At 34.9% G+C, this 72089-nt stretch overlaps 2 protein-coding genes across 9 annotated transcripts; both read right to left on the minus strand.

The window, feature by feature from the left end:
- Nucleotides 1-26103: 26103 nt before the first annotated feature.
- Nucleotides 26104-36313, minus strand: LOC132029996 (carbon catabolite repressor protein 4 homolog 4-like). Of its 5 annotated transcripts, none has more exons than XM_059419448.1 (10): nt 36062-36313; nt 33587-33687; nt 33455-33495; nt 32783-32832; nt 32365-32434; nt 32081-32202; nt 31495-31625; nt 30205-30352; nt 29940-30087; nt 26104-26652 (listed from the first exon to the last, which is right to left on the minus strand). In XM_059419448.1, exons 2-10 carry the CDS (start codon nt 33666-33668, stop codon nt 26347-26349), a joined length of 1098 nt encoding a protein of 365 aa, XP_059275431.1. In that variant the 5' UTR covers nt 33669-33687; nt 36062-36313; the 3' UTR covers nt 26104-26346. The 5 variants fall into 5 exon arrangements, with proteins under 5 accessions (XP_059275431.1, XP_059275430.1, XP_059275429.1 ...); XM_059419447.1 differs by lacking the exon at nt 36062-36313 and adding an exon at nt 35716-35828 and having other exon boundaries at nt 31498-31625; XM_059419446.1 differs by lacking the exon at nt 36062-36313 and adding an exon at nt 35716-35828.
- A 1461-nt stretch (nt 36314-37774) lies between these two features.
- LOC132029995 (carbon catabolite repressor protein 4 homolog 4-like) lies at nt 37775-54317 on the minus strand. 4 transcript variants are annotated; one of them, XM_059419443.1, is made up of 11 exons: nt 54134-54317; nt 52283-52383; nt 52152-52192; nt 51503-51555; nt 50922-50991; nt 50458-50579; nt 49890-50020; nt 48101-48172; nt 46608-46755; nt 46346-46493; nt 37775-38234 (listed from the first exon to the last, which is right to left on the minus strand). In XM_059419443.1, exons 2-11 carry the CDS (start codon nt 52362-52364, stop codon nt 37929-37931), a joined length of 1173 nt encoding a protein of 390 aa, XP_059275426.1. In that variant the 5' UTR covers nt 52365-52383; nt 54134-54317; the 3' UTR covers nt 37775-37928. The 4 variants fall into 4 exon arrangements, with proteins under 4 accessions (XP_059275426.1, XP_059275427.1, XP_059275425.1 ...); XM_059419444.1 differs by having other exon boundaries at nt 48101-48169; nt 54134-54316; XM_059419442.1 differs by having other exon boundaries at nt 48101-48181; nt 54134-54316.
- Between the last annotated feature and the right edge of the window lie 17772 nt (nt 54318-72089).

Below are 72089 nucleotides of genomic sequence, written 5' to 3' on the forward strand. Positions count from 1 at the left end.
AAATAGTGGATAATTGTAGAATGCATATCTATTAAAATACTAACACTGTCTGCTATCATTATCATACACTTGCCAACATGCTCACCAAACAGAATTCGGAGAACTTGAAGCTCAAGCATATAATCAGCAAGATCCTAAAGAATGTGGAGGGTACTAATATTGAATTCCTGCACTGTTTCAGAGAAGCAAATTCCGTGGCAGACTACTTAGCTAAACTTGCTTCATCAAGTAGAGTCAGGTCCTTATATCATTCTCACGACAGTTTACCTGGAGAGGCAAAGGGACTGGTTCAACTGGATCAATGGCAGTTACCAACTTTTAGAAGAAGATTTGAGAAATGTAATTTCTTTGTTAGTTAATATACCTTTTGTATTACGGAAAGAGAATTGTATAGGCTGCCTCTTTCCTTAAGATTGGCTTTCAATCTTCTTTTGTAGATTAGAGGCAAGGTTCCATGTCCCCCTCTGATCATTGTAATCTTATTACATATATTAACATGGTAGGGGTCAAGCCAAACCCCCCACACCTTAGGCCCACAACCTAATGGTGATGGCTTAAAAAAAAAAAAAAAATACACTAGTAGTAAGCAAGCAGTGTCACACCTAAATTATGATTCAGTAATTTGTATTCTTGTTTTCCACCACTTAATGGCATCCAACAGACTTCGAAATGTTTAAATCGGATGAGGTTGACCTTGTTGTTCATGAAAGAAATAGGATTGATATTACACTATCAACAATTCATCTAAATGTGGCGTCTAACAATTCTCCCTGAATTTCCTTTGCAGGTATAACTGATCTATCCAAAGTATGCACAAAGGATAATGATGTGCCTTCTTATGGAACAGAGTAAAAGGGCCGCATTGGGGAGGAGCTTAGAGTTCATTAGCTACTTTAAAAGGACATGTTCTTCGGGGGGGAGGGGGAGGGGAGGTGGGGTAATTTATTTTAGCCAAGGAAGAGCTCCAAAACGCTATATTTTTGTTTTGTTTTTATGTGTGTTTCATGTATATGCGCAATAACTATATGTTATGAGTTTGTTATAAAAAGTTCCGGTATCATTGTTTGAGAATATCTTTAATTGCGCCTCTTCTAATGTTAATGAATTGTTGTGATACATTTGTGCAGTATTAGTAGCAATACTATTGCTACATATTATTTTTTAATTATTTTGAAAAAAGGTACTTGTGGTGACCAAGGTCGTCACTAATGTTCAGGCTACTCTGGCGACTTGCCACTGAAGGTAAAATGGTTATAGTGCCCACTGAAGTCGACACAAAGTCATTCTCAATGGGTTATTTGCATACTTTTTGTGGCGAGCTTAGTTGCATACGCTATACTCTCCCCAGACTCTACTCGGGGGATCACACTAGGTATGTTGTTATTATTGTTTGTGCTAGCTTAGTTGCCACTATATGTTTTCTGCCGACCCTCAATCAGTGTCACTAATAACATTCAGATACGGAAGTAGCGAACCTAAAAACGCCAGTAAATGTTTTTAGTGGCGTCTTTATGGACTTCTGTAGCTACCTTTGTCGCCACAAATATCTAATTTCTTGTAGTGATTTAATTTAGCATAAGAAGATATTATCTGAAGTAAAATTTGATGCCTTAAAATTCACTTATGGAATATGAAAGAGCATGTTCAGTAACAAGGTAACAACTTCAAAATATTTTCATTCAAAAAATAGAGAAGTTGAATTACTTCACAAAAATTTCCAACACAGTGACAATCTTAGCCGAATATAACAAAAATCAAGCTATGGTCATGAATATTCATTAATTAATCACATCAAAGCACAAAAGGTGCAAGGAAATATATCTTGATTAGGTTTTCGATTCGCTTGAATATGTTACAGTGAAAAGGAGTTACTAAGTCATGCAATTGTCGTTGAGGAATTGCAACTAAGTCATGCAATCGTCGTTAAGATTAAAGAAATCCACCAAAAATGCATGGATATATAATTTACTACACCAGGAAGGTTATGTTTCTCCCTCTTTAAGCTTTGACATTAATGAGTTGTCAAAAAATATTTTCTCATATTAATGAGATTTCATTAATGGCTCTTCTGAAACGATTGCGTGAAAAGAGTCTAATTAATCGATTCATCTGAACATAAGCTTTTTCAACCTTTAACATAAGCAAATTTTTTGTTCACTCGTAACGTGCTAACTTCTATTAATTGCTTTCTCTATTTATGCCCTATATAACCTTGCCTTCAGAGTATATCAGTTTAACCAAACAATTGTGTGCTATCAAAGTACAGGGTAAGCAAGATTTTTTTTTTCCTTTGCTTTTTATGATTAATTAATTAATTAATTTTTTTTTTCATTTTTTGTTATTGTGTACTTCTTTGCTTCTTAATATCTGTGCTTCTATATTTGGAACAATCTCTATTCTTTTACACTTGAATTTTCTAGGTTGGAAATGTCTTCTAGTTGGTAACGGCAAAACTTATTTCAATTCATATAGAAAAATAGTGTTTTGAGAGCAATTGCAGTGCAATTTTGCATACATATTCAATAGCAAGAAGGTAAAACTATTTGAGAGTCATGCAACTTTAAGAACCAAAATTGAGCTACTCCGTGTGCTTGATTGAAAAGATCTTATATTTCAAGAAAAAGCGAGCATCAATGTTTTTTTCAAAAAAATACATGAGAAGATTTTCTTAAATGCTTTAATTTATATATAAGTTGCGTGTATAATATCTACAAGTGGTAATATATACACAAGAAAATGATCAAAATGGTTAATTTTCTTTTCCCTCTAGCAAAAAAAAAAAAAAAAAAAAAAAAAAGGACAAAGCTTTGTTAGTCATGGATACTCATGTCAACAGTGTCTGCACAAGCATAAGAATTTTCCTTCTCAAGTTACAAGATTTGGTAATAGCAGAAAGGTTTCAGTTCCATATGTTTTGTTTTCACACCCTAAAGCCGTTAGATTTAGAGTTTGGGATAAAAATGTTTAAAGTATACATTAAGGACTATTTACGGTTTAAGATAAATATGAAGGCTAAAATAGTTCCATCCCTATACATTACGGACCATTTAACCATTTTCTCATCTATACAAAGGAATTTACTTTTTTTTTTTTTTTAAAAAAACAATATTTCTAGTTTATGTAAATTATGAAATTGGTTGCATATGAAACTATGTGTAATTGTTTATCTTTTGCAGGAATTATAAATATATACAAGGACGATGGCTTGTAACAAGACGATGGCATTGGAGCATATTTGTGTGTGTTTCTTCGTATTGTCTATTACATTAGTAAATTGTAAAAAATACCCTCCATTAATAGAACGTTATTGTCTTGCAGACTGCACTGCTTATTTAAAAGAAGTTAAAGGCTTAGGTCATGCTCCTCTAGCGGAGTTAGAAAAAATATGTAGAAATAAACCTGAATTACTTGATAATTGTGAGATCAAGTGGGAGTATGATCAAGGTTATATTGAGATCTGCGATGATCCCTATCGCCCAATTACTGGACCATGTGTCTCTACTCCACCTATTTAGGTATTTGTTTATCAGAATAACTATATCTTTGTAATTTCATTCGATAACGATATTGATCATGATACAAATAAAGGAACACAGTGAAATCTTTATTAAACATTACAAGTAATTCTCTTATTTATAGCTCATAATCTACTATTATGTGATTCACTTTTTTTTTTTTTTTAAAGTTGTATAAGTGTTTTCAAATACTCCATTAGTCCATTTTTAGTTGTCCTCTATATTAAAAACAGATGTTCATTTTTACTTGTTCAGTTTGGAAACCAAGAGATAATTTACCATTCTATACCTATTTTATCCTTACTATTAATTGTTGGGTGGTAAACTTCAATGAATTTTGAGATGAAATATGCGGGTTGGGTTCATCTCAAAATATTGTCCAAGAAGTTGAAGTTGAATTCAAATCTCCTTGGAGTTAAAAATATGCCTACTAACAAGTTAGCAAAAACATCTGCCAATCTATACAGGAAATGAGGAAGACTCCTCATTTCAATTTGATATTAAGCTTTTTAAAATAGCAAAAACTGTACTATACAATATGTGCTAATATCTTTAACCAAGCCTAATCGATTATGAACCGATACGTGTAGTAGTATTAGGAATTCGACGATAGCCAGATAACAAATCATATAGTACTATCTTAGCCATTTCACTTTCCCTGATTAGATGATCCATGTGTTAATTCCACTTCATAAGATTTTTGCAACAATGACACATAGATGGCAGCCTTCGTAAGATCTCATATGTAGGAAGTCTATGAGAAAGTAATCTTAGAATAAAATGGGGAACTTTAAAAGATAATTTGGGATGCCATATATTATTAGCTGTCAAGGCGACATTATTGGTTCTTCTTAGAGCTTTTTCCAGACTGATTTACATTAAGTCAAAATATTCTTTATCTGAATTCAAATAACATTAAGTCTGGAAGATCAATTAACTCCACTCTGTTTTATACATTTAGGGTATGTTTTTCAATTTTCTCATGTTCATTTGGTAAAACATTTTGAAATATATTTTCTTTAGGAAAACAAGTTCCTAAAAAATTGGTAAAATTACTTCCCTAATAAAAGTAGGGAAAACAAGTCCACAAGTGGCATTCCACCAACCACCCTGTATACGGGTAAAACCGAGGACAAGATATCCCCGGTTCCCCGACAAGGAAATTAAGTTCATGATGATCATTGCTGGATCGGACGAGTCCCAATTGGGGTGAAAGTCGAGCGTTGGATCGTAGCCGGACTGACAGCATCTGGTCTCGGGTTGTCGAGTTCGATTGGAGCCAAATACCGAGATAGGATGGGAAGGCGGCTGATCATGATAAGTGAGGGTTTGAAATATCCGCCATCAGCTAAATATTTCGGCACCGATCTTGCTCGTCAGTTATTAGAGATTATGCACCTTATTTAGACTTGTACTAGGTTAGGACTCCTCTACTATATAAAGAGGAGGTCCCCCTTTATTTTTGACTGGTTCTTCACACGCACAACATACAGAGCAATACAATTTGATTCTAAGTGTTCATCCATTTTTCTAAAGTGTTCTGTCATTGTTTATTACTCAATCACTGCAGTACGAGCCTGGTCCTCTAGACCCGAGCCAACTGGTCGGTCATTCCCCAAGGCCATTCGTTGCTTTACTGTGGTTTGATTGTTTCTTACTTGCATTTATATTATTATTTATTGTTCATAGTCATTCATATTCAATTAAACCACATATCATTTGCACCGCGTACAAATTTAAGTGTTATCCATTTTAAGGGTAAACACACCCAACCCAGGCTCAACCCTTAAATGCCAAACACTCCCACCCCCACCCCCACCCCCACCCCCCCTAACTGGACCCCCACACCCAACACCCCACCACCCCTCCAAAAATAATTATTTTTGTTTTTAAAAAAAAGTTTTGATTTTTTTTTCTTTTTTGGTTTTTTACACCACACCCCCCTACCACCACTCCAACACCCCACCACCCCTCCAAAAAAAAAAATTAATTTTTCTTTATAAAAAAAATTGAAAAGTTTTTTTTGGGGGCTGGGGGTAAAAAAAATTTGACTTTTTTTTTTTTGTGGTTTTCTACACCACCCACCCACCCACCCCCGCATCCCCTACCCTCATATCTATAAAATTGGAAAGTTTGTGTGGTTAAATTTGGAGCGGGGGGTTGTAGATTTTTTTTTTTTTTTTTTTTTGGGGGGGGGGGGGGGGGGGAGGTAAGAAAAAAATTCTCATTCTTTATAAAAGTAAAATAAAATAGTATGAAATACAAAATTTGGGAGGCGGTGGGTGGGAGGGTTGGGGGGAGCGGTGGTGTGGGGTAGGGGTGGGTGAAGATGAAGTGCGTTCAAGAGTGGTGGAGGGTGGATGGTGGGTGGTGGGGATGGGTGTGGTGTGGGGTGGTGGGGTTGGTGGGGCTTGGGTGTGTATTTTCTAAAAAATGTTTTCTATCAACCAACCGAATATGAGAAAATAAGTTAGAAATTCACTTATTTCCACTAAACAACTGGACATGAAAAAATAAATAGAAATTCACTTATTTTCCAAGAACACATTTTTCAGGAAAACATTTTCCTCGGTACCGAGAACACACCCTTATTGCTATTCATGTGGCACCAAGTTAACAGATAGACAAGTGAATTCTTATTTTGCACTCTGTTTATGTTGGATTAAGAGTTATATAATGGAGCTGTCATCTCATGAGGCGCACCTGAAATTTAAATCACTTTGCCAGATGATTGAAGGAAAATCCAAACAATTGTATTGTAATAAACATATGGATCGACAAGCCTGTTCATCTTCTTAAACTCTAATAAGTACTCCCTCCGGTTTAAAATAAGTGTCTACTTAGCCTTCTGCACACCTCTTAAGAAAACACTAACTCCTGGAAAGAAAAAAAAAATTGGTATTTTAACTAAACTACCCTTAATTAATAAGACTCTTGCTTATTTATACCTTAAGTAAATAGGGGAAAATATGAAAAAATAAAGTTAATTCTTTCTTGATTTTATAAGTAGACACTTATTTTAAACCAAAATAAAAAGATTAAGTAGACACTTATTTTGGACCGGAGGGAGTCCAGTAATTAGCACTATTAATTGCTAGTATATCCAAAAGAGAAACATGGAGTTCTGATTAATGCTGTTTTATAGGTCCTATTTACAAGTTTGGTCCCACTACACTGCACTTTTTTACACATTTGGTTTTCAATTAATTGGTCTTGGTAGACACTTTAGTGCAATCTTAAACATTTGGAACCAGCTAATTCTAGCTAATTCTCTATCAACTCATTCACTGTTAATCTTCAATAGTCATACCCCTTAGGAAACTATACATATTAGCTAATTACGTCAGTAGTGGGTCAATAAAGACCTTACTTTTAGCATGCTTTGTTGAGTACTGAATTAAATTTGTCAAGTTAAAACAAGTTGATGATAAAAACAAGCTTGGATGATAGAAACAACAACAACAATAACAACATACCCAGTGAAATTCCACAGTGTGGGGTCTGGGGAGGGTAAAATGTACGCAGACCCTACCCCCATCTCGGAAGATAGGGAGGCTATTTCCGGAAGACCCTCGGCTCAAGAGAAAACATGATGAAAAAAGGTCAGATAAGCACAAACAGTTCAAAGTAATAATACGAAAATGAAACTAATGCAAGCGAAAAAGCCATGATAAAGCAGTCTGAGAAAAGGAAACAGTAGCTACCAGAGATAAATACGATAATTGTGGTACAAGGACCAACATATAGTTGCACGAATCAAAGGACAAGAAAATGAAGATCAAAACTGCGACTACTAGTATGATGGGATACGTGGGACTACCTACTAGCCTTCTACCCTAATCTGAGTCCTCCATAGTCTCCTATCTAAGGGAACTAAAAATTACAAACGACATACAGTACAAATGCATTTATATATCTTCAGTATACTAGTACTAGAATTTTGTGACTAGAATTTGTTCAGCATATAGTACCAATTAATATGAACCAAAATTTTAATTGGATATTACAGCACTGGAGGTGGTACCCTGCTCGTACCTCTTGAATGCTGTCTCCAAATTAATGCAATGTCCTTTGCCCTCAATTTCACATAATCTATAATCTCAAATCAAAGAAGTGGGACATAAGTGAGGTTACAAAAGAATTGGGATTGGCGGTGAAGGAGAAGAAGAAAATGCAATGGACTATTGTAACCACGAGTCAAAATAATTCATGAAAAAAGAAAAGCTGCTAATTTTGGAAGATTACTTGTTAAATTTATTTTATTTTTGAAATACATATAATAAAGATCAACATTTTTAAAAAATTTGCAATTTCAGAAGGTTGCCACAAACGATAACAACAACATACCCAGTGTAAGAACACAAGGCATTGCGAATGATGAATATGAGGAATACACATAACATTGTTGGGTTTTAGTTAAGTTGAATGGGAAATATTTCTGAAAAGATGCAACTAAACTGAAAAGTTGCAACTTTTGAGTTGCACCTTTTCACTAGACCAGACCAATGGCTATATAAATCTGTTCAGTCCTTCAGATATTCCTTACGAATTTTTTGAACTTCAAAACTTCTTCTTCTTCTGCACAAATAAACTCCAATGTAATTTATTGTCGTTGAGTGATTCGCTGACACCGTGGTTTTAGGTACCAATACATCGGTGAGTAAGATCGTTCCATCCTGGGAGGATATATTCCATTAACCTCGGGTACTTGAGGGGAATAATTTCCTTAATGACACACTGTGCATTCAGTGGGCTCGATTTTCTTCCTTAAAAATATTTTTGGATACTGTTTTGATATTTTTTCAATTTCTGATTTCTACTTTCTGGTTTTACAAAGTTTGTTGTTTTCTGGAATTTTTACAAACTTACTGTTTCAAAGTAATTTTGCAATACAAATTGCTAACAATCTTAAGGAAATTACTATTCTCTGTATCAAAAAAGTTGATCAATTCACAACAGAAAGAAAAGGAAACAAAACCGAGATGGTCTTTGGTGACATCTACTTTAAGAATTACTTTTTAATTAACAGAAACGGAAGTTTTGACAAAGTCAAATGTTGAGGAATGACACCGTAGTGAGTTTTTTGATGCATTGAGTATTAATGATCATTGCATTAGTTGCAGTATGAATTACACATTTGATGGCTTTGTTTTTAACCCGTTATGGTCTTTCCAGTGGAATGACCAAAGTATATGCCATTTCAAAGAGAAAGTGATATCTCTATACTTAACCCAATGGACACGACTGTTCGTTGATACATTCTTGGCGACTAAAATCTTTGTGATTTTCTACTCTGACGTTTGAGATTAAAATCTGTAGATTTTCTACTTCAATTTAATACTTGGTTTGAAGATATAAAAACTTCACTAATTTATTAAATCTACTTGTTTTATATTCGGTTTGAAGATATAAAAACTTCAGCGTTTATTAAATCTGGACAAGTAAATAATTGAGAGAAGGAAAGAAGGCAAAGGGTTACGATGTTCTATGATGAACCAGTTAGTGTGGAACTGGTTCTTCATTACTGTTATTGATGACTGTATATATTGGTTTGACGAATCACTGCATCGAATTAATTTGATGGCACTGATTTCTTACGTTCTTCATCTCTATGTTTTTTCTTTCAAAATCCGAAGTATTTATTCTGCAAATAATTTTGGTAGAAAAATACATTAATCATTTGCAAAGAATATGAGCGTACTGTTGTAGAAGGATTTGCAATATACATAATTATTTCCATGTTTCTTAAATTACTGGAAGATGACAATATTATTTAGATAAATTTTGCATTCAAAGGTTAAAGGCCATATTGAATTGGTTTTGGATGATGGCATTTGGCATCCCAATGATTCTATACGTGTGGACAACAAACATCTAGTGACTTTGGCAAGAAATCTAGAAATCATGCCATTAGTGCGAAGACTGATACGGTTTGGTGGTACCAAAAATCAGGTTCTACTTTCTCTCTTTTTATATTTAATTTTCTACCCTATGTGATTTATGAAATTTATTTTTTATATAAATGTTGGGGTAGATGTTTATTATGCAATGATCTCAAAATATATTTTATTTGCATATCATAAAATTAATTAGTTGGGATACTGTTTGGTAGCATGCATAAAATATGTGGAAGTTATTTTCAAGATAGTAAGGTATGAATTAAACTTACATTAATACTTGGAAATTATTCTTGAGATCATGAAAAATAATATGTATTTATTATTATGGGTCAATAAATATATACACATGTTATGGGTCAATAAATATATACATATGTTTTGCATCAGCGTAAGTGTGCGAATGCGTGTGTATTTGTATATTCTAAGAACCCAAATCTCGAAAGATGCCTTTAATCTTGGGTTAAAGATTACTGAAGTGATCCTAACTAATACACTAAGGAATGAAATCTTATGAGCATTGATATACATATGAGATGTATAAATTATGTCAGTGAATAGTTTCTTTCTATTTTTTGAAGAAAAAAAAGTTACTCTAAAACATGGTGTCTCTTTGGCAAGACCGAAGTAATCGTGTCCTCGAAAGGTTAGTGGGTTTTGGGATGAAGATTGCACTAGGTAATTTTTATTCCTTTTAATCTTATGAAGAGAATTGTTTCCACTGTTTTTGGCGTAGTTCAATTTAGAGATAAATGTTTGGTGTCATGTCTAGCATTTAGCCTTTTACCAAGACATGTGTCTTTGGAAGAAAAAAAAATGATCTTCAGAAATATTTTTTTAATGAATTTTGCTTTGGTTGATCGTTGATAACCAATTGGCCAATTTTCTTTAACGGTTGTTTTTATGCGTTATCAAGCCTAAAAGGTTATCTGGTTGTTCATAAGCGATGAAGGTTATTTTTGTGATCAATACTTGGCAAGTATTGGCAAAGATGGCAACATGACATAGTGAGCGTCGATACTCCTAAAACTTCGAAGATAATTAATAAAGTGGCTTGATGGAAATAAAAGTTGGGTGTTCTGTGATGCTTTGGGAAAGAAAAAAAATATTTGGCATCAGTAAAGAATGATTGCTTAGAATGAAGTTTGGCTAATAAGATTCTAACATCAAAATGTTTGAGGACATCTTTTTTATGTGCATGTTGACTTAGGATCATTAATGTGCATTTTGATTTGATGTTATGGAGAGAAATTTTTCATATGCCCTTTAATTTTGAGTTGCCCAAGAACAATGTACTTAAAATATTTGAAATGTGGGGGATTCCTGGCTTATGATAAAGTCAATACTAGATTTAGTGTTTAATTTGGAATAACAAGAAATATGAAAACTAATGGCATTCTTGTATATTACACTAACCAACAAAATCTTTAATGGATTTTTGATATGGTGGTCGTTGAGATTAACTAGTACCAAATTGATAATTGGTTATATACTTGTTCAGAAGAGTTATGTTCTTTCATGAAAGGGTGTCACTAGAAATGTCGGGACTTTTTATGAAAAATACGTGTCTATTAAAATATACTTATTTGTATTGACATGAATGTTGGTGAAAGGCTACCCATTGTTTGTTATTTGATAAATATGATATTCAATTAATCATTGATAATAATGAATACCTTGTTAATAAGTTATTGTTTCCCCGAGAACTTGTGGGGGGACGCTATCCCTATGACTACCAGAATACTCAATCGAGTGCCTATAGAAAAACACAATTTATTCCATATGAAAAATGGAAAGGAAGAAAGCCCTACTTGAATTACATCAAAGTGTGGGGATGTTTGGTTAAAGTGCAAGTCCCTAAACCTAATAAGGTAAAAATAGGACCGAAAACTATTGATTGTGTTTTCGTAGGATATGCCACCAATAGTAAAGGATATCGGTTTCTGGTTCACAAATCAGAAAGCTCGATAGAATCAGAAAATGTTGACTTATTGACATTATTCTATTATGTCAACCCCACGACATATGTCCTTGGTGGTATTGACATGGTATGTCCTTAGTGGTATTGATATGGTAGTTAGTGAACTATTCAGATAACTCGTTCTGTCTTGGTAAGGACTAGTTGATCGAACTACTAATTTGATGAGGTTGATCATATGTCTTTCATTATAGGCGTGTTCATTAATTTCGTGAACAGATGTCACTTGAAAGGTTGTGACTTTTCATGATAAAATGTATATGTTGCGAGACAACTCTTTGAAAAGACAAGACGGTTCATTGAATGTAGAAATTCATTGGTTTATAAATCGAAGAACCAATTGATGATAATGATAAAAATCGACAATAGCTTGGATTTTCACATCGGTGAACGTGCTATTAGTTGGATATTTGAAGAAGTAGACTTACAAGAAGTGGAATGGTTGAGAATATATATATATATATATATATATATATATATATTCTTATATTCTTAAAAGGTTGTGGCCACAACTGATGTCAACCATCCACAAATATCATGATGTCACTTTAAGTGTAGTCAGTGGTCTGCGATATATCCTATTTTATGAGTTTTGTTTTGCAGTATAATAAATATCCCACGGTTATTGAAGGGTATAATGATGCAATTGAATCACCAGGTCAGCCAAAATATAATCCACAAGTGGATATGTTGTTCCCATTGGTGGAGGAGCAATGTCTTGGAAGTCTTCCAAACAAGCTTGTATCGCCCGCTCCACAATGTAGTCTAAGTTCATAGCTTTAGACATGATCGGTGAAGAAGCTGAATGGCTCCGAAATTTCTTGAAAGATTTTTCATTCTGGCCCAAACCATTGGTACCAATATGCATACATTGCGATAGCCAAGCAGCAATAGGAAGGGCGGGGAGCATTATGTATAACGGGAAATCTCGTCACATACGACGGAGACACAATACCGTTCGAAAACTACTCTCTAGTGGAGTTATCACTATTGACTATGTAAAGTCTAGAGATAACATCACGGATCCGCTTACAAAAGGCTTAACTAGAGAGGTAGTTGAAAGATCATCGAAGGGAATGGGTTTAAGGCTTAGGACAAGTCATCATAGCGGTAACTCTACCTAGCAAACTGGAGATCCCAAGAGCTAGGTTCAAAGAGATCAAACAAAGTTATGAATGACAGTTCGACATTATCAAATAACTCAATCCATTCTCGTGATGAAGACAATGTTCAGGAACAAGGATACAACATTAAGACTTTTTAACGAGTTAATAAAGCTTAAGTTGTTTAATGGTTTCTAAGTTTGGCAGGTATGACCAAATAGTGTATCTACGTGATGACACGTTTTAGGAATCACCTATGTGAGTGTGAAGTGTAAGCCGCTTCAAAGAGAATGATAGAAAAAGCCCATTCTCTATACACTCATGAAACCAGGCGGTGGTCATGGCTGAAACGAATACAACCGTGAGAACCATAGACGGTAAAGGGTTGATTGTGTGACATGTGGTTGTCTAGGTATACACCAAAGCTCGACGATTCAAAGATATCAAATCTACCGGTTGACCGAGTATATCCGACATATATTCACTGCGGAAAGTTCAAAGGGAAACCTACTTATCCAGATGCAATTAATCCTTGCTTGTAAATCACTCGTCCGTACATTCCTTTTTCTTATAGTCATTCCCCATTCGTGGGGGATTGTTGGGTTTTAGTTAAGTTGAATGGAAAATATTTCTGAAAAGATGCAACTAAACTGAAAAGTTGCAACTTTTGAGTTGCACCTTTTCACTAAACCAGACCAATGGCTATATAAATCTGTTCAGTCCTTCAAATATACCTTACGAATTTTCTGAACTTCAAAACTTCTTCTTCTTCTGCACAAATAAACTCTAGTGTAATTTATTGTCGTTGAGTGGTTCGCTGACACCGTGGTTTTAGGTACCGATACACCGGTGAGTAAGATCGTTCTATCCTGGAAGGATATATTCCATTAACCTCGGGTACTTGAGGGGAATAATTTCCTTAAGGACACACTGTGCATTCAGTGGGCTCGATTTTCTTCCTTAAAAATATTTTTGGATACTGTTTTGATATTTTCTAGTTTCTGGTTTCTACTTTCTGGTTTACAAAGTTTGTTGTTTTCTGGAAATTTTACAAACTTACTGTTTCAAAGTAATTTTGCAATACAGATTGCTAACAAACATTTCATATTTGAGGAATACATATCGATTTACAAAGAGATCAGAAAGCATAAACTAGTAAGAATATGACATGGGAAAGAGAACAATAGGAATACCCGAATTGTAAGGAAAAGCCTTGCATACCTCGGGTGCTTCCCAGCTAACGATAGCCCCGCGGATCCTAAACGAGTTAATCTATAAACGCTAAATCAGACATGAATTGTCCACTCCAATCATATCAAAAAGAGTATGCGAGATTTCAACCAAATTCTCACTTTCAATCAATAATTCATAGAACTATTTTCCACCAAAGACTAATTATCCAAAACCTAAACGTATACAGTTCCAACCAAGTCTTTGCGAGCTGATTAAGCACAAAGTTGGGAGTAGTATAAAAAAACGTAAGTCCATATCTTTAATTAGCATTATATATCCAACACATCAAGGGGATTTATCAAATCCAAGAATTAAGTGGTTATCATTATTTGCACATTAATTAATCTTAACTTAGTTTTCACATAATTGCATGTATTTCTTTCTATAAGCCTACAATGTACTAGTAACATCGTCGGAAAAGAGATCATACTCCCTTCGTTCCAAAATACTTGTTACATTTTGCTTTGTAAGAGTCAAACTGCATGAACATTGACAATCACTTTAAGTTCTTTTTTATCTTATTGATATGAAAAGATTTGCAACGTATAATACTTTTCGTATAGTTTTTGAATATTTATATTTAAATTTTTGAAAGAGTTGTTTTTTGTTATGTGATAGAAAAACTCATGTGTTGGATGATTTTCTATTACTTGGAGCCAAAGGATGCTCAATTACTTGGAGCCAAAGGTTACTTGGAGCCAAAGGATGCATTGCTTGGAGCCAAAGAATGCTAAGATGTGGAGGGGAATTGAAGAGCTCATGTACACACTTGGAACCCAAGTCATTTTATGCCTATAAAATGAGGGGCAATTCTTCTTTGTTTAGCATCCCAAAAGTCATACAATACATTGTAGTGAATAGAGAGTTGAGAGAGCAATTCTCTTAGGTGTAATTGGGAAATCTCCCCTTCCTTTGTTAATAATATAAAGGCAACTGTTCTCTGGTGGACGTAAGATCATTTTGATCTGAACCACGTTAAATCTTGTGTTCTTTCTTTTATGTTTCCGCTAACAATTGGTATCAAGAATCTTTTAAGATCCTAGGAGGAAGAACAAGTAAAGATGAGTTCCATGAAGTTTGAAATCGATAGATTCAGTGGACGCAACAACTTTAATATCTGGAAGATCCAGATGATGGCGTTACTGCGAAGTGAAGGTTTAATCCATGCTATTGACGGAAAGTATCCCGATGGTACATCGGCTTCGGACAAGAGAAGATTGAAGGAGATGCATTGAGTGTAATCTAACTGTCCCTTGCACCTAACGTGCTTTGTGAAGTGAGTATAAGTACTGAAGAGACAGCCAAGCAGTTATGGGACAAGCTACAAGGGCTTTAACAGGACCGATCGGTGACAACAAGGATGTTGTTACAACGGCGTCTTCACACATTTAAGATGGGGTCGTGTGTACTTCGTTACAAGATCATTTAGACGCGTTCAATAAACTTGTCATAGATTTACAGATTGCAGGAATTAAAAAGGACGAGGAGACGCTTGCATGTGCTTTGCTATTTTCATTGACTTCAGGATATCGTGATATCAAGAATTCAATGATGTACAGCAAGGAACCTATCAAACTTGAGCAAGTGCGGCAAGCACTTAACTCTAGTGATGTGAGGAGGCATTTTGAAGGAGACAGAGATGATCAGGCAAGTGGGCTCTTTGTGGAGGCCGAACTAGCCAACAGGGAAGGAACAAATCAAAGCACAGATCAAATTCTCGTGTGAACAAAGCAAGAAGGGGCACTTTGAACGAGATTGCCCAACGTCAAAGTCCAAGGAAAAGGCGAGTGCATCCACAGTTGAACAGGTACATGATTCTGATAATGATTATGTACTTACAACATCGCGCAATAATAGAAGTTATGGAAAAAAATGGGTGTTAAACTCTGCTTGTACTCTGCATATGACGTTCCGAAGAGACTGGTTTAGCAGCTATGAGAAAAGTGGAGGAACCGTAGTAATGGAAAATAATACAACTTGTGCAATAGTTGGCATTGGCTCAGTTCGAGTTCGTTGCCATGATGGAACCGTGAGGACTATTACACAAGTCCGTCATGTTCCTGATCTGAAGAAGAATTTGATCTCCCTGGGTACTACGGATGAACAAGGCTACATGTACATGAGCGAAGGAGGAACTATGAAGTTGACTAAAGGTTCTTTAGTCATGCTGAAAGGCAAGCTGGAGGATGGCCTTTACACATTGGCAGGAAGCACCATTGTTGGATCTGCAAATGCGTCTGCAGTGCAGTTATCTAATGATGACAAGGCAAGATTATGGCACATGAGATTGGGTCATATGAGCGCACGTGGACTGAAGATGTTGAGCAACCGTAACCTTTTGAAAGGTGAGAATAGCAAAACACTTGAATTTTATGAGCATTGCGTTCTAGGGAAGCAGAAGAAGGTCACCAAAGATCGGCAAACACAAGACGGGAGGGGTGCTAGACTACATCCATTCAGATTTATGGGGTCCCTCTAAACTTTCATCGAAGGGCGGAAAGAGGTATCTTCTCACTTTTATTGATGATTTCTCACAAAAGATTTGGGTGCGTTTTTTGAAGGCAAAAAGTGATGCTTTTAAAGCATTTGAGGAAGATTTTAGTTGAGAATCAAATGGAGCGAAAAATCAAATATCTTCGTACAGACAATGGCTAGGATTTTTGCAGTGAAGAGTTTAATGATTTCTGCAAGGTTCATGGAATCTCAAGACATAAAACTGTCAGGCACACCCCACAGTAGAATGGAGTTGCCGAGAGGATGAACAGAACTCTTCTTGAAAAGGCTTGTTGTATGCTCCTACAAGCCAAAATGTCCAAATTATTTTGGGCTGAAGCAGTTCACACTGTTGCTCATATTGTCAATTGATCTCCAGCATCAGCGATTGACTTTAAGACTCCGAATGAGGTATGGTCAAGTGAACCCTCTAACTATTCATACTTACGAGTATTTGGGTGTCCAGCTTATTATCATGTTAATGAAGGAAAGCTTGAACCAAGGGCTAAAAAGGCCATATTCGTAGGGTATGTGGATGGAGTAAAAGGGTACAAACTTTGGTATTTGTCTTTACTCAAATTTATAGTTAGTAGAGATGTTACCTTTGATGAATCCTCTATACTTGATCCCCGTAAAGTTTCCGTGGAGTTTTTAGGAAACGAGAACAACGAACAGGTGGAGCTTCCGGTAGAGCTTACCAAGGAAAAGGATCAAGAGACTCAGGTTAAAGATGAGTCAAAAGATGCAGATCTTGAAGAACTTGTTTTCAATGAACCATACACAATTGCGAAGGAAAGGCAGAAGAGGCAAATACGAAGACCGGAACGCCTTATAGATCAAGCAAACCTGATTGCATATGCGTTCGTAGCTGCAGAAGAAGAGATTAAGGATCTGGAGCCCTCCTCGTATGTTGAAGCAACTTCTTGCAAGGATGCTGCACAATGGCGGTTAGCCATGACTGAAGAGATGGAGTCTCTTCACAAGAATCAGACATGGGTCTTAGTGAAAAGGCAAAAGGGGAAGAGGACAGTTGGATGCAAATAGGTCTACAGAAAGAAAGAGGGAATTCCAGAAGTGGAAGATGCTAGGTTCAAGGCGAGATTGGTTGCAAAGGGTTTCAGTCAGAAGGAGGGAATTGACTACAATGAGATTTTCTCTCCGATCGTGAAGCATAGCTCAATTCGCGTGCTACTAGCATTGATTGCACAATTTGACGTGGAGCTTCAACAGCTTTTTGTCAAAACTGTTTTCTTACATGGTGATCTAGAAGAGACAATCTATATGGATCAGCCTGAAGGTTTCCTAGCTGAGGGAAAAGAAGATCATGTATGCCAACTGAAGAAGTCTTTGTATGGTTTGAAGCAATCCCCTAGACAGTGGTACAAAAGGTTTGATGCATTCATGACTACACATGAATTCTTCTTCAATGATCATTATAATTGCATATCAGTTAGATACCTTTTCACCTCCCCATTTTTCTCTATTCTCATAAATTCACATTTAGTGTTCTATTATAAATACCGACTAATTAAGATGGTGCTCATAGGTGTTTCATATCATGTTTTCAATCCCAATTTATTGAGAATCCGATCATATCCTATTGCTTCGTGTTTTTCTTTTGCTTTATGTTTGAAGCCTTCCCCGATGTGCTATTTTGATGAAACAAATGCAAGTCATCCGGTAACAATAAGCATAATCAGGAGAAATAGTGTTTCAATTTAAGTATTTTACTATTTTAATTTACATGTACGTACGTGTATTGTATTATCTGAATTCTTACATAATAGTAATACGAATTATTTCTTTCATGTTTCATTTTTGTCATATGATATTTGGATGAAATGGTTACTTCAACACTACTGACAATATGGAGATAGCAATATTCATTTTACTCCACCAGAAGCAAGGTATGGCCTAATTCTTTTTATACTACTATTTTTCCAGCTTACGTTCTAATTGATCTTCATTCCTTTTTTGGATGTATCTTTAATTTTTTGTAAATGGAAAAAGATTAGAGGGAAAGTGTAAGATCCATTTCTTGAACAAATTTATTAATGAAAAAGAGTATTTAAAGTGATGTTGTAAAATGAGGTTTGGTGCATATTCAAAAGCAGAGACGAATCCAGGATTTCAAGAGGATTAGTGCACTATTATATATGAAACACCAATCCAAAAGTTTACATTTGACGTGTTTAACATTAACTTTATTATACTTTTGAAATTATTGGTTCAAAATTAAATTCTTTTTACAATTTTAGTGATTTTCACACACCCCCGCACGCGCGCACAGGTATATGTATGTATGTATGTGTATATATATATATATATATCACACACGGAACCCGACCTCGGTCTCAATTCTAGAAAAAGAAAGGAAAATATAACAAGATGACGTGAAATTTGAACCGCCAATTTCAGTTGTAAAGGTGCACCCAATAATTTTTGCGTTATAGGACCACCTTTAGCTCGAGTGCACACTTATATATTGAAGTAATCTTATAAAAATATAACATTATATTGCTATACATGAGTATGAACTCTACTAAATAAAAACAATATAAAAAATAATTTAGTAATTTTATTTGTTGAAAAAAATAGCACAAAATATATGTTACTACAAAAATTATAACAATCACGCAGATATTCCTATTTCTTTACAATTGCTCAATTAAAGAGTTATTACCAATAACTTATCGTTTCCTTTATTCTCTCCATTACTCTCCTCTTTCTACTTCTTTCTTCCTCCATTTCTTGAAATCAATGTATAATCAATGCTGTATTAATTTGGAACGGAATTATTTTTCTTCAATCGTGGTTTTTATATTGAGTTAAACATTTATGTCATTTTAGTTCTGTAACTCCTTTTAATCAGCTATCTCTCATCTTGTATCATTTCTCAATTAACTATTCTTCTTTTGTTTTTCTTTCATTTTTTTCATATTCTTTTATTTTCTTGCTATCTTTTTATTCTCGGCTATGTTATTTTTTTTTTTTAACTGATTCTAATATTAAAATTAATTCAGGTGAATAAACGTTAAGATACTTCTAGAGCATGAAGCTGGAGATTTCTATCTAAACATTAACTCCTACGGATTCTCTTTACTTTGTGTTTTTGATGTGCGCATTAAATTTTTAGGGGGAATTTTCAAGAGAAATACGTACATTTTTGGAATTCACAATATTTTTAATATATTTAATAAAATTATTTTCAAGCAAAAGGTGGTTGTTTATTAAAGTAGACAAGAAGATAAGGGAAGAAGAGGAGAGTGAATTTAAAATAGCCATTTTTTAATTGAGAAATGAACTACTATATAAGGACATAAGAAAGGAAGGAAGATGGAAAAAGAATGAAAGGTGTAAATTTCATTCGTCTTTGTCTCTAATTTTTTCTTTAAATTTTAAATGAAGATAAAATTCCGATAGCTCTAAAATTTATTCTCTAATGATACGGTATTTTTTTTTTTTAGTACTTACATGCACATATCAAATGTACACACTAAAAAAACATTGTGTTTAACCATATATACATAAAAAGATCATATTTTCTTGATTCTTTTGTCCTTTTAAATACTTTTTTAAATAAAAGAAATAGAGAATAGTTTCACCTATATTAATCTATTTAGTATTTGAAGATAAAAAGAACATTAAGACTTTTTGTTTTTACATGATATTTTAACGTTTTACTATTTTAAAGTTCAATGACGTGTTCAATTACTGCGCGAAGCGCGGTCAAATTAACTAGTATAGTAGTAAGCAAATTAACAGTGCTATTCAATTTATAGTTAATGCATGTACTATTCTATCTGAGTGACCCTTCCCTCGTGGATGGGGTCACTCTAAAATCTAGAACCATCCCACTGTTTTAATTGTATCAAAATTATTGTTTTGAGGACCACTTTTCATTGAATACGACCCTTGAAAACCTCAGGTGTTGGCTCAAAATTGGATCAAAGACAATCACAGGTTCCTACTGATGATGATCTTTTTTGTCATTTTAATTTATCACGTGTCCTCTAAAGGAGTTTATTTTCTCGTAAACAAGTCTATAGTATATAGATGGATATATATATCAAAGTAGCAACTAACTTCTACATTTTATTTTTTGACAAAATGTACATTTTAATATCCAAATATATATAGCACTTGATCGAATTTCCAGAATATTGCTTTTTTGAGTTTGTGAAACTATCTTCTCAATCAAGTTTAGAATATTAGTCAATGTTTATACTTTGTCAAAATTATAAAGGCATCAACTCCAAATCCAAATTACATAATGTTGGCTAATGGAAGAACAAAAAAACATTACATGCATGATGGTAATAAGTGATAAGGCAGGAGAAAATCTCAAATTTTTATGCATGGCATCTTCCACGATTTTATAATGTGTTTAGTATATATCCCACCTTGATCATATAATTATCAATGCCTAGATAAAGGAATTAATTCTTGAACCACACTTTTGTTCGTTAAAAGTACCTATCTTGAAGCCAAGACTCAAAGTGGGGCAATAAGAATTACTAATATATCACCGATCGTTTATCTTCTATAGTGGCATCTAGTCACGTACTAATTCAAAATTAATGAAGACAAATTAGTGTCTAACCTCTTATGGTGTGCCTCTTATATTGTTATTCTAATAGATCTAGTGGTGTTTAGTAAAAAGTTGGTTTATGGATCACTTGATGCTTGTTTTTCATAACACATCCAATGTTAAAAAAAGAACAATACATAACACAAAGCCTATATATATTTATGGCATAAATATCAGTCAAGTCTAATTTTTTTCAGTCATGTCTTACAATCACCGACTTATAACTGTTATTCCTCGATCACTATGTTAATCTACACTGACCTCGATGTTTAGGAAACACATTACTCTAAATTCTGAGGAAATGATGGATACCCCTCTTGTCTATCCAAACTATCAACTATATTCTATCCTATTTTCAGTACTATACAGGAGAGTATTATTTTTTATTTTCACTGTGGTTTAGACAAAAAAGTGGTGAGAGAATATAGAAATAGTGATCCAGTGGCAAAAATCAAAATACACACCAAAAGGGGGAAAACACTGAAAGAGAAATTCTGCACATCACTACTAAAAAAACATGAATTAGCGACAGAAATTTTTTGAAACTAAATAACAAAATCCATCACTAATCTTACTCAGCGATGAACTATTAAAAATATTTGCTAGTTCCGAGCAATTTAATGACGGATTAGAGACGAAATTCATAGCTAAATCCAATTTTTCTTATATTGACAAATACTGGTAAAGGAAGAGGATGAATGTTGTTCTTCATATCCAACCATGTAGCTTCTTCACACACCACAAATTTAGGATACTTTCATAATGAAACCACCCAAATTCTATGGTTAAATAAGTCACTTTTGCTCAAGTTTAACTCGACAAACAAGTTGATTGCTTTAATACACATATAATACATAGACACCATACTCTCGGAGCTTGTTTAATGTAAAACTGGTTTAGTTAGATATCACATTTAATTAACTTTGCAAATCCTAATTAATCTTTTTGCTTTCAACCTAACTTGTCTATACCTAGAGGCCGAAGGCCCCACAATTGATAAGCATATATTACATATAGTACGTGAAAGTTGCTAAAATGTCAATAAAAATTAAACTTTGAATCTATAATTTCAAATAAGTAATAGAAAAAAAAAAGTAATAGATTCAATGGTAAAAATCTAAAGATTAAATCTATCGAATTTAAATTCTTCTGTCTATATCCCTACCTAAAACACTTCCATCACTTGTATTTGTGGCCGGTGAGCCTCAAAGTAACAAAATCTCACTTTTTTCCCATAAATCATAATGTCTTCTTCAACTTTAACGAGCATCCCTCCATGATCATCACCATATGAATATGACCTTCCACTTGAGAAAGTCCGGATTATGAAAGGGCCCTCCTCGAACCACAACCAATTGTTCTATCGACAAGTCGTATATTCAACCAAGAAAAGAAGAAAGAAGAATCCAAGTAGCAGCTAGATCTTATTATTACTAGTCCATTCATTTCAGTTTAGATGACACACTTTCTTTTTTAGTTCGAGAAGACACACTTCTAAGTTTGGAAATAATTAGCATTACACTTCCTGTTAGGGGTGTAAAAAGGAAACCGATAAACCGCACCAAACCGATAATCCAATCGACCAAACCGAGAAAAAAACCCGACTCTTTGGTTTGGTTTGACTTTTTGGTTTTAAAAAGAAAAACCAGACCACTCTTGATTTGGTTTGGTTTTAACTAAAAAAAGTCAAACCGAATGAAACCAACCTGACATTACATGTATAAAATTTCAAAAATATTCTATACATAAAAATTTTTATTTATAAATATTTCTTATACTTTTTCATATTTTTTTGTCTTTTAGCATATTATTTCAAGCTTGGAATTAGAATTTTGAATGGTCCAATAAGTTTTGTAGCCCATAGATATTAGTAACTCTAATAAATCCCAATGAAAATCAAATCAATACTAATGCTAACAAAAGAAATTCAATTCTAACATAAGAATGACAATAATGTTGGATATCTATTCTTTAGTTTTATATTGGTTTAGACAGTGAAAATAAATAACTTAATTTTATTTTTGGTTTAATATTTAGTCACGTAATTAATACTTATTAGCCGTACTTATTTTAGCATGACTTAGTACTTTGAGATTATAATCATTTTCTATATGCCTTATAAATTAGCCGTATTTATTATAGCATGACTTAGTACTTTTAGATTATGATCATTTTATTTTATGCGATTTCATTACTTTTTTTGGTTGAATATTTTAATACAATGTCATCTCTCCTCTCACATTTTGTGTTATTTTCTTAAAAAAATATGTTAATTAGATAGTCGTATGTTACTAGGACTAAATAAATATTTGAAGTACAAGTCATATTTTGTATGAAGACTACCGGAAAAAAAAAAAAAAAAAAAACCAACAAACCAGAGCAACCAGAAAAAAAAACCGAGAAAACCCGAGGTTGAAAAACCGGACTTTTGTTGGTTTGGTTTGGTTTGGTTTATAGATTTAAAAACCCGATGCAATTGGTTTGGTTTGGTATTTGAACAACCCGAACCAATCCGATCCATGTACACCCTGGCTTCCTGTTACACCCTTGATCATGAGAAACTTTCATAACACAAAATGTTGACATGTTTGCTTCCACAAGTTTCAAAAGTTTTATAGCTACTCAAATATTATGAAATACTCCATTATTTAAGACTACAAATTTCAAAAAGTGTTCATTTCTTTCTTAAACTCCGTTTCGATTCGAACTACATCACATAAATTGGAAGTAGGGAATATCCTTTATCACCAACACGGGACATCTCATATATAGAAAATCAACATCAAAATGAAATATTTGTAACACCACGAACCAGAACCCAAAACTATTACCACAGATTGAAAATGAAAGCACAATTCTTGTTCTTGATAGACTTCTCCGACCCTTCACGTGAAGATGTGTCCTATTAGGCCTCCCATCAAATAACTTGTAATACCCTCTTAAAGCCAACCCTTCCTATTTAAACCATCAGGCAGTTTATATAGATCATAGTAAACCAAAAATACTCCTCACTCCTCCATCATTTTTTGTTTATTTCTTTTTATTGTCAAGTCACCTTAATTACTATCCAAATATTTTTATTGTGAATGGGGTTGAAAAATCAGTATTTGAAGCAAAGAAGAGGATCAAAGCGCAAGAAGTGTGGAGAGAACATTCAGCAAGAAAGCAGCAGCTCATCATTGTGGGTGGTGGCAGCTTATTATTCTTCAATCTCTTACATTGTGAGAAAGGCTAAAGCATTTTATGAGTGGGTTTGCAATGGAAACAAAGAAGAGAAGGAATTGTGGGTAGAGAATGAGGTAAAACTGGTTGATCCTTACTTCTCTATCCCTGTCCTTCCTCCAACCACTCCAAATTAAGCTTAATTATATTAGTTCCACTCTCTAATTTAATGTATTAAAACATAGGCGCGGAGCTAGAAGCCTGGATACGAGCTCGACCGAAGCATCAGCTTTTATTCGAACAGTGTATTTATGTTAAAAAATTTATTAAATATGTACAAATATTAAATTTAGAGTCTAGTTATTACCACTTGAAGTAGTCATTTGAATTATTGGCTCCGCCTCTATAATAAAACAAGTTGCCGTTCTTTGTTGTAACTGTGACCTAATAGTGTAAGAATTCCTCTAAACAGTTTATATATGTTTTACTCTAATTTTATTTTATTTTTGTTGTGATAAGTATATATCTTGTTCAAATTCTTCTCGAAATTTGGATTAACTACTCTAAGCTCGGATAAAATTGAAGGGTTGCAATCAGCAATTAATACAAAAATAACCAAACTATGATAATTTCCCTATATTAACATAGAGGATTCGACAAATCTAGTTCAGAATTGAGACGTAATTGATGTATTGATTGATTTGAACGTCTAGATTACTGTTCAAAGCACCACCTCTGTTTCAGAAAGTTCGGGATGGATTCATCATTCCGTGACTACTAAAATTGAAAGGTTTGTATCACATCGAATGGTAATATTCGGTGAAAATGACGTAACTACATCATATATACAGAAGTAAGAGGGGAGAATTGGATTTTTGGGTCTTTACAAAAAAAAAAAAAAAAAACTAATTTTTGTAACTCTTTTAAAAGAGATCTTCATTTTTTACACATAAGAGATCTGAAAAAGTAATTTTTTTTCTATTCAAATTGTAAGAGGGCAGAAGATCCTATTTCCTCGAAGAAAGACTTCTGTGTGTTACAGAAGTTATAATTTCAGTTCGTAGTTTATCATCTTTACCTTTTCCCCCTTCTCTCGGGTGAACTATAGGAGACCTCACTACTAATTAGTTGTTTTAATTTCTGCAATGTAATACTTTATTATCAAGAGAAGAAGCCATTTCGACGCAATCAGCTAACAAGTGAATCTGAAATAAAATATTATTACCAAAACTTATAACAATAAACTAATTAAAATGTACTTCTCATTTTAATGAAAACAAAAAGCATTTTTTTGCGCGGAGTGCCCTTCTTTTGGGGTGGTCTTTAAATTTTGCCCCTCATATTTGTGGTCTTTAAATTATGCCCCTCATATTCTTTGTCTTTAATTTTTGCCCTTCGCATTGCAACTTTGAGCTTTCGCGCGGTTCCGAGTTCGAACCCCGCTCGAAGCAAAAATTAAAAAAAAAATCGCAAGACAAGGTTTGAGTCGCGTGTATGCCGGACTAACATACTTTTGTTAAGGAATTACAAATTTTATGCCATGCCTTATGGGCAGACTTGGCATAAGTATGCCGAGTCCGGCATAACTTTGATAATTCCTTCACAAAGTTATGCCGGTGGGGGCATACTTTTAATGGGCAAACTTTTATGCCGGACCCGCCATAACTTTGTGAAGGAATTATCAAAGTTATACGACCAAGATACTTATGCCAAGTCTCCATGATAAGGGATAAGTATGCGGTCCGCATAACTTTGATAATTCCTTCACAAAGTTATGCGCGGGGGCATACTTTTAATGGGCAAACTTTTATGCGGACCCGCATAACTTTGTGAAGGAATTATCAAAGTTATACGCGGACCCGCATACTTATGCCAAGTCCGCCATTAAAGGCATAAGTATGCCGAGTTCTAAGAGCATAACTTTGGTAATTCCTTAACAAAAGTATGCCGGGTAGGCATAGCGAAATTTAAACTTGCCTTGCGAATTTTTTTTAAAATTTTGATGGCGCGTGGGTTCGAACCTGGAACCTATGGGTGTTAACCGGGCAAGGCAAATTTTAAAGATTTCAAATATGAGGGGCAAAATTTAAAGACCACCCCAAAAGAAGGGCAATTCGCGTTGTCCACGCACTTAAGAAGAGCATTTAAGCCTTAGCTCATTGAAAATAGTTGATAACGTCAGAAGAATTACAAACCACATTGCACGTTCAAATAAGTCATAATAACCACCTCAGTCTTGACTGGAAAAACAAAGGACCTCACAATCCATAAAATAATTTTTTTTTTTTTTGAAATTGTAATCCATAAAATAATTATAACAATAAAAAATTTAAAAAGAATCAGTAAAACGGCTAATGGAAATGGGACCACGAAACTATTGAACTAGTTCAAATTCAGCACCAATTGGGAGATGATCACTAGGATGATAGTAATTCGGTAGGCCACCTTGAACATCTGACGCTCCGGGCTCTGGAAGTTCGAGATAGCTAACTGGTTTGATATCCTCTGAAGGAGAAAATAATATGTAATCTAGAGTTCCAGTAAATCCAGGAGTGCAGTTACTGAAGTGTGGTTCTCCTTTAGTACTTGCATATACACTGCACAATGGAATGGGCACATCATCTGAGCTCTCTGGCAAAGTTCCCATTACTGAGGAACCTGAAATAAGGTACTGATATACCTGAAACAGCAAGAACCAAAGCCAATTTACTAAACATACCAACGAAATATAAAGAATAAAGTGAGAAAAAGAACACACCAAAATCAAACAAAAAGGTTTACCGTGGTTTGGAACACTGATTAAATGCCATACCACAGCTATTGGAAAGTAAGAGAAGGGAAAGATGCTTTTCAGGAAAAGCATTGCTTCTAAAATTCACATTTGAAATGAAAATATGGTGGTTCAAAAACTAAGAAATGTGAGAAATAGGACAAAAAAGAGAGAATCGAGGGAAACTCGGCATGATTATTCTCTTGAGTGAAGTATACATGTTCTAAATAGTGAAGTATACATGTAAAATAGGGGAGGAAAATTAAAGATTACATAATTACAGAAAGCTAATTGACATTTACATGATACTTAATACTATCCCTCAAGCTGTTGTATACAAAACTCGTATGTACCAAGCTTACTAGATATATAACTAGTTTCGGAACCAGCAAATGACTTGCTGAGTATATCCAATATGATCAGTTGAACTCACGACAATGTCATTGAAGAGTATCTTTTCTCTAACAAAATGACAATCAATTTCTATGCGTTTGGACACCTCATGAAATTAGTGGATTTAATGCAACGGAGTGCAGCATTGTTAACTCACACAAGTTCCATTTGACCAATCTTTTCAAATTTCAATTATTTCAATAGTTGCTTGATCCATATGAGTTCACAAGTTTCCAGCGTTATAGCTCAATCTTCTGCACTCAATATTGCAACTACATTTTGCTTCAAAATTTTCCAAGATACCTTCCTCCAACTAGAATGAAGTACAAGGAATCAAATTGTCCAATGATGATCCTAAAATGTATCAATACCCAACAGTTTTGTTCATTTCCTCGGTCCTCATAAAGTAGTCCTCTATGGAATAGATTTATATCGAAGAAAACAAATCATTGTATAATGAGTAATGACTATCTCATGGGAATATAGGAACTTAAAACAACTCACCGGGAAAAAAAAAAAAAGGTCAAGAGTTACAACGAGGTAATTTATCTTGCTAACCAACTTTCTACATCTTTTAGGGTCACGAGGAGGCTCTCCTCGACTTGCTAGAAGATTTTATCAAATTTGATCAGCCAAGGTCAGAATTTCATTGGTATTGCATCCAGTAAATGCTGAAAATTACACTGGGGGCAAAAGATGAGTTACTCTTTAACAATGAACCTTCCTATATGCATTCTAAGGACCTAACAAAGTATATTTATAATGTGAAATTGACTCCAGCTAAAAAGGTTCACAAATGCATTTAGTTTTCAACTGATGTGAAGAAGTTGAAACTCCTTCAAAGCATCTGTGGTTCCTCTCCTTCCAAATACACCAAAAAATGAGGGCTGGTTAATCTGCCAAAGTTTCTGAGTTGACTTCTTTGTCTTTTATTGGCCCCAGCTCGTGTAAGCATTTCTAACATTGTAGGGCCTCACTCAGTGTACTCCAAAAAGGCAGTTAAACATGTACCATATGTCCCATGCTATGCGACAGTATAAAAGATTGATAGCCTCTGAATGCAGTAGACATATGAAGCATCGGCTGCTTAAGTAGAATCCTCTTATTATTAAGTTATCATGTGTTAAGCATCCTCCTGTTAGCACCATCTAACCCCCAGCTTAAACAAGCTATGCTGGTTGGAAATTATGACTTTCCTAATTAACTTCCATGGACATTTTTCTATTATACTGCTGTCACTGGACAGATTGACGTAGCGTGACTTCACAGAAAAAAGTTCTTTCTCACTATAATTCCATACTCACTGTGACTTTTTCAAATACTCTTAGTTATCAATTTTTTAGAAGAAAAAAAAAGCCACACCGAGACAATACTATCTTGATTGAGCAACCTCAGTATCTATGACTTATCTCAACTGACCAAGTTCCTTGGTTTGAAAATGCTGAAAAAGATGATGCTTCTACTTAGTAATTTCAATTTCAGTCAGGTGAGCACTAATGCCCCTTCTGAACCCGCAAACAAGAAATAATAATAAAGAGCTCGACAGGCTAATTTGTCTTTCCCGAGGGTTATGGGAAAAACATGTGCTCCAAAAGACACGAGTAGGAAGAGAATACAAAGGCATGTGAGAAAATAAATCTGAGTGTGATCCTTGATTCTGGATAGCATGAGAAGACATAGGATTAATCAGATAGCAAGATGAGTTACAAGATGTGACAACTGTATCCCTCAATACGGAATTGAACATGTGATCATATAAAAAGGGTGTGAAAGATCTCGATTGTAAGCCTATTCTATTTCTCAACTACCTCATTTTGTTGTGCAGTGTAAGGACAAGATGTCTAATGAATAACCTTATCAAAAAAAAATTCTTTTTTTATGAATAACTTTATTGGGAAAAAAAAAAGAAAAAAAAAGATGTTGATGAATAATTCCATGAGAAGCCATAAAGTGTTGAAATTGAAAGATCAGATATTCAAGTGCATTAAAAATGTGAATTAAACGCCAGTTGGTTCACTTTCTAGCATGAGAAATTTTGGACTATCAAAACAACTCATAATAATAGTACCTCACGAAAATTGAGGTAGGCCTTGAATAATCGTCAAAGAAATTAATAAAATATTGAAATCCACAAATTGAAATGACTCTAATCAGACCCCGACATCAAAGTAAACCAAAAGGTGAGACTCTGCTGGACAAAGACAACAAAAAATGTAGATTGGGTGCCCAAGTTGACATGATAATTGACTAATGGTCTAATGTAAACAAGTTAGACAAACTGGGAAACATCTCCTAAAATTTGGGTAAGTTAGGATGTCTCAATAATCTATGAATTAGTATGGAGAGCCAGAAACTAGACAAATTGTAATATAGATTCTCATATTGGTTGGGAGTGGGTTGTTGTCCCCTTATATGGTCTAGGAATCCTCATCTCATGAGTTAGTTTTAGGAGTTGACTCTGGCCCGAGATCTATTTTTCTTAACATGGTACAAAAGGCGATCCATCTCTCATATTGTCGTTCTTAATCCATGCCTGGCATAAGAGGGGTGTCAGAGTGTCCCAAATTGGTTGTTGGGTCCATATTGGCTTCAGACAATCCTCACCTCATGAGTTAGCTTTTTAGATTGAGTTAGACTCAAAAGTACATTTTCTTAACAGAAAAAATGATTCCTACTAGAAAGATGAGGAAATCAAATACAATGATTGCACCTTAGATAGAGTGAGTTGGTATTGTTCAATAGCTTGGCCAATGGCAATGCAAACGGACCATATGTTGCAAAAGGAAAACGAGAGACTAACTGACCTGATCCCCAGGAAGGGAGTTGAAATCACCAGCAACAACCACAGAAGGCGAACAATCAAATTTTTCAGAAACTAGTAACTTGAATTGAGCCAAGCGTGAAAGCAAGTATCTAGCTTGCGCAAGTTTGACATCCGCCAATTCTGGATCCCTGTAGTATCATTCTTATATGTCAGCAAAAGATAAACCAATTAGGTATCCAGTCTCCACACATCCAAGAAAATGTGCTGCAATACCAAAAGAATGGGTAATCAGATATTGTGCATACCAGTAAAGGTGAGTGTTGGCGACAATGATAAGATGACAAGGATCCTTCAGCCTGAAGGCCGCCATAATACCCACACAGTCACGTTTTACTCTAACACAAGGATCATTTATGTCTCCACGATCTGCTCGACTGTTTTTCAAACTGACATCTGAAATTGGAATGAGAAAGATCACAGTTACCGAGGTGATAGGATTATGAAGCTTAACGCACCCATTACCACCAATTGTCTGCATCGAGGAGAAAAGATGAATCCGACCCATCACCTCACAACACCTTATTCACCTCCCAAAAATGAGATGTGAAAATCTCCCCCTTTTAAGTTTCAAATTTCAAGTCATTCAATTCTGAAAGAGCTGATTCTTAGATCCAATATTGGTTCTCCATATTGCTGATAGTTCAAGAAATATGAGATGGGGAAGCATTAGAATCGAAAAGGCTATCCATGCAACGGATACACAGAACCTACAATTTCTAGTAACTAGATAATTTGCTGTGGCAACTTGCAAGATCCCCATGCTACGCAATGCAACAGAATTTGGCCATTCCAGAACCAAATCACACTCTATTGGTACTGATTTCAGCCATGGATGTTTCTTTTACCATGGCATCGTTCCTCACAAGTCAAACTTAAGTATGATTCTTCCGTCACATAATGGTTGTTGCTACCAACAAAACATACCTTAACATAAGATCCAGCACAAGAGGTTTTAACTATTTCAACTGCAAATACCAATCCAGGTTTCTGAATACGATATGAAAGCCTCACTTATATTGCTCTGATAACAAGTTGCACGATGCAATAAAGCTTGCTATGGAAGTTTCTATTTAGTTGATACACATTGACTTGCTACATTTAATTAGAGGCTGACAATGACAGGTCAACTTCCAAGCTCCAATGGTATTCAGCTTTTCATAAATTTAAAACTTAAACTATAACTGTTCAAGAACCTTTGGATCTTATTGCTACAAGGCAATTCAAATATTTCCCCCTCTTTTATTTAAAGCCTAGCCATGAAATTTACACATGCATCAACTGTTTGAAGGATATTAGCTAGAACTGCAGTATTAAACCGGCCCACAATTACCCCCAAAAGGAAAGGACAAAAAAAGACAGGAAGAAGACGAATTGTTTTAATTTGCAATTTCATTAGAATTATGTTGGACAGAGTTTATTTTAGCAGTTTACTGTATAAAGACATGCTTCCCTGACTCTATATGTGACAATTTGAAACCAGATCACGCTCCAATTGTGTAAAGACAAACACAAGGTGGGCAAAAGCGAAAGCATACCACCTTTTGACACTAATTTTTTTTCTCCATCAGCAGGTAAATTTGCCTCTTTATCCACAGAAACAGTATCATCTTGAATTGAGGGTACAAGATCATTGTAGTCTATCTTCTCTTCAATGACCAGCTCTGCACTATTAGAATAGATAGCATAAATTTACAGATAAAGTGAGGTTTCTAGAAGTATTTCATTCTCCCCGAAGAAGTTAAGAAACATATCTGCCCAAACCATAAGAAATTCTGATATAGAACTCCCTCAGTCCTTAACTGATGCAACGATATAACTTTAGCATGATAGCAAGTGGTGGGGGTAACAGGAAATGATGCAAAATAAAATGTAGTTATGTGCAGTATTACTCATCTCTTTGTTCCCTTGAAGTTGTGAGGATATAAAGCCAAAGCTCTATTTAAGTGAAGTTATAATCTTATTTTTTAGCTAGAAAGCAGTGCATTATCATGTCATAGTACTCTCCAACATAATGCCTCTACAAGATGATCAGCAAATCTCCTCAAATAATACAAATAATTTCATCGCTTAGCTCAATTTCTTTTAATTATAGAGGATAAGGAAAAAGAGAGGATAGATCACCTATCCTGCTTATAAAAGATCCCGCATCCGTCACGCTTCTGCCCACTTCTTTGGACGTAGATACTTGAATAGCCAACACTTTCTATATTACTTTTATAGAAGCTATCATATTCATCCAATTCCTGAAACATAAAACAATTTTGATTAAAAGATAACCTGGAAGAAATTAGAAGTACCTATTTTATTTTTTTGGTTTACCACAACCTTTTGTGGTAAAAAAATTTATTAGAAGGAAAAATGGATGAACGGATGTTTCTCAATCTTAATTATCAAATAATTCAAACCTGTAAGCAAAGGAAATCGGCCCCGAGGCTCTTAAGAACTGTCAGGATTGCCTGTGAACGGGCTTTCCACCTGACACAAGCACATAACAAATGTCGATTCTGAGATTGCGTGTAAAAGAAAGAAGTTTAAAACTGTCTCGACCGAAGCTAATTTTATTGAATCAAGGTCAACATGGTTTCAAGTTACAACGCTTTAAAATAAACTTTACATTAGATGCTCGTTGATACTAGAAGAGAAAATTGACTTAAGCAACTATGCGTCTTTCTATTAGCACTAGCTTAGAGAATTATTGAAATACAATTATTGAAATACAATACAAGTCAATCACATTGGAGTTACCAAGGGAGAAGAGAAACGATATCCAACAGACTGTGTATATGAAATGCAAAAAGGAAGGGTTGGATATAGATGACGTACTTGAGACAAGGCCCTGGGGAGTGTGGAAACAGAGCACTCTTTACATATGCCTACAATTAGAACATCTCAAAAGCATGAAACATTGGCAAACAGAATCCATTCAAACCAATAGACTAAATGACTTGAATCTGTAAGAAAAAAAACTAAAACTAACTAGCATTCAGAATACAAGGGTCAAGAGGTCTGGATAATATCACTTGAATTTCGCATTATAGTCCGAAATGACAAATCAAAGGGCATACCAAGGACGTTACTGCACTTGATTAATTAACAGCAAATATGTGCATCGATAAAGGTTTTCCCAGCCAGATATGTGTGCTCTACTTAATACGATGGTTCAACCACAGGCAAGCAGAGGAAGGCCTGAAATTCGCTTTGTTAGGATCAGTCTCTCTTCTGACTTTCATTTGTTCGTTTGTCCAAGATGCGACATGTTCACAAAGTTCACAAGAATAAACTCACGAGAGTAATGTGGTTGATGAATAAATACTTTGTTTGGTTGGTTTTCAAAGTCAAGATAAACATTTTACAAAGTATTAGCCATAAGGATGCTCAATCATTTAATAAAGCAGCACTTAATTTCCATTACTGAAGTATTACTTGCATGCACTTTATAAAAACAATGTAATTAAATGAATTGCTTCAAGAATCTAAACATGGAAGTCCCATTACCTGAGCCAAAATGTTATATGACACAAAACTGAACTTAAAACCTGCAACAGAAGACCAAACGTACAGCACTAAATTCAGATGTATAAGAAACGCATACAAACATGAATGAGAAAGTTAGAGTAATTTACTTACCATCTGATTTACTTACTGAAGTAATTTCACTCTTTTCGGCAGGAACAAATTTTGGAGACAAAGGTCCAGGTGTCTTGCTCATTTTGGCAAAACAAATTGTTCTGTAGATATTGTAAACCAAGAACAGAAGAAAAAAATGAAGTCTTCAATGAGATAATACATAACAATCCCCCAATATTGGCTTCGTTTACAACTTAAACAAACTATGGATGTTTGTATGAAACCCCTGAACTTCCTTTTTCCGTATCTATTACCACCCTGGAGTACCTAGTGATATTAAGAGTGGTGTCAACTCCTGTGCGGTGCATGGGAGCAAGAGAAAGGTGAAAAATAGCTTAAACGTGGCTTTGCTTCCAACAGCTTATTGCCATATGGTCAGATGACTATTTGTTTTAACTGTACACTTATTTATTCTTCTCTATTTCTCGTATTAATCTGCCTTTGTTTTGTTTTTAAATACTGATCAACCGAAAAAATAGAGTTGTGCCAAACTTGTTACAAATCTAAAAAAGGCAGCCCAACAAACCACAGGCTGGTGTGATTATCACTTCCCACCAGATTTTGGTTCAGGGTGGTAATAGATACGAAAAATGGAAGTTCAAACAGGTAATACAAGCACCCTATAGTTAACGTGTGTAACTTGCAAACAGAGTCAAGTTCAAGGGACTTAAAATTGTCAAATACTTTTGAGAAATGCATTGCCTTTCTTTGAGCCAAGGGTCTATCGGAAACAGCCTCTCTACCCCCACAAAGGTAGGGGTAAGGTCTGCATACACTCTACCCTCCCCAGACCCCACTTGTGGGATTACACTGGATATGTTGTTGTTGTTTGTAAACACTTTTGAGAAATGCAATACGATTTTTTTCTATTAGTAATAAATGCAATAAGATTTATGATTTTGTGCTGCATAACAATATGAACCTGCTGCTTTGGTTTTTTTAGAACAACTCCCCCTACCATTTGTTTCTTTCTATTAGGGTACCAATGGGTGAGCAGGGCTCAAGTTAGGCAAGTCCAAATGGGTTGAGTCAATATATGGGTCAAACGAGACCCCACCCCCCACCCCCACCCCCACCCCAAAGTTTACTAGTGCCAAAATGGATTGTATCAGTTTGGATTCAAACTGCATCATAACCCAACCTGCTCAACCCAAAACCATTTTTCCAATAGTTTATTGTTTTCTATAATTTTGCTTAATCACCAAAAAGAAAAGTTTCTCTTCTTTATATATATATTTTTTTTGAGTCAAAGGTAACCAGAAGAAAAGTTTCTCTTCTTTATAGAGAGAGAAGTGTGTGAAAGTATGAGCAATATACTTAATAAACCAAACAACAAGATTCTAGTTTTGACAAAGTTTTATGTTATCATTGTCAAAAAAAAAAAAAAAAGTTTTGACAAAGTTTTCTATGGGTCAATTTGAGCTACAAACGTCACAAAACGAAAAGTTACTCTACTATTTATAGAGAGAAAAAGCGTGTGAAGTAAATGTAGAGAAATATACATAGTAAACCAAACAAAAAAATTACAACATATTTATAGAAAGAAAAGTGAGTGAATGTATAGGTGGAGAAAGATATATAATAAATCAAACAAAAAGATGGTATCTTTTTACAAAGTTCTCTTATGGATCAACTTGGGCTACACTTTGGATGGGTTATAATGAGCTGCACCTACTCAGGGCGAAGCCACATACGACTAAGGGGTTCATCTGAACCCCCTTCGGCAAAAAATTACACTGTTTATACATGGTTAAAATTATTTTTTATGTATAGATAGTAGATGTTGAACCCCTTTGGGCTTCTTCGTTTGTTTACTTCTTCATATTTTGAAACCCCTATCACAAATCCTGGTTCCGCCAGTGCACCTACTACAAAATGAATGTAGTCCTAAACCAACACCAATCAAAATATGTCTCTTATAGCCATAGATTCAATAACAATATCAATTAATCTCTTTATGTTCATGTCAACGCACAGGGAAAATCCTTACTTTCCCAGCGCACGTCTTTGTGGCAAATCATCAAACAGGTGACATGCAATAATGTATTCAATCAATAGTTATATTCATTTTTTAAATGGAACATGATATGTAAGAAAAAGTATAGTGATTAATGTATAGTCATACAAACCTGTGAGGTGGAGATGCTAAAGAAAAACGAGGAAGCAATAAGAATGAACTTTTCAGCATTTTTTCTCTCCTGTTTTGTTGTTACGACTTTAGGTGGGGTGGGTTGTGTTTTTTTTTTTTTTTTTAAAAGAAAAAAGAAAGTTTCAGTGAAGCCCAAATAACAGATCCCATGCTTGTTTTTTGCGCGGATTGTCCTTCATTTGGGGTGGTCTTTAATTTTTGTCCCTTAAATTGATGGTCTTTAATTTTTATCCTTCACATAATACTCGAGGCTCTGTGTTCGAATCCCACCTCAGTAAAAAGAAGAAGGAATTTTTGCAAGGCAGAGTTTGCAGGCAAAACTCTACCTTAAGGCTTCTAATTTTGCAAAATTCTGTCCATAGGCAGAGTGCTGCCTTCAAAATGGATCAGATTCAGTTGGTACTCGGTATACATTACTTTGGCTAAGGAACGGGAAGGACAAACCCTTGAAATGGCTTCAGTGGATGGAGAACCAAGCAGATCGGTAATCAGATCCAACTGGGGGACCACATTATTCCTGACAAATAATGTCTTAAGGCAGAATTTTGTGCAAAATTCTGCCTTGCGAATCCAAACTCTATCTTACAAATTTTTTTAAAAATTTTTGTTGAGCGGGAGTTCGAACCCGAAATCAAAAAAGTTTTAACGAAGGATTAAAATTAAAGACCACCAATTTGAGGAACAAAAATTAAAGACCACTGCAAATTGCCAGATCCCATGCGCCCAAATCCAGTTTCAGGTTCCTTGGGCTTTTGGGTTAAGAATCACCTTGGTCTTTCTCTATGGCCCAATAATATGATTCTGTTATTTGGGGGGCAATTCGCCCGATTTTCCCTATCTTGCCTAGTTTGTCATTGGATTAGCGCACTCAATATTTTAAAATTAAAATTTATATATTTGAAAAGTATATGAAAGTATTATAAGTTGCAACTTTTCTCATATTAATTTAGTGAAAAAATATATCATAAAATGTTGGTCAATGTTCATGCAGTATGAATCGAAGCGAAAAGTATCACATAAATTGGGACAGAGGGAGTAATATATATGTAATTTATAATAATGTATAAAAATGTATATGTAAAGTTACAAAAGAAGTTGAGCAACTTATATATAGTTATACAGAACATATACGATATTTATACATCGATGATACAGTGGGCTACGTCGGCTGCAAACTAGATGTTTGGGTTGTATATATGGGTTTCAAGCTTAGCAAGTTTGACATTTCAAGTGAATAATAGGGTGATACGGTTTCAAATACAGATGGAGGGTAATTAACAAGAGGGCTCATTGAGTCATTTCTTCTCAGCTTGTACTTTGATCTTGTGATGTGGTGCTGATAGTGCTACTATTGACCATTTCAAATACACTTTTATCTACTTGCTGAGAATGAGTACTAGTATTGTTAAGCACGTTATCCAGCCCAACGAAAATGTAATTATTTTACCCTTGAAGATTGCTGTTGATAACTCCGTTGTTAGGGTACTAGCCGCTGCTCTCACTGAAGAAATAGTATAAGTATTGCCATTTAGCGAATTCATCGATGCAAGCTGATTGGTGGAGCTAATTTGAGTACCTAAAAAAAAAAATTCTTCATTTAAAAAGAAGTCGGACATTATTACAGTGTAAGATTTTAAGCAGGTGGAGGTGGTGACCGATGGAAATGGTGGTGGTCATGGTGGTGTTGATGGTAACAATGGTGGTTGAGGGGAGAAGATGCTAGTGGTGGAGGAAGAAGGGAAGGGGACGGGTAAAATGGGTTGGGTTGACATGGCACGTTACGTGGTCTCCACCTCACCAAGTGTCGATCTTGCCACGTGGCATTGGAAGTCCACCTTGGATAGACTTAATGGATGAGGGGTATATTTGAACCATTTAGATAACATTGGGAGTATTTTTGAACTGATAGTATAACGGAGGGTAAATTTGATCCTTTTCGCACAGTAGAGGGGCAATTTTGACCCTTTCCCCTGATAATATTGCCAACATGTGGACCGAATTTTTTAACTTAGTAATCAAATAAATCAAGTACAACAAGATGGCTTGAAAGTGAAAGCATGATTATATTCCCAGTATGACAGTGAAATTCACATCATGACATCAACCAAACAATTTGATTGACTCTGTTAAGAAAAATGACCTCACGATCCATAAAATAAGTACAACCGCTATAGGAGATGGTAAACCACGAAACTATTGAACTATTTCAAATTCAGCACCAATTGGGAGATGATCACTAGGATGATAGTAATTTGGTAGGCCACCTTGTACATCTGACGCTCCGGGCTCTGGAAGTTCGAGATAGCTGACTGGTTTGATATCCCCTGAAGGAGAAAATAATATGTAATCTATTGTTCCAGTAAATACAGGAGTGCAGTTAGTGAAGTGTGGTTCTCCTCTGGTACTTGCATATACACTGCACAATGGAATGGGCACATCATCTGAGCTCTCTGGCAAAGTTCCCATTACTGAGGAACCTGAAATAAGGTACTGATATACCTGAAACAACAAGAACCAAAACCAACTTACTAAACACACCAATGAAATGTAAAGAATAAAGTGAGAAAAAGAACACACCAAATTCAGGCAAAAAGGTTTAAAGTGGTTAGGAAAAATGATTTAAATGTCATACATAAGCTATTGAAACTAAGAGAAGGTAAAGGTGCTTTTCAGGAAAAGCAGTGCTGCTAAAATCATTTGCAATAAAAATATGGTAGTTCAAAACCTAAGAAATGTGAGACATAAGACAAAAAAGAGAGTATTGAGAGAAACTTGGCATGATTTTTTATTGAGCCATTGTGTCTTTAAATAGTGAAGTATACTTGTGCTAAAATAGGGAAGGAAAATTAAAGATAACATAACTACGGGAAAGAATAGATCTAATTGGTTTTTGCTCAACCTAATTGACATTTACATCATTAATACTCTCCCTCAAGCTGTTGTATACAACTCGTATGTACCAAGCTTACTATATATAACTGGTTTCGGAACCAGCAAACGACTTGGTGAATACATCTACAATATGATCATTTGAATTATCAAACTTTGTGACAATGTATCTTAAGAGTATCTTTTCTCTAACAAAATGACAATTAGGGGGATTTTTTGCGGGGATTGTCCTTCAAACGCACTGGAATTAAAAGAAATAAGATTGTCCAATGATGACCCTACTCAATTGCATCTATATACCCAACAAGTTTGTTCATTTCCTCGGTCCTCATAAATTAGTCCTTTCTGTAGAGGTGATTTATATTGAAGAAAATGAATCATTGCATGCTAATGACTATCTCACGGAGAATTTAGGAACTGACAACAACTCGCCGGAAAAAAGGTCAAGTCGAGTTACCATGAAGTAATTTATCTTGCCAACCAACGTTCTATATCTTTTAGGGTCACTAAGATGCTCTCCTCAACTTGCTAGATGCTTTTATCAAGTTTGATCAGACAAGGTCAGAATTTTATTGATATTGAATCCAGTAGATGCTGGCCTGAGCCCAGATGAAAAAAATGTTCTGGAACAAGCTTTTGAAGAAGAAGAGGTGCTGAATGCTATAAACTCTTGTGCCCCAGATAAGAGTCCAGGGCCAGATGGTTTCTCAATGGCTTTTTACCAGAACTGTTGGATTATTATCAAGCTGGACATTTTGGGCACCCTCAATCACTTTCACATTAATTGTCACATGGTGAAATCCTTCAATACTTCTTTTATTGCACTTGTCCCTAAAAAGAAAGGTGCAATAGAGCTAAAAGACTTTAGGCCTATTAGTCTTATTGGTAGTGTACTAGTGTGTACAAGACCCTGGCCAAAATGCTTGCTGAAAGGCTTAAGAAGGTGATTGGAAGTCTACTCTCTGGTTTAGAATGCCTTCGTTCAAGGAAGGCGAATCTTGAATGCAGCTCTTATTGCTAATGAAATTTGGACTGGAGCAGAAAAGTGGAACATCTGGTCTTCTTTTTAAGCTTGATATAGAGAAGGCTTTTCACAAGCTGAACTGGTCTTTCCTCATCTCAATCCTAAGACAGATGGGATTTGGAGAAAGGTGGATTTGATTGATCAAATAAAGCTTCTCCACTGTAAAGTATTCAGTACTAGTAAACAGAATTCCTGTAGGTTGTTTCTCTCCCATGAGAGGCATCACACAAGGAGATTCCCCATCACCCTTCGTATTTATTCTGGCCATGGAGAGTTGAGTAGGATGTTGGAAAAGACCAAACAATTACATTGGCTAGAAGGATTTATGGTGGGCAATGGATCTGGTCCAACAGTCTCTATATCACATCTCTTGTTTGCTGATGACATTCTGATCTTCTACGAAGCTGAGAAATCCCAAGTGCAGTACCTTAACCTCCCTTTTATGCTTTTGAAGCCATGTCAGGACTCCACATTAACATGTCTGAAAGTGTCATCCTGTTAATGAGGTGCCTAACTTGGAGGAATTGGCTGACATTATGTGTTGCACAACTGGTTCTTTTCCCACTACCTATTTGGGGTTACCTCTAGGTGCCAGTCACAAATCAATTGAGGCATGGAATGTTATTGTGGAAAAGCTTGATAGAAGATTGGCTTCCTGGCAGCAACAATATCTATCACTAGGGGCAGGGTAACACTTTTTTTTTTTTTGACAATGGTAACATTTTTATATATTAACAGGTATACTATCCAGTGTTGTCAAAGACGCGCTTAAACCATGCTTAAGCCCTGAAGCAAGGCTCGAAACATGTTGAGCGCTTCGCCTCGCTTTATGTGCGCTTTAGTGTCATCATCAAGGCCCTAAGACATACTTTTCCTTGCCAATGAGCCTATCTTGAAGACATGACACTAGGTAATTGATATTTTACTTTATCGTAATGTTTTTACAATTTCTCTATCCATATATTTGTTATTCATGCTTATTATTATTATATTAAAGTCTGGGACTGTATTTTTGCACCATTGTGCTTTTTTTCACGCTTTATTTGCACTTTGTGCTTAAAGCCCCAGGTGACCTTAGAGCTTTTTTGCGCTTTTCGCTTTTGATAACACTGATACTATCTAAGTTGCGCGGACTCTCCGTTTTTGGTGCCGATCCCGTCTCGAACGGGTCGGGAGCGGGATACAGTCAACCAAGTTCGGATACTTTGACCCGAGTCCATCGACAAATTTGGGGGAAGATTGAGATTTTGATTTCTCAAAATTAAAGATAAAACAGATTTAAGATAAGGGAAATGACATACCTTCAATATTATAGTACTTTTGTCTCATTTTTGTTGCTTCATGTTTCAGAGAAACCAAGAATTCAACATTTAAAGCTCTACTTTTTATAATTTTGAATTTTCTTAGCCGAATCCCCGAACCCATATCCATACCTGGATCCACACCCCCGAATCTGACACTCGAATCCGTACCCGTATCGGATACCAGCACCCGAGTCCGAGCAACTTAGTATACTATACCAAACTGTATAGTCCCCAAGTAGATAATTACAAAAGTAGGATCACTATAAGCTACGTTTCTTTTACAAATTGTCTAGAACATCAAAAATATCTTCTGGTTCCCCTAAACATTCCAGTTTACACCAAAAATAAAAAAAGGGATAAACAATTCATCTTCAACTTCTGTATGCTGCACTGCTTGTTCTCAAAACAGCTCTGGTTTCTCCCTTTCCACACGGCCCACCAAATACATGATCCTTCATCTCTCTCTGCATGGACAAGCTTCCTTCTCTGCCCCAGCTATGTAGAACATCTTTTACCCTTGCTGGCATTACCCAACTGATCCCCCTCAAAATAATGAATAACCTTCATATCTGCTGTCCACTTACAATGCAAAAAGAGATGGTTGCTTGTCTTTGCCTGTTCCCCACCAAAAAACATCTAGAGCATAGCTGAACTCATGTACTTTTTAATTTTTCCTGAGTCAAAACAGCTTCTTTGGCCACCAGCCAAGTGAAACATGCTACTTTATAAGGAAGTTTTACCTTCCATATCATCTTCCAAGGCCAACATCCTACTTCGTTGTTACTTCTGTTCAAATCTTTGTATGCCTCATTCACCTTGTCTTTACCTTGAGAATTCCCTTGCCAAACCATAGAGTCTCCACTCCCAGTGACCCCTTCAAACTGAGCTAAAGAACTATAGAACTTAGTTATCCTTCCCAATTCCCAGTCATTGAATAGTCTCCTAAAAGTTAGGTTCCATCCCTGTTCAGACCACACTTCAGCCACAGTTACCTCCTGTGGTTGACATAAGTTGTAAATATCTGGGAAACGTTGAAACAGAGTTTCCTGGCCAACCCACTTATCCTTCCAGAATTATACCTTCATTCCAGCACCAACTTTAAACCTAACCTTTCTAATCATCTTTGGCCATAGATTTCTGATTGATCTCCACACACTGCATCCATAAGGAATTGCTACTGGATTGGTGGTCCAGCTTCCTTCTTTCCTATATTTTGCTCCAACAACCTCCTTTCATAGAGGGTTTTCTTCAGAGGAAAATCTCTATAGCCACTTATCAACAAACTCTGATTTTGAGCTTTCAAGTTCCTGATTCCCAACCCTCCTTCTTTCCTGTTGATTGTTAAGATATCCCACTTGACTAAATGGATCGTCTTTTTGTCACTGTTGCCTTGTCATAAAAAATCTCTTCCGGGTTTGTCAATTCTCTCCACTACAGTAATAGGTATTGGAAATATGTACATCATATATGTAGGAAGAGTATCCAAGACACTGTTGATAAGTGTCACTCCCCCCTCCCCAAAGACAAGTAATTCATCTTCCAATTCGTCACTTCTCACATTTCTCTATAACTCCATTCCAAATCCCCACTGATTTACTCCTGGCTCCCAAGGGCATGCCTAGGCAAACAGCAGGCAATTACCCCACTTTGCCTCCTAAGATGTCTGCTAAGGATTGAATTTCTACCACAGAGTTAACTGGATGGATATAGCTCTTCCCCCAATTGATGTGCAACCCAGAAATTGCCTCAAATATGATAAAGATCATCCTCAAATATCTGAGTTGATCCCTATTAGCATCACAAAAAATTAAGGTATCATCAGTATATTGTTAGTGAGTTATTTCCAGGTTGTTGTCTGCATTGGAGTTGACTTCAAAGCCTCTAATCCACCCATTGTATTTAGCAGTTTGAAGCATGTCATTCATTCCTTCCATTGCCAAAATGAAAAGAAAAGGTGACAAAGGATCCCCCTGTCTCAGGCCTCTCTTTGAGGAAAAGAAACCAATAGGAGATCTATTAACCAGGATGGAGAACTTCACTGCGGTAATGCAGTATTTGATCCACCTGATTCACCTAGCGCCAAAACCCATCTTCTGGAGCATTCCAAACAAATAGTCTCAATTAAGGTGATCATAAGCCTCTTGGATATCTAGTTTGCACAGTATACCAGGTTTGTTGCTTCTCTGTCTAGCCTCCACATACTCATTTGTAATGAGAATTGCATCCATTATCTGTCTTCCCTTTATGAATGCCATTTGGTGACCATCCACTAGCCTATGAATCACCTTCTTCAACCTTTCTGCTAGCAACTTTGCAATGAGAATTGCATCCATTATCTGTCTTCCCTTTATGAATGCCATTTGGTGACCATCCACTAGCCTATGAATCACCTTCTTCAACCTTTCTGCTAGCAACTTCGCTATGATCTTATAAACACTTCCAATCCAGGTAATAGGTCTGAAATCACTGAGTTCTATGGCACCCACCTTTTTGGGAATGAGGGCCACAAAAGTTGCATTGAAGCTTTTCTCAAAAACTTCCTGACCATGGAAGTTCTGAACTGCTGCTATAATATCAGGGCCAATTATATCCCAACACTGGCTGAAAAATGCCATAGAATATCCATCTTGTCCTGGAGCTTTAGCTACTGCTCAAAGGTTTTGATTTTCTTCCTCAGTGATCATAGGGCACAATCTCATATTGAACTGAGGTCTCCAAGTTTCTATTTCTGAATAAAGCTTCTCATAATAGTTCACTATCTTCCTGTTGATATCTTCAGTTCTAGTAATATTTTGAGATTTTATCAGACTCAAACTACATTCTTCTTGATTGGAAAAATGAGTCCTACTAGAAAGATGCAGAAATAAAAAAAAACGACTGCAGCTTAGATACTAGTAATGCTGTTAGAATAGGAATAGGAATAGGATTTGTATATAGTATCCTACATGGAAAAGGATTGGGATGTAGTGTCTATAATAAGGGCTCAGTGTAATAATGTATATACACAATTCAATAATATTTCTTGTAAATTTCTAACATGGTATCAGAGCATCATAGAATATTATCACCGTGAAATTTTCCGGTGACTGGATATTGTTTCCGGCACTGTCAGACGACCAGATTCTGGTTTCTACAGGTGCTGTGCAAACTCTAATAGCATCATCAGATTTAGTATCATTCAGCGACCAAACCCCATAAGCCGCAACCGGCAGAATCTTTCTCACGTGCTCCCACGGACCTCCTATAGCGTCGACGCCTGTAGCACGTCAGACACACGTGCCGGTGCATTAATCAGATTCCGATCAGGTTTTCGAGAATTTGTTTTTGGGGTGTGGTCACCCAAGCATTCGACGTCTGTCCTTCCATTTTTTGCTCAAATCCGATTGTTGAATCCTAATCTAGGGCAAACAGTTCACCTTTTCCGTTAGATCTGTGTCTTTCCGGCCGCTTTCCTGACTAATCATCGTCGTCCACATCCACCATTAGGCCGAGATGATTCATGTCCTGCACTAGATCCTGCCCCTACTGCGGACTTATCTCTTTCTAATCAACCGATTGCACTTCGAAAAGGGATGCGGTCCACTCGTAATACTAACCCCCATTATACCCTTTTAAGTTATCATTGTCTGTCATGCCTTTGTATCATTTCTGTCCTCTGTCTCCGTCCCTAAGTCTAAAGGTGAAGCACTTCCTCATCCAGGATGGAAACAGGCTACGATTGACGAGATGTCTGCTTTACATGCGAGTGGTACTTGGCAGCTCGTTCCTCTTTCTCCGGGTAAATCTATTGTTGATTGTCGTTGGGTTTATACAGTTAAAGTTGGTTTGGACAGCCAAGTTGATCGGCTCAAGGCTAGCCTTGTTGCCAAAGAGTATACTCAGATATTCGGGCTTGATTAAAGTGACACTTTCTCTCCCGTTGCTAAAATAACATATGTTCGTCTTCTTCCATCTATGGATGTTGTCCGCCATTGGCTTCTTTATCATTTGGACATTAAGAATGTTTTTCTCCATGGTGACCTTGAGGCGGAAGTTTATATGGAGCAGCAACCTAGTTTTGTTACTCCAGGGAGTCTAACCTGGGGTGTCGATTGCGTCGGTCACTTTATGATCTGAAACAGTCTCCTCGAGCATGGTTTAGGAAATTCAGCATGGTAATTCAGGAGTTTGGTATGACTCGTAGTGAAGTTGATCACTCCGTGTTTTATCGACATTCTGCTCCAAATCTGTGTATTTATTTGGTGGTTTATGCTGACGATATCGTTATTACCGGCAATGACCAAGATGCTATTATTAATTTAAAGCAAAATTTCTTTTAGCATTTCCAGACTAAAGATCTCGACAGATTAAAGTATTTTTTAGGAATTGAGGTTGTTTAATCCAGCTCAGATATTGTTATTTAGAAACGCAACTATGCCTAAGACATTCTTGAGGAGACAGGAATGATGGGATGTAGACCCATTGATACTCCTATAAATCTGAATGCTAAAATCCTGCCAGGACAGGGGGAGCGACTCAGTGATCCTGGAAGATATAGGTGGCTGGTTGGTAAGCTGAATTATCTCACAGTGACTAGACCTGACATTTCTTTTCTTGTGAGTGTTGTAAGCCAATTTATTTATTCTCCCTGTGATAGTCATTGGGATGCAGTTGTATGCATTCTGCGATATATAAAGTCAGCTCCAAGCAAAGGACTGCTCTTTGAGGATCGAGGCCATAAGCATATCGTTAGATATACAGATGTTGATTGGGCAGGATCACCTTCTGATAGACGTTCTACATTCGGATATTGTGTTTTAGTAGGAGGTAATTTGGTGTCCTGGAAAAGTACGAAACAGAGCGTGGTTGCTCAATCTAACGCAGAATCATAATATCGAGCAATAGCTGTAGCAACTTGTGAGGTAGTGTGGATTAATCAGTTGCTTAGAGAACTAAAATTTGGAGAAATCGGTCAGATGGAACTTGTGTGTGATAACAAAGCGGCCCTTCATATCGCATCAAATCCGGTATTTCGTGAGAGGACTAAGCACATCGAGATTGACTGTCACTTTGTCAGAGAAAACATACTCTCCGGAGATGTTACAAAATTTGTGAAGTCGAGATGAGCTTGCAGATATTTTCACCTTCACCAAGTCCCTCACTGGTCCTCGTATTAGTTACATTTGTAACAAGCTCGATACGACTTGTATGCACCAGCTTGAGGGGGAGTGTTAGAATAGGAATAGTAATAGGATTTGCATATAGTATCCTACATCGAAAAGGATTGGGATGTAGTGTCTATAAATAAGACTCAGTGTAATAGTGTAGATACACAATTCAATAATATTTCTTCGAAATTTCTAACAAATGCAAAAGGACCAAGTGTTTCAAGAGAAAACAAGCGACTAGCTGACCTGATCCCCAGGAAGGGAGTTGAAATCACCAGCAACAACCACAGAAGGCGAGCAATTAAATTTGTCAGATACTTGTAACTTGAATTGAGCTAAGCGTGAAAGCAAGTATTTAGCTTGCACAAGTTTGACATCGGTCAATTCCGGATCCCTATAGTATCATTCGTGTATGTCAACAGTGTATAAAGTTAACTAATTAAATATCCAGTTTCCACAAATCCAAGTAAATGTGCTCCAATACCAGAAGAATGGATAATGGACATACCAGCAAATGTGCGTGTTGGTGACAATGATAAAATGACAAGGATCCTTCAGCCTGAAGGCAGCCATTACACCCACACAGTCACGTTTTAATCTAACACGAGGATCATTTAGGTCTCCACGATCTGCTCGACTGTTTTGCAAATTGACATCTGAAATTGGAATGAGACAGATCACAGTTACCAAGGTGGCGGGATTATGAAGCTTAACACACCCATTACCACCAATTTATGCATTTGGGAGCAAAGATGAATCCCATAAGCCATCACGTCAGAATACCTTATTCACCTCCCAAAACTGAGAACTGTAAAAATCTCCCCCTTTTAAGTTTCAAATTTCAAGTCACTGAATTTTGAAAGAGCTGATTCTTTTTTACTATGGAGTTTTGTTCAGTGCCTATTCAAAAATGCACTGCTGCGTTAGATCCAATATTGGTTCTCCATACTGCTAATAGTTCAAGAAATATGACATGGGTAGAGCATTAAAATGGAAAAGGCTATCCATGCAAGGGATACTCAGAATCTACAATTGCTAGTAACTAGATAATTTGTTGTGGCAACTCGCCAGATCCCCATGCTACATAATGCAACAGAATTTGGCCATTCCAGAAAACAAATCACACTCTATTAGTGCTGGCTTTAACCATGGATGTTTTTTTACCATGGGCATCTTTCCTCACAAAACCCTCAAGTCAAGACTTAAATATGATTCTTCCGACACATATTGGCTGTTGCTACCAAAACATACAAGCACAAGAGGTTTTAACTATTTCAACTGTAAATGCCAATCCAGGTTTTCAATACGATATGAAACCCTCAGCTATATTGCTCTGATAACAAGTTATACGATTCAGTAGAGCTTGCTATGGAAGTTTCTATTTAGTTGATACATATTGACTCGCTATGTTAAATAAGAGGCGTCAAATGACAGATAAAACTTCCAAGCTCCAACAGTATTCAGCTTTTCAAGAGTACCAGGTCCATAAATTGAAAACTTTAATTATAACTGTACAAGAATCTTTGGATCTTGCTGCAACAACGCAATTCAAATACTTTCCCCCTCTTTTATTATGACTAGTTTCTCGGCACGTGCTCTGCACATGTATCCCGAGTTATTTAATATAAGCTTTTGCATAATCTCATAAGATTTTTAAATATGTTTTTGAATAAAAATATCCTCCAACAAACTTGCGTTTTAATTAAGTACCCTTTTTTTCCCTTTCTATCTTTGTTTAATGTATTCTTTTAAATTTCTCAATAGTCAGACACACTAAAATTACTGTTCTACTTTTGTCACCGTAAAATTTTATTTAGTCAAATCAAATGTTTATATTAATTGATAGCAGTAGAGGATGTAGCATATAGTCAACCAGATTAACTGAACCCCATAATTACAACAAATTGTAAATATGTTACTAAAATGTGAAAGAAATAAAATAATTTGAACCTATAAGATCAAAACTATAATGGGTTCATGGTACGAACTGAAAAATTTAACCTGAATGTAATTGTTGAATCCACCTCTTTGTAATAGCGCATCCATCCTCTTGAAATCCCGGATCTGGCTCTGCTGCCAACACTTCAAAATTCTTGGAGTAAATTTCTCAAATGTTCACCCGGCTTAGTGAAATTATGCAGTAATCTTATTTTTGTATCAATAAAATCACTCAACTTATACATTATCTTCTACGAAACAACTCCCACCGGATAAGTCACTTTTTTAACTGAAAATCTGACTTATTTGAGATTTTTTCTTACAGTTTCATCAAGAAGTGCGAAGATAAAATTTTAATTTATAATACTAATCTTTTTGGGTTGTAATTAAATCAGGAGGAGTTTCAGACACAGATAATTTCTTAATAAGGTTTTCTCCACACGTGTATGAAAGAAAAATTCATGCCAGAGAGAATAACTACTGTAAATTGGACATATCAAGTTCTCCAACCTCACCTCTTCAGTCATCCTTGTACGGGTTGTACCTATTGGCTCTTGTTGCAAGCTTTCTCGCTTCAAACGCCGCCACTAATATTTTGTGGTAGACTATGCATGTTGTTATTTTTGGTGTTGTTGGTGAATTACTTACCATTAACTTGGATAGCATGTGATTTTACTTGCAAAGATACTCATTTTTAGATCTTCCAACATATAGAATGTTAGATAAATTATTCTGATATGCTAATTTATTTCAGTTAAAAAAACCTCTAATTATTATAAAAGTAATCTGGTATTGGGTCATAATGAGTGGGTCTTGATATTGGGCCAGAATTTTTTCTTTTTTTACTTCATTCAAGGGGCCGGACATCCAAAGTCAGATCCGGTGGCTTATCTGGTGGGTTTTGAGAGACAAGTTATAAGTTAAGTGATATTATTGATATAAAAATAAGATAAGTAACTTTACTACACAATTTTACCAAGCTTTGCATCTTCTTTTACGATTTTTATAAGTGTTTTGAAGTTATATTTTCCCTGATGACTTCTTTGCCTTCGGGTATGTATAGCTTTCATAAAAGAATCTATAAAGCCTAAAACAAATTGTAAAATCAAACATGAAACTCTTTGAAATTTTAGTAAAATTGTCCTAACACCTCGTATAGTAGTAGTAATTATTTTTGGTTAAATCTGAAAATGCAAATGGGATTAGGTATTGGATGATATCCACTAACTTGCTCTCGGTCTTTCCTGTTTACGATTTAGAAAGTGAAAGCAAAAGTTAATGATAATTTATTTCTGGAATACTTAAAAATTACACATAACTACTCGCAACACTACAGCGCACACTTACTGACAACATTAAACTAACGTACATAAAACACGAGTGATGGGGATTGGGGAGAAGAGAGTGCACACTGTTCCTTAGCAATGCAGTGAATTGGCAGCATGTGATAGGAGAACATAAAACACAATTCGTCCATTATCTCGTTCAGAAATGTAGTGTGAACACCTTATATATGTGTGGGCTATTTCCATTTGAAAATCCAGATGGTTGTGACTGTCGGGTTGGGACTGTTCGTGGAGAGATAGTTAATTAGGTTATTAAGAAGGGTATTTACGTAATTTAACTTTCAAGTCAGGGTGTTCATGCTTTTAATATAATATATATAGATTATAAAGCCTTAGGCATGAAATACATCAACCGTTTGAAAGAAATTAGAAATTATATAACTGCAGTACTAAACCAGCCCACATTCACCCCCAAAAGAAAAGGACAGAAAGAGATAGGAAGAAGACGAATAGCTTCAATTTGCAATTTCATTAGAATTACGTTGGATAGAGTTTTTTTAGCATACCACATTTTGACGCTAATTTTTTCTTTCCATCAGCAGGTAAATTCTCCTCTTTATCCACAGAAGCGGTATCATCTTGAATTGAGGGTACAAGATCATTGTAGTCTATCTTTTCTTCAATGACCAACTCTGCACTATTAGAATAGCGTAAAATTTCAGATAAAATTATAGAAATATTTCATTCTGACTGAAGAAGTTACAAAAACAAATCCATCCAAACCATAAGTACTTCTGATATACAACTCCCTCAGTCCTTAACTGATGCAACGAATAACTTTAGCGTGATCGGAAGTAACTTAAGCTATTGGAGTGGTGGGAGTAAGAGGAAACAATGTGAAATAAATTTTAGTTATGTGCAGATTACTCTCAAACATGATGCCAAAGCTTTACTTAAATGAACTCGTAACTAATCATCTTATTTTTCAGCTAGAAAGCAGTGCATTATCATGTCTGAGTACTCTCAAACATAATGCATCTATAAGATGACTAGCAAGTCAACTCAAATAATGCAAATAACTTCATCGCTTAGCTTAGGGTTTCTTTTAATTATATAGAGGTTAAAATAGATCACCTATCCTGCTTATAAAAGATCCCACATCCGTCATGCTTCTTCCCACTTCTTTGGACGTAGATACTTGAATAGCCACCACTCTCTATATTACTTTTATAGAAGCTATCATATTCATCCATTTCCTGGTACATAAAACAGTTTTAGTTAAAAGATAACGTAGAAGATATTAGAAGCTTTCTTTTTCTTTTGGTTTCCCACCCGGTGTCTTGTATCCACTTCAGGGCCCAACTAATAAGGATTCGTGTTGGGAAGTCCCACTTTGGGGGTTTGGGGGCAGGGGGTTAAACTGTTAAAGTGCACCCTACCAAAGGCGACTCCATTTCCACGGGCTCGAACCCGAGCTCTCTAGTTAAGGATGGAGGAGTGCTTACCACTCCACCACAACTTTTTTGGGTAGAAATTGTTATTAGAAGGAAAATGGATGATTGGATGTTGCTAAATCTAAATTATCAAACAATTCAAACCTGTAAGCAAAGGAAATCGGCCTTGAAGCTCTTGAGAACTGTCAGGATTGCCTGTGAACGGGCTTTCCACCTAGCACAAGCACATAACAAATGTTGGTTCTGAAATTGCGAGTAAAAGAAAGAAGTTTAAAACTTTGTCTCGCCTGAAGTTTATTGAATCATGGTCAACATGGCTTCGAGTTACAATGCTTTTAAATAAACACGTTAGATGCTCTTCAACTACTAGAAGAGCAAACAAGTAAAATTGACTTAAAGCAACTATGCATCTTCAATTAATACTAGCTTAGAGAATTACTGAAATCCAATACCAGTCATATGCTCGTGACTCCAAGTCTGGAGGCGTTTCTCGATAGTCAACATCAACAACAACAACAACAATAATAATAATAATAATGTAACTTAACATGAAACAATCATATTGGAGTTTCCGCTATATTGCATAAGGATATAAACAGGTCAATTTGGGTCCCACTCAAACATGTCATCTATCACATTGGAATTTCCAAGGGAGAAGAGAAACAATATCCAACAGACTGTGTGTATGAAATGCACAAAGGAAAAGTTGGATATAGATGGCGTACTTGAGACAAGGCCCTGGGGAATGTGGAAACAGAGCAGCACCCTTTACAAATGCCTACAATTAAAAAATCTGAAAAGCATTAAAAATTGGCGAACAGAATCCATACAAGCCAATAGATTAAATGACTTGAATCTGTAAGAAGGAAAACAAAAATTAACTAGCATCTCAGAATACAAGTGTCAAGGTATGAGATAATATCACTTGAACACTATAGTCCGAAATGACAATTAAAGGACATACCGACGATGTTACGACACTTGGTTAATTAACAGCAAATGTGTGCATCGATAAAGGTTTTCCCCGCCAGATATGTAAGCTCTACTTAATACGATGGTTCAACCACATGCGAGCAGAGGAAGGCCTCAAATTCTTTTTGTTAGGATCAGATCTCTCTTCCGACTTTCATTTGTTCGTTTGTCCAGATGTGATATGTTCACAAGAGAACTTCGGTTGATGAATAAATACTTTGTTTGTTTGGTTTTCAAAGTCAAGATAAACATTTTTCTGTGTATTAGGCATATAAGGATGCTCAATAGTTCACGAAAGCAGCACTTATCTTCCATTACTGAAGTATTACTTACATGCACTTTATACAAACAATAAAATTAAGTGAATTGCTTCAAGAAATTTGAACATTTAAGTCTGATTACCTGCGACAAAATGTTATATGATACAAAACTGAACTTAAAACCTGCAACAAAGGACAAAAAGTACAACACTAAATCCAGATGTATAACAAAAGCATACAAACTTGAATAAGAAAGTTAAATAATTTACTTACCATCTAATTTACTTACTGAAGTAATTTCACTCTTTTCAGCAGGAATAAATTTTGGAGACAAATGTCCGGGTGTTGTGCTCATTTTGGCAAAACAAATAGTTCTGTAGATATTGTAAACCAAGAAAAGAAGAAGAAAATGAAGTCCTCAGCCAAACTTCAAAGGAGATAATACATAAGAACCCCCTAATATTGGCTTCGTTTAGACATGGTTTTTTCTTCCAATAACTAATTGTCACATTGTCTACAGACTAATCGTTTTAACTCTGTACTTATTTGTTCTTCTTTATTTCTAGGGTGTGTGTTAAAATGCTGGTCTGACAGGAAAAATAGAGTTGTGCCAAACTTGTTACAAATCTAAAAAAGAAAGGCAGCTTAATGCACCAAGCACCCCGTGTTGACGTAAGGTTCGGGAAAGGGCCGCACCCCAACGGAATGTAATGTAGGCAGCCTACCCTAACGCAAGCATCAGTGGTTGATTCCACTTCTCGAACCCATGACCTACAGGTGAAACCGTACCTGTAGCTAGGCCAAAAAAATGAAATTCCGGCACCTCGCCCTACCATTTGTTACTTTCAAGAAGCTGCTCCCATGGGTAGGTAGGGCTAAATTTAGGCGTGTCAAAATGGGTTGATTCAACAGATGGGTCATTACCCCCCCCCCCCCGGCCCAAACCACCAACAAAGTGTATTTGTGCCAAAATGGATTGTGTCAATTTTGATAGAAAACTTGCACCATGACCCAACCTGCCCAACTCAAAGCTATTTTTACAATTGTTTATTGTTTTCTATAATTTTGCTTAATCACCAAACAGAAAAGTTTTCTTTTCTTTATAGATAGAGAAACTGTGAAAGTATGAGCAATATACTTAATAAACCAAACAAATAAGATTCTAGTTTTGACAAAGTTTTCTATGGTCAATTTGGGCTACAAACGTCACAAACCAAAAAGTTGCTCCATTCTTTATGGAGAGAAAAAAGTGTGTGAAGTAAATATAGAGAACTATACATAGTAAACCAAACAAAAAAATTACAACATTCTTTTTGACAAGGTTTTCTTATGGACAAATTTGGGTTCGAACAAAAAGTTTCTCAATTATTTATAGAGAGAAAAAGTGAGTGAAAGTACCAGTGGACAAATATACATAATAAATCAAACAAAAAAATTCTATCTTTTTACATCTCTTATGGGTCAATTTGGGCTACACTTTTGCATGGGTTAAATGAGCTGCACCTAAATTGACCTATAATAGGGGTCGTTTGGTAGCGGGTTAGAGTTATGAAGGTATTAGTAATACATGGATTAGTTATGAGGGAATGCATGTATTATTTTATGCAAGTATTAGTTATTCAGGGTATAGTTATTCATGTATAGATATTCCACCTTTTGTCCTACATAAAATAATATATGGATTCCCTAATAACTCGTACATGTATTAATTATGCGGGTTTCTAAATTGCAAACCAAACAGTATACTAATTTTATATATGAATAACTCAAACACAGTATTACTTATGCAGGATTTTAATATATGAATAACTTACTCCTAACCAGCTACACCGATACATTGTATCTCATATATGTGAAATAATTAAAAAACACTACTAAAGAAAGAGATAATTTTTGCTTTCCTTTTCTTAGTTTTTTCATTTCCCTCCTTAGCAAATAAAATGAGCACTTTGTTCAATGTTTTCAGTGGATTTATGTTTAACGATAGATTTTGTCACTGTGGCCAATCATCAAACAGGTGACATGCAATAATGTATTCAATCAATAGTTATCTTCAAATTTCAATGGAAGATCATATGCAAGAACAAGTATAGTGATTAAAAGGAGTGACATGTATAGTCATACCTGTGGGATGGAGAAGCTAAAGAATAAACGAGGAAGCAACAACAATGAGTTTTCCAACATTGCTTCTGTTTTGACTTTGAAGCTTTTTAGACTTTTAGGAGTCGTTATGGTCTTCTTTCTTACTCCCTTCCTCACGCATGCCACTATAAATATTCGCCCCAAAATAGTCATCCATTTACAAAAGATGTTAATTAATTTTCTCCTACTTTACCCTTAATGTTAATTCTTTTTTAAAGTAATCAATATTAATTAAAGTATAATTAATTGAAGAGATATAAGAATAATGTAGTAAAAATATACTTTTATTTATAAATTAAGGGCGTGTAAAATGAAAAGTGAACAAGTAATATTGGGAATTGACATGAATATACAATCCATAAATAAAATTGGCATGTTTTTAACCAAATATTTTATTTAGCAAATGAAACCAAAAAGAAATGGCATTGAGTAGCCATTTGTGTATTTTGCCGGCTCAAAAATGGGGGAGGGAATTCCCTCCCCACACCCCCCCCCCCAACCCCCAAACCCCCCAGGCCCCTAATATCACGCTATCACCCTCCAAAGATAGGGTAATGAATATCTTTTAATATATTTGATTAAAATCTCTGATCAATTGTAAAAATAATATAAAAAGAAATATTCTTCTTTCACATCAAATTTCAGAATGTATACTTGAAGGTTATAGTTCATAGTTTGATATTTTTATCTTTTTTATACATAATAAATATACATTGTTTAATAGCATAATAATTATAATGTATACATGGTACTTCACAATATATAATAGAATGTATACATGATACTTCATAATATATTTCAAAATGTATACATGGTACTTCACCATATATACCATAATGTATACACGTTACTCTTCTTCTCTATCGAATTCCGAAAATGTATACATGGTTTGATGGTAATGTATATATGGTACTTCATAATGTATATCAGAATGTATACATGGTACTTCGCAATATATAACGGAATGTATACATGGTATTTCACAATATATCATGGTAGATTTTCGATTTTGATTGGAAAAAATTAAAACAAAAGGAAAGAGAGTGAAAAAGTGGAGGAGAGATACACAATAATGTATAGATGGAAGAAATAAGAGAAAGGATGAAATTGTGAGAGAGAAAATAGGAAATAAATTTATGTGGAGGATGTTTTATGCCAACTTATTAAAATTTGGCTAATCTATGCCAATTAGGTCTAAGAGTTAGCACACCATGCCAAATTGGGATGGAGGGAGTATGTTTCGGGCAATTCGCAGAATTGCCCTTCTTTTGGGGTGGTCTTTAAATTTTGCCCCTCATATTTGAAATGTTTAAATTTTGCCCTTCGGCTAACACCCATAGGTTCCAGGTTCGAACCCACGCGCAGTCGAAATTTTAAAAAAATTCGCAAGGCAGTTTAAATTTCGCTATGCCGCCAACAGCATACACTTGTTAAGGAATTACACATTTTATGCCGGACCCGGCATACTCATGCCTTATGGGCAGACTTGGCATAAGTATGCGGTCCGACATAACGATAATTCTTCGCAAAGTTAATGGGGTGACATCTTTTAATGGAACGAAGCACATGCGGACGGGCGTAACTTTTGTGAAGGAATTATCAAAGTTATGCACGACCGTATACTTATGCCAAGTACGCCTATAAGGCATAAGTATGCGGGTCAATACTTTTGATAGTTATTCACGAAAGTTATGCGGGTGGGGGCATACTTTTAATGGGCAAACTTTTATGCGGACCGACATAACTTTGTGAAGGAATTATCAAAGTTATGCGGACGACATCTTATCTTGCAGTACGCACAAGGCATAAGTATGCGATCCAGCATACTTTGGTATTCGTAACAAAGTATCACGGGGTCTGACATAGCGAAATTTAAGCTTCTGCCTTGCGAATTTTTTTAAAAATTTTATTTAGCATGGAATTGAACTTTCCGACCTATGGAGTGTGCCGAGGGGGGGTGAATTTTAAAGATTTTGAATATGAGCGCAAAAATTTAAAGACCACCCCAAACGAAGGGCACTCCGCGCAAAAAAATGGTATGTTTCTGTATAGGTGTCAGTGAAGCCCAAAAACAGATCCATGCTAGCGAACGATTCAGAGTCCATGCTAGCGAAATTTTTTTTTTTTTTTTTTTTTTTTTTTTTGTTTGTTTGAGTCAGGATTCGAAGCCCAAACCTCATGGTATTAGGCGAAGAGAAAAAATTAAAGACCAACAATTTGAGGGACAAAAATTAAAGACCAGTGCCCTGGAAGGGCAATCCGCACAAAAAATGACATTAATATGACCACTAATTACAACTTTTATGGATACTTTTAAATATTTATTCTATTTTTCATTTTGTAGCAATTCAAGCCAAACATCATATTCTTGATTGTAGGCTCCAATACTAGTAAAATTTATCCCACCTAATCTTCCAAATTTTATTAGAATTCAGATTCGGAGAAGGGTCAAAATTACTTCCCGTCCACCTATCAAGCCCTAAATACCTCCGTTGTTATTTTTTAGAGTAAAAATGCCACTATGACTAACGGTTGACTGGATGAGACTTAAATTTAAAACGTGACAGCTTATAATTGGTCCAAATGGTATAATACTAGGAAAAATATTACGATAATTTAAACTTGGAATATTACTTTAATTTATGAAATTGCAATTATGTATGAAAGTGAATACTGAAAAAGAATACTGTAGCTTTTATCCTCTATACCTCAGCCAAACAAAAAAATTAACAAAGAAATAAATTAATAAGCAAAATAGCGAGGAATAAATTGAATGATGTTCTTTTCGATAAATATAAGTCTATCTACCACTATTACTTGATAATATTGCATTCCAACTTGCGTAATCAAAAAAATCAAGTATGCTTGAAAGTGAAAGCATGATTAAAGTCCCATTATGCACAATGAAATCTACATCAACCAAACAATTTCATTGACAATATGAAATTGCGTAACCCATGCAATTGATAGAGAAATCAATCCCACCATGAGAATGGACAATGACATTATTGGCTCTAGCTAACTGGATTTTTTTTTTTTTCAATCAAGAAATTCAGTGGTGTTGTGACCAGTGTACTTATGGTCCACTTATCCAGGGCTGCTTTCTCGATTGCTATTAAGTATTAGCATCGTCCATCAATTTTATATGACTCGGCTTATCTTAAATCATTACTTTAGTTTATCTTTTGGTAGTTGCGTGGAAGAAATTATTAGCAATTCTCAATGTATTTTTTTGAGGGTCACATCGGTTAGTTTAGAATGTTTGGTCTTATTAGGAATTTTAGACTTTCTGCAGAATTCTTCTTCTCCTCCCTGTCGTAGAAAATTGAAGACACATTGCATTTTGCGATTGAATTGTGCAGGTAATATTTCATTGAGCATATATTTTATCCTTAACGATTTGATGGTTTAGGTGAATCGGTGAAGAAAACTAAAGAACATCATTGCTCAATTTGTTGAACTTGAAAAAAATTTGTTTGAAAAAGACAAAGTGGGTCGTCTATTAATTTTTGAAGGTTTACGTTGAAGCAAACCTTGAAAATTGTTGGGGTTGGTACTAGAAGGTTGTGCCAAATTTGAAGTTGATTTAGAAGCAAAACAAATTGTGTTGACCAGTAATAATATTATAGTCAAATTCCGGTGATCCATCAGGATTTGTGAAAAGGTAAATTTTGTCATCAATTCGAATTTTCTTGGATTTTTCACAAAAAAATTGGTGATTCGTTAGGATTTGACTAGAAATTTCGACGATTATTGTGACAATGCAAGTTTTGGCCGTAAATTTAAAATCCTGGAGATTCATCAGGATTTTGCTACGTAAACCTGGCAGCGAATCTATATCTTGCAAAACTTTTTTAACGAGGTCAAAATTTATATGATGGCACTGAATCATCCTATTTGTGCAAATACATCGACCTCTTGAACAACTTTTGGATTGAGTTTGACCAAAGTCCATTTTCTTTTTATGATAATGAGCCAGACCCATCTCATTCATATTGTTTAATCCAATGATTAACAATCTCTTATAAATTTCAGACAAGATAAAGTTTATGAATGTAATTTTTTTTTTTAACGTAAAACATCAAAAAAAAAAAAAAAAAAAGATTGATTATCCTCCTTGCAAAGACTTTTTTTTTAATTTAAATGACCACTGCATGCGGTGGCTATATTTATTAATAAAATAATTTGTACAAAACAATAAGACAACAAAGGAAATAGAAAAATACTAAAATATACTTAGTTTTTTTTTTTTTTTTTTTTTTTTTGGCGGAGATTTGATGCATTATGTGGAAATTTTAAACAAACAGGTCATGTTACGAAGTGTGCAAGTTCAAAGATACTCAAAGCAATTCACAACCACTACTAGTAGAAGCATAATAGCATGAGGAGGATCAACACTTTTAGATTGTAGCAACAAAAGCAAGGAGTGTTGTATGTTGCATTTGTTGGTGCTAGGGGTGTATGGACCGGGTTGGTTCGGATTTTTTAAATATCAAACCAAATTAATTGTATCAGGTTTTTAAATCTATAAATCAAACCAAACCAACAAAAGGTGGGTTTTTCGAACTTGGGTTGTCTCGATTTTTTCGGGTTGCTCGGGATTTTTGGGTTTTTTCCGGCCAAGTCTTCATACAAAACATATAACTTGTACTTCAAATACTTCTTTAGTCCTAATAAGATATCACTATCTAATTAAGATATTATTTAAGAAAATAACACAAAATGTGAGATCAGAGATGACATTGTACTAAAATATTCAAACAAAAAAGTAACGAGAAAATCGCATAAAATAAAATGATCATAATCTAAAAGTACTAAGTCATGCTATAATAAATATGGCTAATTTATAAGGCATATAGAAAATGATCATAATTTAAAAGTAGTAAGTCATGCTAAAATAAGTAAGGCTAATAAGTATTAATTACATGACTAGATATTAAAGAAAAAAATAACATAAAGTTATGTATTTTCACTATTTTAGAATTGATTTCTTTTGTTAGCATTAGTTTTTTTTTTTTTTTTTTTTTGTCATTCCTAGTATTTTTATTTTAGCATTAGTATGAATTTGATTTTTGTTGATTTACTAACATCTATGGACTATAAATCTTATTGGACAATTTAGAATTCTAAATCTAAGCTTGAAATAATATATTAAAAGAGAAAAATCTATGAAAAAGTTTAAGAAATATTTATAAATTACATTATAAATAAACATTTTTGTGTATAAAATATTTTTGAAATTTTATATATGTAATGTCGGGTTGGTTTGGTTTGGTTTGACTTTTTTTAGTTAAAACTAAACCAAACCAATGGCGGTCGGGTTTTTCTTTCTAAAACCAAATCACTAGTCGAGTTTTATTCTCGATTTGATTTGGATTGTCGGTTTAGTGCGATTTGTCGGTTTAGTACGGTTTGTCTGTTTCCTTTGTACACCCCTAGTTACTGCTACTGCTTTCTACAATAATTAGTTCTAGATCTTTAGTTGTAGGAAGGAATCTAATGGTTGATTTAGTAAAATAATCGGGTTTTTTAGTTATAGTAATCAAGAGTCTTAGACTTTAGCTACATATAAGAGGAGTCTACTACTTTGTTTACCTGGCTATATAAAAATCTATACTCCCTCCGTCCCAAAATAAGTGTCACCTAAGCAAAATTAGGCCCATTAAAAAATCAATAAACACAATGTAGTGTTTACTAAACTACCCCTATTTATTACTCCTTCTATCTCAAAAAGATTGTCTTGGTTTGACTTAACACGAAGTTTAAGAAATAAAGAAAAACTTTTAAAATATATGGTCCAACACAAGTCTTAGATATTTGTGTGGCTGTCAGCTCATAAAGTTAAATTGTTTCTAAATATAGAAATGTGCCAATCTTTTTTGGACAAACTAATAAGAAAAGCAAGACGATCTTTTTGGGACGGAAGGAGTAGATGTTTTTTAAGAATTGAGCAATATATATTAAAGAAGACTGTTTCTTTAATGCTAAAGGGTATAGTTGGAAACATTTATCAATTTTTATTTTGAATTCCTAAAATGACACTTATTTTGGGACAATTTTTTTTCTTTTTTAAATAAGATAACACTTATTTTTGAACAGAGAGTATCATTAATAAAATTTATAAGACACTAATTTTCATTCATATTTTCAACCTTATTTCTCTCGTCTCTCTCTTAAAAAATCATACACCTACGACCCACGTTCTGCATAATTTGTTGGTTTCAAACTAAAGTTTTAGACCTCCCACCTAGCAATAGCATCAACATGCGAGTTTGTGCACTAGATTAATGTAGAGCTATTAGCCAATGGCTGTGGTTGACAAGATAATACACAACGAAATCATAGCAATTTTCAAGATTTAATAGAAGGATAAAAGCTACGAGTATTGCTATAAGATCACCACATCATTGGGGCCCGGCCTGGTCAATTGTTTATGTCATATACTATACAAAACTTTTCTTTTCACTGCATTAAACTAAATCTATTTAAGTACAAATATGGGAATTGGGACTTCTCTAGTACCCATGAGAATCTAAGCTAGAATCTTTGCACAGACGTGTGATATTTTATTAACAATCAAGACACCTGATATTGTATTAAAATCGTGATAAAAAGGTCGCTATATGACAAGAACCATTCAGAAGGACATGACATAATTTTTTTCAGATGGTGTCATGCACATGGATCTCGAATTGTGAAATTGCTAACCAATGAAAAGCACCACTAATTGTCTCCTTTTCTTATTTTGGCCCACCTGGATTGTTTAATTAAAATTGAGAAGAATTGAGATGATGGTTTACTTTTACTTCTCACAGAAGGCTCAACGCATGGACACTTAATTTGTAAAACTATATACAGAATTTTTCTGCTTTGTAAGGAAAGAAAAGGAAACGAAAAAAGGTAGAGGAAAAACTGAAAAGAAAAATTAACTTTCAAATTAAAATAAGTTACACAATTAGGAAGAAAATCATTTCTTTTCGTTGGAGTCGAAAAGAATGTGTGTGAAAGAAATCAAGTAGAGAATTGGGTTTAAAGTAATTCTCGATTTTTTTTTTTTGAAAAGATTTAAAAATTGTGGGGTGAGCCCAGATACATAAAGATTTATTGTTGAAGGAGCACTTTGAGACAAGCAGTTAGACGAACCGACACAGCCACACGCAAAATAACCTTTGGGACCAAGATCCAAATTGCGTTTCAACCAGGAAATAATTAAATCTTACATATAACACATTAATGCATAATGCAAACACATATGAGCATAATGCCATAATGTATACGTATACTATATAAGAACACAGCGGAATTCAGTGTTGTGATTTTCAGAACATATCAATTTTTATTATTTATAGAGGTCTTTCAACTAAATTGATGGCCTAAAGTCAAAATTTTATAAAAGGCCTTAAACTTTTTTTAAAAAATTATGTAAATTCCTATTTGAAGTATGTTTGTCTAGCTTTTGCAGATGGAACGTTGTTAGTCATTATCTTAACCTCCACTACTAACCGTATATGCATAAAATTATTTCTGCATATGCCTAATAACTTGCTACAAAAACAAACTTTAAAGAATGCCTAATGACTTGCTATAATACTTTTAATTGTGCATCTGAAAATCTGAAATCTCGTTTATAAGGGGAGAACAAAGCTGAACCTTATGCACCGCACACATGAATATTTTATGCATGTTCTTTCTAATTTTATTCACAAAAGAAATGGAATTCCTAAAAGAAGTATGAACAGAACGAATTGGTATTATATTCTGGTACGGTTTAGCCACCATAAATTGTTATATGTGCATAAGAATATGTTTTATAAGGCGGGGGAGTAAGGCGAGGCGTTTTACATATGCCTCGACGAGGCATAAGCCCCATTGATATTTAATTTTTAGTATTTCATAAAATAATATAATTACAATAAATATTTTTAAATAGGTAAAATTACATAAAAAATAAAAGAAAACTGTAAATAAATGAATATATATATATATATATATATATATATATATATATATATATATATATATATATATATATATATATTATTATAGATGTGTTTGGTCCTCACAAAATACTAATTAAAGCAATCGATTATGCACCACTTATAATTTGTAATTATATGTAACATAATTTTACAAGTATAAATAATACAATGAAATAAAAGCTATTATGAACTGCAAATTAACTTTAACATCTTAACTTTAAACAATGAAAAAAATCACAATTTCTTAAAACAATATTGCTATAAAAATATTCATTTTATCTCCATATAAGCAAACAATCAATAAAGCTTCTTCAGTATGATAATTAAAACGTTACTCCTTCATGAATAAAATAAAATTACTTTCAAATAGCGAAATAATAAAATATGAAAAGTTTGATACATAGGACAAAAGACAAATGATAAGTGAAAATGTACAATTTGGCTATGTATTTTTAAAAGAAATATTAAGTAATATCCACCCTCACGATGTTTTCAAATAGTAAATATGCAATATTATGACTTGTTAATTGTTATTTGAGTTACACCCAATCTTCTTATTTCTATAGGTGAAAAACTATTAAGTATCATTCATTTGTTAAAGAATTATGAGGGTCAGCGATTTTAATTAAAGAATTTAACATATAATTTGTGTAAAAATTGTTAGGCGAGCCCCGAGCTTTGGGCTTTCGGCCTGTTTATTAGGAAGTACGGTCGAGCGCTTAGGGCGTAAACCGCACAAGAACTACGTCCCGCACGTGAGCCCCGAGACGTTTTGTCAGTGCCCCGCCCCGGCGCGAGTCCTGAAAATGCCTTTTAAAACGATGATCGTAAGTAGTGCATATATTATATTAAGCTCTTTTAAAAAATAAATAAAAAAATAAAAAAACCTTTTACTGTATCCGAAAATTATCTGACATCTCATTTCTAATGAAGAGAATCAAATTTAGGTGAATTCCATGCACACACATGAATGTATAGTGCATGATTTTGTTTTTTTCCACAAAAAAATAAATAAAAATTATATAAGGTTGATTAAGAATTGTCATTTTGTTCTGGTAGCTGTCACTAGTAGATTTGATGCATTACCTAATTAAATCCCTACATGCACATGGACTTATAATTCTGAGAGTGCTCCCTTTTTTTTGAGATTCATAACAATGCACCACTAATTGCTATATTAAGTAGTGGAATTCCACATGCCCCACTAAATGAACTTACCTATAATAACAAACAATTGATTTAAGCCAAAAGTTCCACAAAGTATAATGATTTGGATTCTTAATTGAGAATAAGATCATTTTTTTCTTTTCTTCCATCCCAATTTTTAAATCCCATTTCTTTAAATATGCAAAGTCAAATTTTGTACCTGATGAAAATTATTTAACTTTCTAACATGATATTTACAAAGTGACAAACACTGATGCGTGAAGTGAGTGATGTGTTCCGATGACAGAGTTATGACTTTTTGCCTATTTGTATTTTCTGAGAATTCACATACAGTTTATTTATTTTAACACAATAAATTAATTTTGTGATTTTGCTGTTATAGCATGAACAAAGTTAAGTGATACTATATCAAATTAGCTCAATATTTTATACAATAACTACCGTGTATATGTCCTGAAATTAATCATTTATTTTTGGAAAGCGGGAATGATCTGAACCTAGCATCCAGGTGTAGTTACTAATTTTATATGCATGAAATCCCTCGGTACGTGACCTATTATATTATATTAACATCTTTTAAAAATATATATATAATAATCTGACATCCTGCATAGAATGTAGAGAACCTAAACTTGAACATATGCACAGATACATGAATAGTAAATGCATCAAGAAAGCCAGAGCTCTTCATAAATTAATCCACTTTTTGTTCTGGTAGTTGTCACTATTAGGATAGACCAAATATTTATATAATCAGATCACGTATAAGATAATTGCAAGTAAATTTTTATGATAAGAATTGAGTACCTTGTAATCTGATTAAAGTGGTACTAATCTGCTATAATTGATTAATTACATATATATATATATATATGTGTGTGTGTGTGTGTGTATTGTCAGTTAATATAATTTTGGTGAGATTAGGATTGTCATCTAGGTTGAAACGAATAAACTACATGAATCCTAAAATAATAACATTATGAGCTTTTTTTAGTGTCATTACTTCAACCTCTACCTAAAATCAATTAACCAGCAATGTTTACACAAAAACGAGCTAGCGAATTCATTACTTTAAATTGAAAACAAAAATCATTACTTTAAACGTTGAGGCAGTTTGCATTTAGCACTAAATACGGAGGTCCCCAAATTGGACCTTAAAAGAAATTAAATTGAAACATTATAATTCACAACTAAAGAAATCATCAAATTTTCTTGAGCAGTAATTGAGTTGGTTAGCAACTTCATCTCTCGATCTTTTTCTCTTGTGAATCAATCATATAAGTTGAAACTTCATTTTGAGGTTTAATTTCGGCTATTTTCGTTTATGTTCTTTTTATGTCTAGTGTAATATTTTTTTTTGTTGCATGCTTTAGAATTTCATGAAATTTTCTTGGTATTTTTGGTTAAATATATTTTTCTACTGTTTTCGTCAAATCTAATGAACATAAATTGTTAAATATTTGACAGACACTAGAAGTATTAACTTTTGACAAATTTAAAAGACCAAAATTGCTCAATGCACACTTACAGGGACTACTCTGAACCTATCGTCAAACTCAAACATAATGGACCATTTTATCATTTTCTGCAATTATGTAATTCTCCAACTTGCTATAATACCTGAACTTGAAGTTACAATGAGATCCGATTGGATTAATAATAACTAAAAAAAAAAAAATATTCTTAACTTAGGCCATTGGAATTCCAAAACTTTCTAGCAATTCTTGGGGAGTAAAAATTAAATAGACCTTTTAAGTAATCATTTTATTCACATGCAATTTACAAATGACAAAATGCTGTATCAAAGCGAGACAACCAAACACCTAGGGCACGCTGCCCGACCCAACCATTTCGAAAGCATTAAAAAGGTGAAAAAGTTATAATAAAACAAGGGAATTGTCTTTATCTTTGTAAAAGTGAGCAAAGGAACCCAAAAAAGATTTTTTTTTTTTTTTTTTAACAAATGGGGAAGGGGATTACGAAAAAAAAAAAATCTTACAAGTGTAATCCCACAAGTGGGCTCTGAGGAGGATAGAGTGTACGCAAACCTTATCCAATGTTAATTTTTATAATCAATTTAAAATAAATAATAGAATGGGTGAAAATCATTTACACCCCCTAACTTTGCTTTAAAAATCAAACTCCCCCCTCAACTTTGAACAACAGTCATTCTCCCCCCTTTATTCTAATTGACTTTTTAAAATTCTTATTTTACCCTTACATTATCAACTTTTGTCTTCTTATTTTTTTACTTTTTAAAATCAAGATATTCTTCATTTTTTTTAATCTATGTAACAAATTTCTTATAAAAAATAAACATTATCTTCTGGGTGAAAAGCAGTGGGAAATATTAATTGAGTATATAAGTTAATAATGTTTTATAATGAAATAAATTAGCAGAATAAAAACAATAAATTTTATTAATAACAATCAAAACACTAATATCTATTTATACAACTGAAAATAACAGATAATACTAGCTTTATAAATATATTTTAGTGCAACTAATACACAAAACAAATACAATAGAGACAAATTCTTAAAACATATTTATTTATATTGTAAACGAATTTTAAATTATAATTTAAGAAATATCCATTAATTACAACCAAAACTTGTTTATTTTTGTGGACAATAGAGAATAAGAGAGACGTAAATTTAATCATACATAGACATGCTTGTACATGCATATGTAGAAATAATTTATAAATATTACTACTATACTTTGGTAATAAAATTTCCAGTTACAAAAAAAAATATATATATATATATATATATATATTGAGATAACAATTATAAAAAAATAGCATTAGATTTTGTGATAAATTCATAAAAGTATTATTCCACTTAATATGTTAATGAACTTAAATAAATTTATTGTCACGACCCGACTAGGGCCATGACGGGTACCCGGGGCTAACCACCGAGCACCACTCATTCTATTACTTATCCTGCCTTCATTCATATTTCTCATCATTCATAATCATAGAAGGCGACTTTCATTTAATACATATTTACTTTATAAACATTAGCCCCTTTGGGATATCAAAATAATAATATACATACGTACATATACATGTGAGATACTTGTGAGACCATACTACCCACACATACGCATCTACGAGCCTCTACTAGAGAACTAGACATATGGACGGGACAGGACCCCGTCGTGCTCAAAATATATGTACACAAAATACTGTCTCAAAATAGCACCTCCGGAATAAAGGAGGGCTCCCTCGATCGCTCGATAGCTACTATGGATCCGCACCGTCTCCCGTCTACTCGTGGGCACGAACACGGCGTCCAAAGAAAAGTGGACGTCGCACGAAATATGTACCGAGTATGTAAAGATGAGCAATAATAATACATGATAGGAACATATGGATAGCATAAGATAAAGGAACTGTCCATTTCTCATAATACCTTTTTAGCATTCGCCATACGTACTTACCCCTTTATTCCTCTAATGATACACTTGTTACATCCACATACTTACATATGAAATAATTTCTCACGTACCCGACCATCTAGGCTCGGTATCATCCTTAACATCATCATACGTCACATAAGCATGTCATGATCTTAGCACAACTAATCATCATAACACATACATATACTTATCATAGTACCGTATCTGTTTATACACATTTGAACATTACCCGTATTCGGCCACGTGGGGCTCGACGATATCCGTATTCGGCCATGTAGTGGCTCGACAGTATCCGTATTCGGCCACGTAGTGGCTCGACAGTATCCCATATATGTCTGTCGTACCCGGCCATGACGAGGCTCGATATGTCTCTTATCATCACATGTATCTCATAAGCTTATTATAGCTTTCCGTAAAACATGTATTTAAAACAAGGACAATCTATTAAAAACAATATCATTTCCATGACGTGAACTTCATAACATATACCGTATACTTACCATTATTATTCATCACATATGCGTATACATCATTATACCACTCATACATCATCATAGACTCGTCATTATTAATCACTTCGTAAGCATATCATGGCACTATCATAATCGCTCATCATAATTCATCATAATGCATGCATGGGACTCATGGACGATTAATCTTTATCGGGGTGACGTAAGGTCATGAACCTCCGATTACATTATGGAGCATTCATGAACATTCCACCTCACCTTGAAGGAATTAGCACATAAGGTGAGCGTATAGAATAATCGACATCAATGAACTATGGATAGCTTCATTAGCTTTGTAGGAACATCATATCATAACTCTAGAGTCTTTAGACTTTAGCTTATCATCCTCATTATCGTGCTCATATCGTATCTCTTATCTCTTATAGCTATTCATGAACGAGGACTCTTAACTTTCTTGAAGATAGGAAATTCATAAGGAAGGAGGAAATTCATACATAGGATTCATGCCTTAGGAAGAAAGGTTGAGCTTTACATACCTTTGTCGTTTAATTACTCTATTGCTTGATCGTTCTTCTTTTATGCTCACGTCTTTACCTTCAAGAGAGTTCGTATCGTCATTAGCTCGGCAATTACAAGAACGTGCTTCTTAAGGCTAAAGAAAATTGGGCAGCGTTTCCTTTGTTTCTACTACTTTCCGCCATATTTCATATCAATTCCCAACATTCATAATAACAATTACAATATTGTAAACAATAAGCATCATCCATTCGCATTATCCACATTTAGAAATTTCACTCCAAATCCTTCATATTCATGACCAAAGTTCACTATCATGTTCTTTCACATACAATACTTATTCCATATTCTAAGTGTCATTTATAGCGTATTCATAATCTCAACATCTCAATATTCACAGCTCAAACCAAACTTCTATTCATCAACAACACTATTACCACATTTATGACCCATTTCATATATTTTCGTACCACCCACGTGTTTCAACTTTACAATACTTCTAACATCAGGAAAATACCATAAAACTTACCTTAGATGATGGAGGAACAAGCCTTGGATGATAATACACCTCTTGTACCAAAACCCTATTTTACTCTTCCTTGAACTTCTTGGTTTGGATGACCTTAATGAGGTTTCATTCACTTGATTCACTTCAATTCTTGTTGTTGATCACAATTTTTCCTTGAATTCGTGTGGTTGAAGTGTATGGAAGGTTCTAGAGGCTTTGAGAGAGATGGAGAGGTGTATGGAATGAAATAAATGAAGTGGGAATACATTTATAACCTTGGAACATTTCGGCCGTCGGAGTTTCACTGATTTGCTCCACGGTCGCCGGAACCAAGTCCTCGGCCGTGAACTGGTCGTGGTTCATGACCAGCCAGCTATCTTCTCTGCTGGCAGTTCCACGGACACATCCACGGTCCGTGGATCATGATGTTGTCCGTGGAACAGGGTCGTGGAACTCACAGTTCCACCGGAATGGTTCCCGTCGTTTCGTTTGATCTCCAATCCTTATGGAACCTTCTTAGCACTTGTTTATCACTTCATTAGCAATCTAAGGGACGTTATAACTCTTCTCCAAAACATCCTTAAGGCATCATTAACTCAATACTCATAATTTTGCCCGACACACTAATTTATAACTCGCTTCCTTAACAACTTTCTTTCTTCAATCCGAATGTCTTTGGAAATCTTGATTAGGACTATCAATTACTATTTCTTGCTTATCCAAGCCTCGTATTCTTCATGCTCTTCGTGAGTCCATTCACTTGTACACTAAGAGGAAATTTCCGAGGTGTAACATTTATAAATACCTAAGTTAATTTTTTTTACATATAATATAAAAATGTATTATATAAATGGTTGATTGAAAATAACACATTGCAAAGGATAAAGGGGGGAGAATGACTATTGTTCAAAGTTGAGGGGGGAGTTTGATTTTTAAAGCAAAGTTGGGGGGTGAAAATCATTTTCACCCATAATAGAATTAGATCTCACATTTCACTGGTAAGATTTTTTTTTTTTTTTTAAGGAGTATGTGTCACGACCCAACCAGTGGGCCGTGACGGGTACCCGGAGTTGACTACCGAGCACCACTCATCATGCTAACCATCATACCCAACCTGCACACACGTAATCACCAAGGCAATATATATACATAAGCCCTCGCGGCTGCAAAATGATATACAACAATATACACTGGGGTGATCATAAGACATCCACTACCCACACATATGTATCTACGAGCCTCTAACTGGAGTACTGAACATAAGGACGGGACAGGACCCCGTCGTGCCCGAATATATACACAAAAGAATATATCAAAAATTGCACCTCCAGAGTAAGGAAGTGCCCCTGTGCAAGCTGATCTGGCTCTTGAGGATCTGGGCAATCCCCCTGTCTACCTGTGGGCATGAACACATCGTCCAAAAAGAAAAGGACTTCAGTACGAACAATGTACTGAGTATGTAAGGCATACATGGTAACATAACAAGGGAGTATAGAAAACATAAGATGAAAAGATAACTGTAACTGCTTGCCTCTTAAGGCGAAATCATGCATGCTAAATCTTATATAAGCATCATCATATCATTTTTACATATAAATATATAAACTCCCCAACCATGTAGGTACGGTGTGATCATCATTAGCCCGCGTTCGGGGTAAACATGTCATTCCGCCCACTAGTGGTGTCTGCCCATGCCATCTAGACATAGTGTAATCATCATCATAGCTGCCCACTATGCCTATCGTAGTGGTGACTGCCCGGCCATGTAGGCGCGGTGTACTCATCATCATATACATAACATAAAACATGCATGAGAGCTCAAGTAAAAGCTATAACTCTATCGGAGTGATGTAAGGTGGGTAACCTCCGATTACATTATGGAACATCATGATCTTGTGTCTCACCTTGAAGGAACTAGCACTATAAGGTGAGGCTATCAACAATGAATAGCATCAAGGAATCGTGTAAAGATCATTAACATCATAATAGCATTGTATTATTATCATGGAACATATCTCATCTCTGTCTTGTAGGAACTTTTAATATTCTTTAGCTTTCATCTTTTGGGAATATAAGAAGGTCATGGGAATTACCGGAAGAAAATCACAATATATAAGAATCATGCCTTTGAAGGAAGGGCTAGCCTTCCATACCTTTATATCTTTTTTAACTCTATTGCCTACTTGCTTGCCTTTCAAGCTCGCGATTCTACCTTCAAGAGAATTTGTACTAAGATTAGACAACGTAAACATACTTAAGCTTAAGTTAAAGTAACTAAGAGTTAATGAAAATTTAGCGACATTTCCTTCGTTTTGACAACTTCCTCCATAAAATAAGGTAACCCTCAACATCAATAAGAACACCCATGATAACATAATCAATAAATTCTTCCAGTTAAATATTGCTTACTTCTTAAATCCACATTCAAAATCATCCATAACCATACCTAATACAACATCATATTCATTCTCATATAATGCTCCTTTAATATCATTCGTATTATTCACCACAAGATTATACTCATAACACGTCAAAGACTATTATTCAAGTCAAGTCATTATTCAAGGGCCAACCCATCGGGAGACACCTGTGGTTGACAACATCTTTCACTTAGACACCTCAACTAAGCCTTGTTCCATTTAAGCACTCAGACTACTCAAAATTTGTATTATTAGACACTTTTCGCCCAATCAGCTAAAATTGCAAAGTGTGTGTATACACTCGCGTGTGATGTGGCACGGTGACTAATTAAAAGATGACATGTGGAATTTGTGTGCAAATACTAATTTAAAGATAAATTAAAAGAAAAAAAGAAAAGAAAAAACTAGTACTAGTATTTTTTTACCCCCACCTACCCCACCATTCCTTCACCCTTTCTTCCTAAACACTCCCGCCGCCGCTACCCCCGAAACCCCACTGTCTTCTTCTTCTTCCTTTTTTTTTTTTTTAGGATTTCATTAGATTCATACATTTGATTAGGGCATTAAGAAAATCAAGTTTGCTAGCTCTTGAATCTAAAGAAAGAGAGAAGTTTGGGTCATTGGAGTGTGTGAGAAAGAAATTGGTAAACCGTAATCCACCATTTCCGACCACCTCTAAGCTCTAACACCACCAACTACATTTAACCAATTTGAACAAAAGTGACGGTGGTTTCCATTTTTTCCGGCAAACAAAGTAACAATAGTGACAATTATTGGATTTAAAGAAAAAGGAGGAGGAGATGACGTGGCAGTGATTTCCAGATGTAAAAAAAAAATGATAAACATTAATTATTACAGCTGTACTAGCATCAACGACGATGGTGGCAGCGGCGGCGGGTTGGTGGTGTATGGTGGATGAAATAATGGCAAAGAAGAATGAAGAAGAAGAGATTTTAATTATTTTTTTTGGGCTAAATTAAGAAGTTCACGCGCTGAGAGCGAGTGTATTACACTCACTATGCCAAGTCAGCGAAAAGTGTCTAAATGACACAATCAGGCCCTATCACAGGTGTCTAAATGGAACAAGGCTTAGTTGAGGTGTCTAAGTGAAAGATGTTGTCAACCACAGGTGTCTCTCGATGGGTTTGGCCTTATTCAAGAGTATCACTATTCCCATATTTGCACTCCATATCCTCCTCCCTTCCATAATCTAAGTCTTTTAACCTCTCAATATTCTTAATAACATGAGTTGAACATAAAACTTACCTCTGATAATGTAGGAATGGACTTTGGATGTAAATACTTCACTTGGAGAAAACCCCACTTCAACACCAAAGAGATTCTTGGTTTCCACAAACCCTAGAGAGTATTCTTGCACTTGATTCTACTAATTCTTGGTGTTTACTCCTTGATTTCCCTTGGATATATGATGATATGATGAGAGAATT

This window comes from Lycium ferocissimum, chromosome 9 (genome assembly GCF_029784015.1).
Source record: "Lycium ferocissimum isolate CSIRO_LF1 chromosome 9, AGI_CSIRO_Lferr_CH_V1, whole genome shotgun sequence".
NCBI classification, from domain to species: Eukaryota; Viridiplantae; Streptophyta; class Magnoliopsida; order Solanales; family Solanaceae; genus Lycium; species Lycium ferocissimum.

What these genes read in the sequence shown, in the direction of transcription:
- LOC132029996 (XM_059419446.1), bottom strand. Translation starts at nt 35,774, where the DNA reads ATGCTGAAAAGTTCATTCTTATTGCTTCCTCGTTTTTCTTTAGCATCT. An exon ending in ATCTTTTATAAGCAGGATAG is followed by an intron (nt 31,626 to 32,080) that starts GTGATCTATCCT and finishes CTATTCTAATAG; the next exon opens with TGCAGAGCTGGTCATTGAAG. An exon ending in GCCAACACTCACCTTTACTG is followed by an intron (nt 30,088 to 30,204) that starts GTATGCACAATA and finishes ATGATACTACAG; the next exon opens with GGATCCAGAATTGGCGGATG.
- LOC132029995 (XM_059419442.1), bottom strand. Translation starts at nt 52,364, where the DNA reads ATGAGCACAACACCCGGACATTTGTCTCCAAAATTTATTCCTGCTGAA. An exon ending in CATATAACATTTTGTCGCAG is followed by an intron (nt 51,556 to 52,151) that starts GTAATCAGACTT and finishes TTTTAATTGTAG; the next exon opens with GCATTTGTAAAGGGTGCTGC. An exon ending in ACCAACACGCACATTTGCTG is followed by an intron (nt 46,494 to 46,607) that starts GTATGTCCATTA and finishes ATGATACTATAG; the next exon opens with GGATCCGGAATTGACCGATG.